This window comes from Rhinolophus sinicus, chromosome 8 (assembly GCF_057876585.1).
Source record: "Rhinolophus sinicus isolate RSI-liver-muscle chromosome 8, RSI-T2T, whole genome shotgun sequence".
In the NCBI taxonomy this organism is placed as follows: domain Eukaryota; kingdom Metazoa; phylum Chordata; class Mammalia; order Chiroptera; family Rhinolophidae; genus Rhinolophus; species Rhinolophus sinicus.
Genome location: NC_142508.1, coordinates 8342080 through 8403027, shown reverse-complemented (window position 1 = coordinate 8403027; position 60948 = coordinate 8342080). Strand labels below are relative to the sequence as shown.

At 43.0% G+C, this 60948-nt stretch overlaps 4 protein-coding genes across 5 annotated transcripts; all 4 read left to right on the top strand.

The window, feature by feature from the left end:
• Positions 1–4895: 4895 nt before the first annotated feature.
• Positions 4896–27464, top strand: WEE2 (WEE2 oocyte meiosis inhibiting kinase). The gene is made up of 11 exons (XM_019749847.3): positions 4896–6033; positions 10626–10822; positions 12520–12571; positions 14568–14740; positions 15907–16028; positions 20997–21143; positions 21804–21911; positions 22035–22120; positions 22734–22904; positions 24485–24627; positions 26202–27464. The coding sequence occupies exons 1-11, from the start codon at positions 5689–5691 to the stop codon at positions 26221–26223; spliced, it is 1566 nt and encodes a 521-aa protein (XP_019605406.3). The 5' UTR covers positions 4896–5688; the 3' UTR covers positions 26224–27464.
• A 3520-nt stretch (positions 27465–30984) lies between these two features.
• Positions 30985–39373, top strand: SSBP1 (single stranded DNA binding protein 1). Of its 2 annotated transcripts, none has more exons than XM_019749874.3 (8): positions 30985–31072; positions 31751–31818; positions 33773–33833; positions 34164–34304; positions 34519–34606; positions 35982–36070; positions 37499–37572; positions 39063–39373. In XM_019749874.3, the coding sequence occupies exons 2-7, from the start codon at positions 31795–31797 to the stop codon at positions 37540–37542; spliced, it is 447 nt and encodes a 148-aa protein (XP_019605433.1). In that variant the 5' UTR covers positions 30985–31072; positions 31751–31794; the 3' UTR covers positions 37543–37572; positions 39063–39373. The 2 variants fall into 2 exon arrangements, with proteins under 2 accessions (XP_019605433.1, XP_019605434.1); XM_019749875.3 differs by lacking the exon at positions 30985–31072 and adding an exon at positions 31143–31320.
• Positions 39374–49819: 10446 nt separating this feature from the next.
• TAS2R3 (taste 2 receptor member 3) lies at positions 49820–50770 on the top strand. The gene has a single exon (XM_019749841.3). It carries the CDS (start codon positions 49820–49822, stop codon positions 50768–50770), a length of 951 nt encoding a protein of 316 aa, XP_019605400.3.
• A 6088-nt stretch (positions 50771–56858) lies between these two features.
• On the top strand, positions 56859–57782 carry TAS2R4 (taste 2 receptor member 4). Its single transcript, XM_019749842.3, has one exon. It carries the CDS (start codon positions 56859–56861, stop codon positions 57780–57782), a length of 924 nt encoding a protein of 307 aa, XP_019605401.2.
• Positions 57783–60948: the final 3166 nt, after the last annotated feature.

Here is a 60948-nt window from a genome sequence, read left to right as displayed (position 1 = left end):
GGTGTATCTTAAAATACATGATAGATTTAGATGTTTTTCTTTTCTATATTTACATGTTGAAATCAAAATTGAAAAGTATCAATTTTGTATTCTTGTATCCTTTACCATAAGAACTCAACCACTGTGCCATCCTATTAGAAAAATTGTATATGTATCGTTTTAATGGTTTCCATTGTCTGTCTGTTTGAAAATGTACTTAACCTTTCTCTCTCTCATTATCAGACATCAGACCCTTCCCTTTTTTTGTTGTGCCTAAAAGCATTGCTGAATTTAACTCTGAACTAAAACTAGGTACCTATTTTATGCCAGGCCCTGCCATGAAGCAGGCAGACATCCCCTCTCAGGCTCACGACCTAGCACAGAAAGCAGCGATCAGGCAAGAAATGAAATCTAAAATGAGGGGTGATAGGCAGGGCCAATGCGACCAGCCACTGTGGTTGCTGACTCTGCCAGCCTTCCAGGGCGGGCAGGTGGGGGCGGGGTGAACACGAGGTTTGACTGTATTCACATTCTGAAGGTCCATGTTCTGTAGGTCCTTTGTCCTACGGCCAAATTGTTGACTCACAGGTGTACGAGGGCATTGATTTCATTTCACTCTTGTCCAAGTTACTTATTGCCATTTAAAATCTTCTTTGCCAGTTCTTCGGAGGAAAATGCCGCTTTGTTTTAAGATACTGTTTTGTGAGTGATTCTAATCCTGGTTTCAAAATATGTGACGCGTGTTTCCTCTTCCGTGCACTGTCTGTGCATGATGCCTTTTGCTCATTTATCCTCTGGGGTCTGTACGCTCTTGTTATCAATTTGCATGACTTCTTTATGCAGTAAGAATATTACTCTTTTGTCTGGCAGCATTTTTGTTAATATCATTTCCAATTTATTGTATGGCTTCAATGCTGCTTAACCGTGTAATGAAATGTAGAAATTCTAAATTTTATGTAGTCAAACTTATCAATTCTGTTCATGATATGTTGCTTTGACATTTAGAAAGTTGGTCCCCACCCAGAAATTTGATTAGCATTCGCTTTTATCATCTTCTAGCTATTTATGGATTGATTTTCCACATTTGATCTCTTAATCTATTCAGTGTTTATATTGATATGTGATATGAAGTGAGACTCTAAAAGATTTTTTATTGAATAGTTAACCAATAATTGCTACACCATTTATTGACTAATTCTTTCACATCCTATAATTTTAATCCCCCTTTAAAGAGATAGTAATAAACAGAGAGAGACAGATCTCATCTCTGTGGCTGCAGGGCTGGCCTTGGAGTAGGTCACATGGGCAAACCATTACCTGTTCTAATTCTAGAGAACACGGGAATGGCCAAATGCCATATAAATTCTCCCAATTATGGATAATACAGAAAAGATTAGACTCATGTGTCTATACCATCGTTTTAAAATATCAGCTCCTTAAAATGTGGGCAGTACATCAACAGTCTCTAAATTATTGGGGTGTCTGGTTAGACCTCTGTTCCTGTTCTGAGAAGGATATTGTGTCTCAGGAGTGCACAAGGAATGTGTGCCAATTATAACAGCTACTTAGATGAATATCCTCTTGTCCTAGTAAATGGGACACTTTGGCAAGAGAAGCAATTCATTACAATAGGATTTATTCATTATATAGATGTATAGTATATTTAACATTAATAGATTAATCTAAGCATTTTTACTAATGGCCCTGAAGCGTTCCTGGGGGAAAGGCCATGTTATCAGTGATTCACTTTAAAATTCTCCAGCGCCCACCAAACGGGTGGAACAAAACCGGAAAGGTGCCAGGTTATTGGTACATCAGGACTCATTATATTGTCTCTACTTTTTGTATGTTTGAATGTTTCCAGAAGAAAAAGCAAAACAACAAGTAGAAAAGTATTAACGACAGATTGCTGGGCTTTAAAATGACCTCCAGGCTTTATCTTACGCGGCCCATGATCTCTCCTTGGACTTCGGTTCTGCTGACAATGCTAGTCAGTCCATATAGATGTATAAGCACTTTGCAATGAGAAACATGAGGGCCAACTATAAAGTATTGTTAATGATTTATATAATTATCGCTAGATTCACTGCGACCGACAGGTGTCTGCATCTGTGTGCTCTCTCGCAAAGTGGAGCCAGGAGATCAAGAGAAGGTCCCCTTCAAGGCTCCTTGCTTTGTTGCCCATCTTTGTCATAGGAAGAGAGCTGTCAGGGGCACCTGAGACGCCCACGGCAGTGGGTCACACCAGGGCACGTGCCGCAATCTCACTGTCACCACTGCTGATGGACTTGTCCAGGGAGCTGGTGATGGACATACTCTGTCTGCTTTTCTCCAAATTACAAAATACTCTGGCCAGCTTTCCCCTGCGGGGTTGGAACAACACTTCCGGTTGTGATGAGAGACTGAGCAGGATCAGGACGAGAGAATACGGGTGGGAGGGGGCAGCAACCTTAGAAACACCGCCTCAGCCTCGCGTTTCCTCAGTGGGTCGGAGGTGATTCCTCCATCTGCTGATGAGGTCGCAGGCCCTGGGCTGAGAACTCTGATTGCTGCACCGGTGCCTCCACAGGGCACATGCTGGTGACACAGACCAACTTTCCTTCTCCACCCCCTGGAGTTTTCCTCAAGGGTGTCTTTGGTCTTCAGAGTCCAGGCCCAACAGTCTGGAGACCCAGAGAGTCCCGTTCAGCCTAAGCCCCCTTCAACTCTTCACTTCCTGTCCTGGAATCTGCCAGCTTCCCGGAACACCTGACAGTAAAAATGTCCATTTCTTGCTCGGGAACCCGGCCTCCCGATGCTTATCAGGGCGGCAGTCCCGTCACGTACACTGTACTCCAACAGCAGGATTGTTCAGAACCTGAGTGACTCAGTCTTCAATAAATAATGTGGGCGAGCTTGCTTTGGCTTGTTCGAGAAGTTTTTACGATTCTCCCTCCTGGCTGAGGGGACAGTCAGGCCAGTGTGTCCTTCCTGAGAGCAACATTATCTCATTTTCTGTGGCCTTAGCTTTCTTTTTGCCAAGGAATAATCTCCCCTGAAGGTGAGTACACGTTTCTACCTCTTGCAAAACTGATTGGAAAGATAGATTTTCCTGCTCTGTTCTTCCCATCGCTGTTTCAAAGGCCTCGGAGCTTTCTTGTCAGTCACCAGTGTCTGCAGGAGGAGCAGGTGCCCCCAAGGACATGGTTTAGGGAACTCAGCCCTGTGAGGCAGAGCTGGCTTCCTCCTTGCACATCTTACTTCTGGGAACATTTCTTTTCCCTAGTGCAGCAAACCGATACAAAACGAGAAATAGTCAAACTTGAAAAAGTCAAAAACTGGGTATTTTAAACAAAACTGACATATATTAATTGTATTTCCCCAATTAGTATATTAATTGTTAGAGGCTAAGCATAATTATTATATCCATTGAAAAACAATTTCTGGAACACCTACTATGTGTCAGGCATTAGGGGAAAAATCCACCCCTTTTCCTCTTATGGCCACAGATAACGTGGGTTCCCCTTTTGAAACCTCCTCTCAACTCTGACGTGACACTTTTTGCCTGTGGTGTTAACATGCACTGAAGCAAAGGAGGAAGGTTTCATAATGTGAAGAGAATAAGAACAAAAAGAACAGGGAAATGTGACACGAAAATAGTGAGACGGTGGACACCAGGAAACAGGGGTCCCTGGGCCCTCACGGTCAGCAACGGCCCAGTTCTCGTTATTCTACTGTCCAAATCGGCCGTGTCTTTTTTATACGTGTTATGACACCTTTCTTATTCTGTAGACCTTGCCACAATCAGCTGTGGAGTGACAAGCCATGAAAGGTGCACGGTGCAAGTTTCTAATAGAATCCCCGCCGAGAACGTGAGCTGTAAACCATCACGAGGCACAGTCGCCTCCCTAGGTAAACAGTGTAGTCATAAATAAGGGTAATTGGGAATTCTGGCAAGGCGGAGAAGAAAGGCAGAGGGTGATGTTAAAAAAAAACACCCTGGTCTCTCTGAGTGACACCCATTGAACCAGCCCCTGTGCCGCCTGTAGCCCCATCATGCCCTCGGCGTGTTTCGGGTTTGTCCTTCCCGGCTGGAGAGCAGAGCCAGCCTCCAGCTGGCTGGAGAGGTGAGAATGACTACCCTGGCCTGAGAGGGGAAAACTGAGCAACATCAAGGCAGTAGCGAAGGGATTATCGCCCGTGGCCTGCTGAATTCTAAACTAGAAACGCACTCTGAAGAATCTGAGTTAATCTGAGAATCTCAGTTAACAATAACTTCTTTACTATAAGCTCTGAGGCCTCCTTTCTCTGTTGGTGACTTTCATTGGCCCCTGTGGGAGGCGATCTCTGACAGGTGAGCAGCAGCCGGTACATGCCATGAGCTCTATTTTATCTCCTGTTCAGTGATTTGGGTAGGAGGAGACAGGGAAGGGTGTGGTGTGCGCACCTACAAAAACATGGAGCACAAGACTTGTAGCTGCAAAAATACTTTCACGTCCCCCCCAGTTAGTCTCCATTTGGGTTAACCTTCTCCGGAGTTCAGGCTGGAAATGGGAAAGGGGTGAGAGAGAAGCGGATGGAAGGATTGGTGAAGAGAGAGAAAATGGAAAGGATGACAGGCAGTGGGTAACTGGAGACTATCAAGAGAAGGGAAATTAAATTTGTTTCCGTCAAGATCAAACTCACCCTTAGGGCCTCTCTCTCTTTGGGCCCGTGTTTATCGTGTAACTAATTCCTGAGTGTCCCCAGAGGACTTCGGGGGCTCATGTATATGTCATTTTCCTTTTCCATGGACTGCCTTTCACGTGGTTTCTCCTAGAGAGCGATATGGGTGACTTCTTTTTCCTTCGAAGAGTTTTTATTCTTCCCATGAGGACCTCTCTGAGATAGAAGTTGAATAATGTATGTTAAAGATGTCTACACAGTAAGTAAACAAATTTTACAAATAAGATATTGGGGGCCAACGTAATGACCACTTTCCAGGGATACGTATCTGCTTCTATGTGTTTCTGATCTTTCTAGCTTGTCTTTTGTCAGTTTGAAAATGTGTCCAATTCCTCAAAAGCTTTAACAGCTAATACCTGGGGGTGGGTAGGCAGGGGGGGTTGTGGGTGCCTGCATGAGGGTAGGCGTGTCTGGCAAAGATCTAAGGTGTGTCTCTACTTGGCAGATGAGCTCCAGACAAGGTATGTTAGAGGCTAAGGATAATTATTATACCCAGGTGAAGCTGAATTCTAATTAACTCCCTCTTAGCCACTGGGTGGGTGGGGAGTGGAAGACAGGAGAGCATGGTAGGTGTAAACGAGTCAAAATAATTTCTCTCCGATCATGAGCTTGTTCCCGAATTGGCTAATGGGTAATTTTTAAAGCCCACGCTAAGTTAAAGGAATCCACTGTCTCGCTGGTATTTTATAGCACACGGGTGCAGGTAGACTGGGGAGGATAGCCAGGAGAGATCTAAACAAAATTGGATTTAATTGCTCAAAGACTCACTGGCACTTTCTTTCATCAAAGTGGAGATAAGGATAAGCTGAGATCTTAAGTCACGTGGTACTTAAGGGAGAAAACTAACGGTGTGTCTCCATGTAGCCGTCAGAGGGCCGAGGGGAAGAGAGGCAGGCTAGCGCTGTGGGACCTGCCAGCTTGCCTCCTCCTTCCTTCCTTCCCCAGCTCCATCGTGTTCCCTTCTGACTGGCCTCCTGGCCTGTGTGGGGAAGCTCGTGGGCTGAGATGGATGACAATAGTATGGACAAAGAGCTAAAGCAGAAATTAAACTTTTCCTGGTGTGAAGAGGAGAGTGAGAACACGGGGCAGGAGGAAGCACAAGAGAGCGGGGAGGCCCCGAGCCAGAGCCCAGAGGAGTCTGAAGTTCAGGACTCGGAGGCAAAGTTTGCACCTCCCAGAACGCCCCTTCGTAACGGACGTGAACTCTCCACATCGCAGGAGAAAGACAAAGTGGGTCCAGATGCTGTTTGGGGGAGTCCGGAGTCAGAGTGTCCCAAATGTCCCAAAACACCAGACCAGCCAGATGACAGAAGCAAGCTGCCACGTGGTGAGAGTCCCTTCATTCCCAAAGTAAGTACGTTGGGGGTGGGGAAGAGGGCCCCAGGTGCCTGCAGCTCAGCTGGTAGAGAAAGAGAACTCAGTTGGTTATGGGTGTAGGACAGGTTTGCCTCCCAGGCTGTATTATTGGTGAAATTATTGGTGAAAATGAAGAACAGTTTCAAGTTACCAGAAAACAGAATCAAATGTCTTGCCAGCTGTCTACTCAAAACCACGGGTGCCGGCAACTGTTTGACGGAGGCCGCAAATAAATCTTGGGTGGGAAAGAAGTTCCTACTTAAGGAATATTGGGACTGGAAGGAATATGGAGACCTAGTGCCCAACCTATGCACTCCACATATGAGAAAACCAAGATCTCGAGATAAACCGGCTTCTTGCTCAGCCAAGGGCGGACGCAAGACTAGAAACCCGGTGTTTTGGTCTCAGTCTATTCTCTTTCCATTTTGTCAACTGGCTCAATTTTTATGTGATTATTTACCAAGATTTCCTACTGTAAGAATGTTCACATTCACTGTATCTCTTTGCTGCTGCTTGTCCCAGGAGGACGTCGTTCCCCTCCTTGGCCTTAAGCAATTCGGGCTCTTCTATTACACGTGAGCAAAGAGGTATTGATGCTTCTGCATAAGCTGTGGACTGCAAATGAGCAAAGGTCCCGAATGGTTGGCATGTTCCTTTATGCCCGTGACGAATGGTGTCCTGTCACATCTTGCACTGTATCCAAGCCAGGGCTGGGGCAAGGGCCTCTGACAAGCTGGTGCCATGTGTTGAGCCTTAGGACTCGTATTAGCTCTGCTTTCTGCTGGCTCAGCTTGAGTGCTTACGAGCTGCAGAGTAACATCTGTGCTTCTGATGGCAGCACGTCACGGGCAGCAGGTATCTTTAGTACCTGCTGAGTACGGGCACCACATCCACCCGGAAATACGAAGCTTCTCGTCTGAATTGTAGACAGACTGCTTTAATATGCTCATGTGTCCACCGGTGGGTTTTCAATAACCCCAATACCAACCAATCAATCATCCACTGATCTTTCTGAGGACCCACTGTGGGCAAGGGGCATAAGACACCGTCTGAGACAGAGGAGAGATGCCTGTAGACACATGATAGGTACTTCGCAAGTGGGCAGAGTTCTCTGGGCAGACTGCTTCTCAGTGAGGTGATCAGGGAAGAAAAAAGGTGACGGAAGCGCATATGAAGGTCAATGAAGTTGGTATGGTTTTGACACGGGGAAGTGAGGTGGAGGGTGGGCTGAGAGGATGTGGCTCTGAGCACAGTGCGTAGGGAAGAAAACACGACATGGGATGTGCATTTCATCCGTTTGCTGCAAACTGATCTGTTCCCAGGCCCTCTGCTGTCACACCCATTCACTCCCTTCAAAGGGTGCCCACAAAATAATGGTAAACACACAACTGAAACAACAAAGTCCAGATCAGGTAGGCTAGAGGGGTGGCATCGCACGATGAGAAAGAGTTAGGAATTACGTCTCAAGATATCAGAGAAGCCTTTCCAAAGAAAGCGATGTTTGAGAGATGCTTAAAGAATGAGTTGGAGTTCATTCGCCAGGCAGGAAGTGAGAACTCGAGGGTAAGGGGACATCATCTACCAAGTTATGAAGGGGAAAGATGAACCCAGGTCGGCGCGTGAGAGAGGGCAGGCGCTGAGGCTAGAGTGCAGGCAGGAGCTAGACCAGGTTTTCTCCTGAAAATGCTGAGTGCCATTAGATAATTTTGAGCAGAGAGAGGCATTTTTGAAAAAATCACAGCCTTCATATGAAAGATGGAATGGAGCAGGAGAGATCCTGGAGGCAGGGCGGTATTCACAACAGATCTGTCAAGAAAGGAGAAATGCCTGAACTAGGACAGTGGTGGACAGGCTAAAAATGAGAGATGTTTTGGAATTGGCAGCTGGCTCGATGGAGGGGTTGAGGGAAAAAAGAGAAATCTAGAGAGCAATCAGGCTTCTTGATTGTTTGAGTGGACGATACCTTGAATCAAGACAGGTGACATTCAAAGAGGTACAGGTTTAGCAACAGCAGAGATGTCATGTAAATAATTGGATAAATGGGTCTGGAGTGCAGGAGACCATCTAAGCTGGAGATCTACGTATGGACGTCATCAGCATGTAGGAAGTTGTTGAAGCCTTGAGAGGTATGGTAAGGTCACGTAGCCTGCGTGCCAGAGTAAGGAGAGCAGTGGTTCGAGTTAGGAATCTTGGAGAAAGCCAAGATCTGAGAGACAGGCAGAGAACAGTGTTTGGGAGGGAAACTGGAAAGGCAACAGGGAAAGTATGTGCTTTATGAAGAATGTAGTTTGGCTCAGGGTCAGAGGAGAGAGGCCAGGGCAGTAACAACAGGAGATGTTATGCCCCAGACAGGGATGGGATGCCTTGGAAAGGAACGTTGGTTTAGTTCACCTTGCCCAAGGGAATAGGACCAGAAATCCTGTGAAATGACTTTAGCTCACCATCAGGACTTCCTCGCAGAACAGATGTAGAGATAGGAAGAGCTTCCTTAGGAGGAAGTAAGGTCCTTGCGGCCAAATGTCCACTTGCTGGGGATTCCAGCATCGGGACTGGTTGTACCAAATGAGCCTCTGCCGTTTTCCCAGCCCTGAAACACTGTGAAGCTGTGCCTTAGTGTGAGGGTGCCGCCTTCTCTTCAGAGGGCAAGGAACTATTCCCCCCATTTCCTTTCTCTCTTAATCTGTAATAGAGCTGTTACTTATGGAATTAGCTGTGTTCTCTGGAGCGTCTTTATACTCTCAACCTGGTCATGTTTCCAGAAATTTTCAATCTGCTTTACTTTCATAAATTTCCTTTCATAAATCGTGTCCCAAACTATATTCTTGTAGGTGTCAAAGGGATTCCTCATAATTTTGCCATTCTGGCAATAAAATCCATATTGCTGTAACTAATGTCCTTCCCTATATGATAAGTGGAGCTCATAGAATCTATCAGTCTTCGTATTTCCAGACTAGAAATCCTGATATTGTCTGTCCTGATACAAACACTTCTCCTTCCTGTTATCTGAAAATTTTGTAGGCCCTGTCTGTTGTCCTGTTTGTGTGCAACCAAAACTACATAGAGCATCCCAGGTGTGGACATGACAGATGCATTTTCCTTTCCATCTGATGATCAGAATCACAAAAACACCCATTTCTCAGGGAATGGTTTACTATAATTCTGAATTTTTTTCCTGAATCCCATTGACAGCTGAGACATACGATATAGTTGTACTTCTTTTGAACCAAACCTCGGCCCTATAATAAACTTATAGGAAGACTGTGAGTTTATCATTGATGGCTTTCTCTGACAGTAGCCCCAGTGTTGCCCACCCTTTGAACTCTAAGACGTATGGAAAACGCCTGTAAAAACTCTCGACTCTGGCAATGACATCCGTTTCTTCATTTAAAAAAATAGTTAGGTGACCGTGTGTATGCTCGAGCTTCCTTCATTTCTGTTTGTGTCAGTCATTTGGTGGGTATTTATGGTAAGTTCAGTATTCATCCTTTGTAGCCTCACATTCTTTAATTACATTACCGTGTACTGAATCATGCTGTACTGTACCTTCTGCTTCTACACTGAACGTCGTGGGCAGAGACTATCAGAACAGTAGGATTCTTTCAGGAAGAGCCTCACAGTACACAGCTTATGGGATGGCGTTACACCATGGCCCACGGCTACTGCTGCACTCTTGAAGACCTGTGACGCAGGTATTCCGTCAGCCCCTGACATTTAGGCTATGGTGGCTTTCTGCTGTCCCTCAGAATTCATTGTCTTGGACCTCTCCCCTCTACTTTTTGGTTCAGTTGTGGTTAGGTTTGAGGCGTGTGTTCTCTTTCTGTAACTCACTTGGAGTGGTAAGTCCTGCACATTTTCCTTTTTACTGGGATGCTAGTTACAGCCCCTGCAGAGACTTGAGTCTTCAGGGCTTTTCTTTTTTTCTTTCTTTCCTTTTTTTTTTTTTTTTTTTAACCTCACTTCATGCAGCTGCTTTCATTTGGTGCTACATTTTAAATGGAATTGGAAATGGCTTCTTCCACGTTTTGTCTATGAAATCTTTCCCTTGCAAAGTGATTATTTCTGAAACGTCATCAACGATCTGCTAATGGACTGCTCGTTCCTTAAGAAGCCGAATTCACCTCTGCACCCCTCAGCATCATGCTCAGTACCCCCTACTCAGTAGGCAGCAAACACGTATTTCGATGAATAATCGGGGAGCTGAAGTATACGCTCTGAGAACGTAAGGACCGGGATTTCTAGAGTCATTTTCCTTGGTCTGAGCTCAAATGTTGTCTTTAAAATGCTGGAGGGAGGAACAGAGTTGGTGCTTTTCACAGGTGGCTGTCCGACTTGCCCAGGGGAAGAGGGTGGAGCATATCAAAAGTACAAATCACTATACTGGGCCCATGAATCAGAATATCTAGAGGTCCGCTGGGAATCTGTGTTTTCACAAGAGGGCTAGTTATGAAGCAACTAGTGTGCATTGGGGCAGGCCATGAAGACCCCTTTCAGTAATAACGTTCTTTGGTTCAAATATTAACTACCTAACTGATACGGAACGTTTTTAGTAACCCCATTCTAATTTGCCTTTTGTCATCCTCATTCAGGGTCTGCTGAGCCAGTCAGTTATTTCCTCTACAGAGAGGCTTCCCTGCCGCGGCTCTAAGCACTTTAGACTCACACCCGTTTCCTTCAGGGACGAAATGACCTCATCAGCTCTGGTTAACATTAATCCCTTCACCCCAGAGTCCTATAGAAAACAATTCCTTCAATCCAGTGGCAAGAGGAAAAGCCGAGGAGATCTGTAAGTGTGCTTTTGCCTGTGACTTCTGAGAACTGATCTTACCCTGGTGAAGAGGAAGGGAGAACCAGAACACGGCATGCCTTTGATACCATGTTTGCATATCCCCTCCTTCCTAAATGTCAGTGTTGGCTTTAACCTGATGTCAACAGGAATTCTAGCATCTTTCCATTCTGAAGAGTCCCGGAGGTACCTTCTCTGTTCAAGAACAGGACAGTAAGCAGGAGACCTCTGACTGCCATGAGGAAATTGAATGGGCTATGGTTGCCTCCAAGGGGACTGCTCTGGTTAACAGAAGGCTAGCAGTGGGGGAAGGTGTAGTTCACACTTTGAACAGTATCTATTGCTTTTGAGTCCAGCTTGCGTGACTGGTGATGAGAGGTATGGGGCAAGGATTTGAACTTCTCCGCAGGTGATGGAAGACTGGCAGAAGAGAAAAAGACAGGGCTGCTTTCAGAAGTGCTGAAACTGGAAAGCCAAAGCGCTCTATTGTGTGTATCACTCCAGGACATTACTTGTCTCTCCACGGCGTCTTTGTTATGGAATCGAAGGGCCTCTGAAATGGGCCTGTCATTTGTGCTCATGTGTACTCAGCAAAATAAATGCACAGCTAACAAGCTGAAGTTTGCAGAGCCCTTCAAGTGTTTCTTTTAGAATCAGTGACTATTTATTAAATCACCTTATGGCCAGAATAGGTTTTCTCAACACTATCTACCGGATCTTAAGTAAACAGGACTTCGGCACAAGTAAATGGTCCACTTTTGTTAACAAGAACGCCATTGGTTTTAGCAGTTTAGAATTCTTTGTAAACCATCAGAATTCATGGTTTCACTTCTCACTGAAGCTAGCGGGAATAGTTTGAATTCCTGGCAATGGAAGTGGTAACACTTTAGTAACGTCACTTAGTGTTTGTGAGAGGGTATTTTTCTTCCCTATTTATTATGTTGTTGTTTTATAAAGTTTAGAATGTAACACGAAATTTAAATCAGCAACATCAAGCATCGGTTTATTTCCATGAGCGTAATGTCCTCCGTTTGCCGTTATTACGCTGTACTTCTCCAGAAGAAAAAAAAATCTATAGCTTAGCTGACCTAGAAACTAAAATCTTGCTTGAAGATCCAGAACACAAGTGCTCATGCCAAACAGGACGTCTGTGAGACTTCACTTACTGTAAAGTAATCCACGACATCTTACCCAGGGTCAGAGCTCCTGCTCCACTTACAGCCTGCCTGTGAACCTCACACACACAAAGCCAGGTGCTGGGGGAGGTGGGAGCTGGAAGGGGAACGTCGTAATGTGGCAGGGAAGGTCGCTGACGGCTGCACCTGCTCTGTGAGCTCTTTTGCCTCCAGTTCTCCGCCTAGGTTGTTCTGTTTGCCTAAAACCCCGCTCCTTTCCCTTAGCTGCTTCCTGTTCATTCTCGGAATCCTAGCTTACGTATCCTCTCTTTTGGGAAAGACTTTTCCTCTTGAAACAATCAATTGGCTGCTGTGTATGGTGCCCCTTGATCGCTTGTGCTTCCCCTCACCTAGGTTCTTACATTGACATTTTCTGTTTATCCCTGTCCTCCACTATACATGGACGAGGGGCAGGAATTGTCTTACGTACTCTTACAGCCCCAGAGCGTAGCATAGTACCAGGCTCAATAGATGTTAATCATACATTGATATCACTTTTTTTTTTTTTTTTTTTTTTTTAAGTGAGGAGGCTGGTCCAGGGGAAGGCAAAGTGGAACAAGGGCTGCCTGCCAAGGTGAGTGTAGTTCTTTGGCCCAACTGTCAGAATGGTCATTTCACCCTACTGGTCCTCTCTTCCTCCCTCACCCCTGCCCTTCCTCACCTCCCTTCCCGTCTTCCCTCCTTCTCTCCTCCCTTCCCTCCACCCCCACCCCCAAAGCATTGTAGCCAATGTCTTTTGCAGGTGAATTTATTTGGACTCTCATCAGGGTCTATATTCTTAGTTGTTACTTTACCAGACAGTGCCTGATATGTATATTGCTGAATCATTACCTTGGAGTAGTTTTAAATTAAAGGCTATTGCTTCTATCTTGGATCCAGGGGGAAATTTTATAGTCATGGGGTATAGAAGTGAAGGAAAAAAATCAAGATACTCTAAAGTCCCCTAGTAGAAAGACAGGACAGAGAAAAATGACGTGAAGTCAGAGGTTTATATGTAAAATTTTAGCTCCTAAATATGTCAACATCTATTGATTTTTTACTAATGCTTCCCATTGTTGATGTAGTAGTCCTCATTTGATAATCCAAGAAAACAACACTGTAAATATCACTGGAAATGTTTATTGCAACCTTAGCTGTAATAGCAAAAAATAAAAGAGGGGGAAGTACTAATTGTCCGATAATAAATGGCAAAGTAAATTATAAGTGATAGTCAGGGAAATATTACATTGCCGTTAAGATGTTTATAATATCATGAAAACATACCTATGTTCAGTGTTCGGCAGACAAAGAGGGAGGGGTGGAGGTTGGGGAGTGATGGGGCTGGAAAGCAGTTTTATTTGGTGTCCGAGATGAGGATGGGAAGGTCATGAGCAAACACCTGGTTGGAGGCCGTGAGGCGTCTGGTCAGGAGTGAGTTTGGGATCCTCGTAGGAAATAATGAGGTGTGTCCGGTTCCACGGGGTCGTTTTGCAAAGAAGAATTCTTACTATGAGAGGAGATGAGTAGAGGGCTGGCAGCTACAGCGAATACAGATGGGGGAGAAGCAGAGCCTGCGATTGGCTAAGGGCAGTGGAAATGACAGGTCTTGATGATGAAGACTGACGGCTACTGGATGTCGGAAATGAAGAACTAGTAAGAGTCAAGATTTTTAAAACTCCAAATTAGATGGAAAAGTTCTTGCTAGTGGAGACACTGGGAAAATGTTGACTTTGTGGAGATAAATCAGTTTAGATGGAGATTCCTATAAATTTATGGAGATTTGGGTCATCATAGCCACCGTTTACTGAGAATTTACTATGTGCTCAGCATTGTACTAAGTTACACACACACACACACACACACACACACACACACACTCTGACTTTCTCATGTAATATTTAAAAGAACCCCGAGGAGTAGTTGTTAAGACCCTCATCTTACAGAGAGAAAACTGATTAAAAGTTCAGCGATTTGCTTAGGGTTATTTACTAGCAGGGCAATGAGCGATGTTGCTACTTGACCAGCAGGGGGAGTGGTTGTTATAACCAACCACATAATCTGACGAATCAATTTGACAGTTATGTTCTCCAGACTAAGATTTTTGAGGAAGCAAATTGAACACAAGTGTGTTTCTTCAACTTGAGATAACAGCATCGGCATCCAGAGTGAGAGACACGTGGACATGTGTCAAAGGGGGGTGTTTTTCTGTTTGTTTACATGTGCTTCCCTCAGATCCCTGCCACTCCTTCTGCTGAGAACAGCAGCTCTGGGCGTGAGTAGATGTGTCCCCTCTCGGAACATACAGAGACGAATAGTATGGCCAGACAGAGGAAATGATATAGAAAAAAATGTAATCTAGGAAAGAGAAATGTCAGCAGAGTTGTATGGCAGGTTATAAAGAATACAGAGAAGGTCATCAGCAGTTGGGGAAGTTCTTGCTACCGTGAATATCGACACAGACAGAATCCAGTGGATTTGCCTCAGAAGTCTTTTTGAAAACTTAGTTAAATTCAGGAATATAATATGCCTCCATTGTATTGCTCACAACGTGTTAGGAAGGATCATTTTAACTTTTTACTAAAATATTTCAGAGATGCGTCCTACAAGAAAGCAACATGACTTCCCGCTATGAAAAAGAATTCGTGGAGGTAGAAAAAATTGGGGTTGGGGAATTTGGGACAGTCTACAAGTGCATTAAGAGGCTGGATGGATGTGTTTATGCAGTAAAACGCTCCATGAAACCGTTTGCAGAATTAACAAATGAGTGAGTACCTTTGAAATGTACTTGAAGTACACACTTGGATTTGGAAAGCTTTTTCTTGTCAAAAGATTTTAAGTAATAGCCCTGATGTCATTAAAAACATACCATTTACTGCTTTTTAAAATCATCCTACCCCCTCTATTATATGTTGTCTCATATTTATAACCTTTCTGAGTTTTCCATATCAGAGATAAGTTATTTCCTAAAATAGTCCATGATCATTTTGGATCATATGGGGCGTGTGTGGTTTTTGTGGCTCTTACTACTGGTCTTACTGCCTTTTTTTTAAATAAATAGATTTATGGAATGATCTTCTGGTGCCTGTTAAGTTCATCAGAAATACTGCCAAGTAGGAAGTTACTGCTAACTCACTGGTTTATCTCTACTTTGTATTAATAATGCATTCAAAAGTCAAGTTTCAAAGACTTCAAGCAGGGAAAAATTTATAGAAATGTAAATTTCATCCCCAGACATAATTTTGCTTTCTTTTCACAAGGAAAACAAACATTTCCAGATTCAGCCAATGCTTTCTTGTGAACTGTGGGGATATAATACTTATGCTGAATCTGAAATTGCAGACTTCGGAATTCTTCGTTTTTATACTGAAACTCAAGTCACCGAGTACTGTAGTTTGCTTTCCTTGTGATGGATTCCCTATTCTACAGTGATGTCTCTCTCTGAGGCTGTCCCTGTGACGACATCGTATTGGCAGAGTTCAGTAGTGACTCTGTCTCCCCTTCACAGACAAGGTAGAGGACCCATCTCCGTATCCAGTCAAATCCATGGCAGCCTTCTTGCTAAGCCCATCATATTTTTGGATTATGATACAGAGAATTTAAGACCCAAAGCATGTCTGCTGCTGAGACTCCTCTTTACTTAAGCCGTGTTTAATCAAGAAAACCATGGCTGTGGGCCCCAAGATAACCAAGATTCTGCTTGTCGGGCTGCTGTCACCAGCTTGGCTTTGGGCTAGTCACTGAACTTTCTAAAGCCTTCATCCTTGCCTACTGAGGAGGGATGAAAATTAAATTAGATAAAATAGTAAGCAAGCAGTGAGCATTCCATGTGTGTTCTGCCATTGTGAATAGTGCTTCATAGCTTGTCTTTGGAAAAACATTTGTATGTATATTACCTTGATTCATTTTTCCCAATGCTGTTCTGTCTCTTAGGAATTCGGCTTTGCATGAAGTTTATGCTCATGCAGTGCTTGGCCATCACCCCCACGTGGTACGTTACTACTCTGCGTGGGTGGAAGATGACCGCATGGTCATTCAGAATGAATACTGCAATGGTAAGTATGGGGGCTAATATCCCCGAGAGGGAGATGGACCTTTAAGTCTTCAGAAAAGAGTCTTTGCCTCTTCCTAGTAGTTTATGACAGGAATGGCAGAGTCATACCTAAAAAGTCTGCGCTGCAGTTTTGCTTGGAGGCAGAGAGCTGGAGAAAATGAGGACTTGAAAAGTAATTTCATGATTATGCCATTGTACCTTTCTTTCGAAGCTGATATGCAGCTGATACATAGAAGTATCACTTCCTTCACACTTAACACTAGAGAGAGAACTTTTACTCTAGTGGCTTGAATCGTAAATCATCCTTTTACCATTTGCTAGGTATGCTAAAAGATGCAAGCCATAGTGCCTACCACTTTAGGCGGAGGGGTGGTAAATTTATACGGCCAACCTTTGATTAGTTTTCAAGGGGATTCTTCGGTTTGGGAGTTGTTCATGCTTTTTGTTGCTTCTTACCTTTGAACTTCAGTGTTCTCACCGGAGTAGGGGCATGGGTGCGGGTTGACATAACAGCAGGTATGTGTTGTCATTCTTCGAAATATTTTTCATCGGCGTGTTCGGTGGTAAAGCAGAAAAATGCTACCAAATTGACTAGAAGCTTGCCATGATTTCAAGAGTAGCAATCCATATTCTGGCAGGGTAATACTGGATAACGGCGTCTCTCTTCTGCCAACACCCCTCTCCCCCCATATATGCCCACTCAGAGTTTCCTTTCTTTAATAGTACAATCTATCTTTGAGTAAATTTTGTATCCACCAGATAGCCCTGAGTATGTGTGTCCAGCTTGGCTTTTGAGGACAGAGATCAGTGATAAAGCTTCATTCATCATTGTGTAAATTAAGTAAATAAATACCGTGTTTTCCCCAAAATAAGAACTAACTGAAAAATAAGCCCTAGCATGATTTTTCAGGATGACTTCCCCTGAACATAAGCCCTAATGCGTCTTTTGGAGCCAAACCTTAATATAAGACCCGGTCTTATTTTTAGGGAAACACGGTAGGTAAGTAAATAACATTATGAAATGCTAGAAACATAGAAAATGGTACACATATCCTGAAAAATAATGATTTGGCATTTCCCTTGTTTCCTTATAGCTTGATTTCTTTGTCGCCTTACCTGTAAACTTTGGGTTTTTTCCTCTAATAAACTCACCCTAAATCCCTTTTTCTAATGTCTCTTTGGGCTAAAGAATGGACCATTTCCTTATACTTGTGATTAAAAGGTTGAGACTTTTCTTAATCCTCTTCCTAATTTTCTCTTATCATAACCTGAGATTCCCTATTCCTTTCCTCCCCCTCTCTCTAAAGAATATTGGTTTCATTTCCATGAATTTTAGCTACTAACAAAGATAATGTCCAATAACAAACACTACTCAATATAGCAAAACAAAACTGGTTTGGGGCGACATAAAGATTTCAAATTTTCAAAAAGAATAAGATGGGGTGATTGTTTCTATTGCAAATCGTCTTCCAATTCTTTTCAACATACCTGAATACCTTCTACAGGCTTAACACTGTATTAAGTGCTAGGATGAGATAAGGTAAATCCTTATCTTCAAGAAGCTTTATTCCACTTGCTCTGTTACAGCGAATACACAAGAGACCATTAGGGGCAAAGCCAGAGGGGACAACTATGGATAAAAAGTGTTCAGAGGGGAGGGATGTGAGCAAGAGGCAGCGTGGTGTGGAGAACGGGTTTAAAACCCAGCTCTGCTGCACACTGTTGGTGTGATCGCTGGGATGTCACTTAGTCTCACGCAGCAGAGAGAGTAATGTTTACTTAAGGGAGTAGTTTGAGAATTAGCAACCATCCACGTCAGATGCTAGTACAGTGTCAATAGCTGATCTGTAGTAAGAACTCAGAGTAGTCTGAGAAAATCTCACAAAGGAGGAAAGACTTGAAGGAGACCCCGTAGAAGGATCGCTGGAGTTTAGGGAAGGAAAGGGAAGGCACCCAGTTAGGGGAACAGCCTGCAGGCAGAGGGCACGATGCTACTGGGAAAGGCTCTGGCTTAGAAGACCGTAAGGAGACTAACAGGTCTTATTTCCAGAGTAGGAAATAAGACAGCAAGGGAAAGTGGGGGAAGACTACAGAAGCCTCGAAAGCCAGGCAGTGGATTTTGGGGTTCTCTTCTTCGAGAAGTGATAGATTATGGGGAACCCCTGTTTACTCATCATGGTGGTGTACTAACTTCACCAATTAAAATGTCACTTTGATTTATGAAAACGTAATTCGCGTACATCGAACCTTTCGAATGTGGACTGATCATGGAAAATAAAGCATTCCCTTATGCCTTGTCTTGTTTGTAGTTATGGATACTCCATGTTGAGACTGTCCCCTGGGTTCTAAAGGGTTAAGTCCAAGGTATTTGTAAGGTAGCAGAGTAGCCAGTGCCTCGTTCCTTCTCCTCACTTCCCCGCTGCATCCACTACCGCTCCCTGTTTCTCATCTCTGCCTCCTCATGCCCTGTCTCCCCACACCCACCCTTATCCCTGCACCCCCAGCCTGTCATAGCAATTAGGCTGAAACATACACAGTCATGGTTTTAACGTAGATTATGAATGAGATGACTTACATCGCTTAGATTATAGCTACTAGAGACAAGCAGTCATTTGATTTCCTGTTGTCCCTCCTGAGCACTGAACCAATGAAATGTCCCCTCCTCCTCCCCCACCGTTGCCAAGATTCCTGACAAGGCACCTCTGGGTCAGCCTCAGAAATCTGAAGGTTGATTCTGCGACCACCAGGATTCTCTCTGATTCACGACTGGACGATTAATCGCTCCCTAAAGGCAGTATTTTCTTGTGACGTCTTCTGTCACTAAAGTTTACAGAGCATGCTCCTCTAGAAGGGTGGGCCTCACACATGTCCGAGTGATGTGACATCCAGACGTCAGTGTCCTCTGTAAAACACCATGAACACTGGTTATATTTTCCACCAAATAACGAATACGTTACCAGCAGAAAACTATGCTAGTGCTGTAGGCAACAACACGAAATCAAGATTTGTGTGACTACAAATGTATGCACAATATATTCTGTTGAATTGCTGGGGTGCTTTTTACATTTTTTTGTTAGAAGGCATTTGCTATTGATTGCCATTCATTTGTTTGGGTATCTGTGAGGGCTCATGAGCAGACAGGGAAACAGATTAAAATACTTTTTTTTTCCTGCCAAGTGGGGCAAGTACCTTTATTTTATCTAAAGGAAGGAATTCAGCAACTCATCTCACGAAGATGGTGTGAGAAGAGCAAGCTGCCCAGAGGTGGTTGTTTCCTCCTAGGGCACAGTGCTGGCAGGTGCAGAGGCCGCTTCCAGGTGGCACCTTGGGTTACGGAGTTTAGGCTCTAGCATAGTTGGGGGAGATGAGCAGGGATGAGGTTTACAGTTTTGCTATGTCTATAAAACACAGACTTCCTCATTAATACCGTTTAGTAAAAAACAATCAGTTATGCTCTTCTACAAGAGGTGGACCAACAGCTTTAGCCGTAGCTAAAGAAGAATATTCGAATTCCTTTGTATAAATGGGTACTTTTCAGTAACTGAAAATTAATTATTACTTGGCTAGCTTTAATATTACCTATAGAGCTTCTAAGTAATTAAAAGTGCTGCTCGCACTGGTCTAGTTACTCTTACTATGTGCCTGTAGCTCTTCAGGGGATTAGAAATATTTCTGCTTATAATCTAAAAGAACACGTTACAGGGTTAAGTTCCCCCAGGATGCGTCTTTCTTTCCATGCCTACTATAGGATCTTTGACTCAGTCTTTCTCTTCCCTCTGTTGCTGGGGTAGACATCTAGTTCAGAAAATATGTATTACATGCCAGACCTTGGGGAAGTGAAGCTAAGATTCAGGCAGCAAGGCTAGTGGGGAAACACGCGTGCTAGTGGACCTGGGGGGTCTGGATGCAACCCTTCTCCTCATCACACCTCTTAACCTCAGCTGCAAACTTAGCCTTGAGATGACTTCATTTTTAACAAGCTCCAACACGCTCTTTCTTATTCTTCCTTTCTAATTAATGGCATCTGTAGTACCCTCTTTTTTAAGAAGGTTCCCAGAAGAAAAATAGTAACTTTAGTCCTCTTTGTGTTTCTGAAAGGGGCTGCGTTCTTTTCCTTTCTGAACTTCATTCTGTCAACATGACAGATGAATCTTTCAGTTCAATTTTACATGGGATCCTTTTAAATACGGATTTCCTAAAAAGTACTGTTACCATCTGAGATCCTGTTGTTCTGGTATGTACTTGAAGCTGGAACTATGGGGTTTTATAATGGCCAGGGAGACACGGGGACGCCATACTTTTGACTGTAAAGGCCGCCAGTGAATGCTAATTCATGAAACAAAGGGTTCAGCATCAGTCTAACACCTGACTACGGGGGATCCAAGGTCAGGTGGTGAAATGAGCCCAGGCCTTATTTATTATTGACAACGATGATATATTGGAAGCATAGTTGATGTACGAATAGTGTGGCTCAAATAGGACTTAGGTCTATAATGATATTTTATATTATCCTTGGCTCAGCAATCATTACATGCTCTTATTTCATGATATATTTTTAATGGAAGTAAACTAGTAGTCAATTACGTTAAAATTACTACTGCCTTATAATTACTCATCACAGCCATAGTAGCTATGTGACTAGGGCACATGGCTTTCTGGTTAATAATTAGGTCAAACTTTACAAATGTTACTTAGTTAGAGCATACTCAAGGCAGTAGGGCCACATATTGGCTACGTGGGACATGGAATTTCCTTTTCCTCTTTAAAAGCCCTGTAATTCTTCTTTCTAACCTGCCTGTAGTATAGATGGGGGGGGAAGATATTATTATGTTTTGCACAGACACTGACGTCATCTAGACTTGCTGGACTGCGGTCATCCACAAGGAACTATTGAATATTTACTCTGTTTTCATCCGTCAGATTCATACCTTTCCCCTCGTTCTGTGGGGCTACTCTCGTTCTCTCCTAGGTGGGAGCTTGCAGGCTGTTATATCTGAAAACACAAAGTCTGGCCACCATTTCGAAGAGCCAAGACTCAAGGACGTCCTTCTGCAGGTTTCCCTCGGACTGAAGTACATCCACCTGTCGGGCATGGTTCACCTGGACATCAAACCCAGTCAGTGAGCTCCCCGCTGCTCCTCGGGCCAGACTGAGTCCTTGCCCCTCGTTAGAACCTGTGTCTGTATGTCTGTCACGTGTCAAAGGTGCTGTCTGCGGAAAGAGTTCCTTTCTTTCATGGGTTTCCTCTTTAAAAATTTCAGTTAAACAGCTTTAATCATTTCCTCCCGAGACCCAGGGGACACAGAAAGGAAAGCCTGTCCCAGACAGTATGAAAAGAAACATTTAATTCACTACATCGATAAGTGACAGCAGTATAGCTGCATCCTGCCTGTGTTGACAGTAGTGCTGTGCTCTCATTCACACCGATTGAAGTGAGAAGAGATGCATGGCTTTGGCACTCATTAAGTGACACGCAAGGAAATGTTACCATATGTGTGGGGGGTTTTGTTTTTGTTTGTTTGCTTGTTTCTTTGTTTTGAGGCTGATGGGGTTATGGTTGAGCTCAGTTTCACTTACACGGGTTTATCAATCACTGAGCTGCCCGTAAGCAGTGTGAGAGATTCCAGGGAAGGAAAGAAACCTTGTAGTCTTGTCTTGTTCCATGCACGCAGAAGAGGAAGAAGGGAGCGTGGCTGTAATGTCAAATACGAAAAAGGATCTTTGGGGTAAAAAAAGCGTAGGAATGACTACTTACAGCAATTCTGCATTTTTGCAGGTAACATCTTCATTTGTCACAAGATGCAAAGGGACTTTCCTGAAGTCGCAGAAGAGATGGAAAATGAAGCGGATTGGTTTCTCTCTGTTAATGTGATATACAAAATTGGTGAGTCTGCCTTATACCCTGACCTGTATACTATTATCCTGTAAAAGTTACACTGACGACTCCATTCCAGTTTTGAGAAAGACATGCTTTAAAGAGCTCTATTTCCTTTTTTTTCTGTTTTAGGTGACTTGGGTCTTGCGACGTCAATAAGCAAACCCAAAGTGGAAGAGGGAGATATTCACTTCCTGGCTAAAGAGATTTTGCAAGAGGTACAGATTAGAGAAACGGAGACTATTTTATAATCCATTGAACCTTTTGACTCTCAAATGAAAGTTCACAGTGCAGGAAATGAAAAGTATTTATTTATCATTTAAATTTATACTATCCCCTTTCCTATTCAGAATGGAGACCAAAGATAGGAGAGAAACTTTTCCAAAACAAGCATGAGGAAAGCTGGCTCAATCATGGGTTAATCAATACCTGTACTCCTCTTTGTAAAGGTCCCGTTTCTAGTATTTCTTAGAATTTCTAAAGTCATGGATGGCCCAGTAGGAAGGTAGCCTTGATTAGTCCCACCCATCTTTATCATGTGGCTATCCTTTTGATAGCACAGCAGCTCTGGTCCTTGAAATGACCTTTAGTTGCTGCCCACCTTCTGGGATGTCTGTGGAGCCAGGCCTGACACAGCCGTGTTCATCAGATGGATTTGTGCTCTATCCTGTATATTTTCTAGAAGTAAACCTCTCACCGGGGTGTGTGACCTTGCCCATGTGTCTGTGTTAGCTCACATGCACTCACGTGAAACTTTGCTGCCAGTTGTATTTTAGTTTAGACTCACTTCACTCAGCAAACTCATTGGCCTTCCTGTCTTCTGTGTTGAAGGATTATCGACATCTCCCCAAAGCAGACATATTTGCTTTGGGATTAACAATCGCAATGGCGGCCGGAGCAAAGTCATTACCCAGCAATGGGGCCATGTGGCATCACATCCGGGAGGGGAACCTTCCCCACTTTCCTCAGGAGCTCTCAGAAGAACTTTACAGTCTCCTCAAGGTGATACCTTTTATGAAATGAAAAGAAGACGGAAATGTCTGTTTAAAGAAAAAAGTGTAATGGCAAGTAGGTGGGGAAAGGGAAGTGGAGGTGTTGGTAGTGCCACTGGCAGAAGGAGAAAGGAATCACGACTAGGAAGCCCACAAGGGACCCAGGACAGAGTGAGGGCTCCTCAAGGAAACGTAGAGAGTATCATAAAGACCTTTTATATTACAGTTTCAAGACCCCGTTACATTTTTTTCATTTGCCCTTCTGAACAACCCCGTGCGTGCGTGAGGTGGACAGTTGAAACCAAGGCTCAGAGTGATTCCTTGACTTGTATTTCACCTTTGATGATTGGTTGACTCCAAAATCAAGCCTGGTCTTTTTGCTCCTCTTTCAGGCCTTTAACTATTATCAATAGGAACAGTGATGATATTACTAAAAAATTGAATTTTGAGTGGATAGAGGAAAGTGTAAGCTAATTTATCGATCAATGACTTTCAATACCACCAATCATTTTAGCTATTGGAAAAAAGGTAACGTCAATTCAGGAATCAGTGATATCTGAGTATGTGTAGGGACGAGGAAAGGAAGATACTGCATTGTAACAAACAAAGGTACAAATCTACACTGTCAAGAAGCTTAGAATTATACTAAGAAAACAAAATGTATATGTAAGACTTACTATAAGGCCTAAGGAACAGGATCAGATAGGATCCCTAAAATAGCTCCTCTCTTGGAGATTAAATTTGAGTTTCACAATTTACTGGAAAACTTCAACTGTAGTTACAGACTTGTCCTTCTTCCTCACTTCTGCTTTCCTAAAAGGAGGAGGCAAACTGTTCCTCACAGTAGTTTCTGTTAATCACCTATGTGTGAACTGCTCTTCGATTTAGCAGCTACTTGTTAAGTACCTCAATGCTGGCCCTGTGTTAGCTAACACATATATGTCAATTCATTTAATTCACACCATTGTCCAGAGGTGAATATTGCCTGCCATTCCAGATAATCAGGAAAGGGAAACTGATTTCAGCAACTTTAAGTGAGTTGGTTTGAACATCATTCCCCAAATGGAAGGTCCAGTGTTTTCTTCATTATAGGACTGCTAAGTGCTGTATGTAACTAGGTATTTTCTACTGTATTCAAGTCACTTTAGGCCTCTGCTACCTGAACATAAATGCTGTGGGAATAGTGCCGTGGTGGGGTAGGCTTAATTAATTTCAAGTGAAAAAGGAGCATGTCATGGTAGAAAGTAAGCTGAACTAGGAGCCGGGGAACCTGGGTTTTAGTCTCTTTTGATTTCAGGACCTCAGTATCTTACTGTTTAAAATGAAGGCATTAGGCTATTAATTACCTAACTAGTGCTAAAACGTGATTCCTAAAGCCGAGTCAAAGGGATGCGTGACTGACGCTACCAGGCAGGGATGATGTTTCTGTCCCTGGAAGAGCGATGTTTTCGTGTTTCTTCCCTCTGCACAAAGGGGAAGCAGAGTTTCACAAAGTCCGCCAGCAGAAGCTGGGTTAGAGTTAGCTTGGGGGAAGAGGTTTCCCCAACAGTGAAGTGTCTGTTTCCTCCCTGTTGGTCCCTACATCACCAGAACATGATCCACCCTGACCCAGGGGAGAGACCTTCTGCCACTGTTCTGGCCCGAAGCCAAGTGCTCCGTCCCTCCCTGGGGAACACGGAAGAGCTCCAGCGGCAGCTTCTCTTGGAAAGGATGAAGACGGCCGCACTGGAGAGGTAGGTCTTGGGATGCTGGACTTGGAAAAGAATCTCTTTGTGTACCGCTCACCGTGACGTGACTGGTCTGGTGTGTCTTCGGTAGGGATTCAAGTGGAAGCCAGCATTATAATATACAGGTCTGCCCACAGAGAGAGTGGCAGCATGAGACCCTTTGTAGCGTGGGGCTAGAGGCTCTGTGACTAGATTGCTTGAAAATTGTGTAAATTCAGGTAATTGTGAAAATTCAGGTGATGCAAAGGAAGCAGAGTGAAGAGTACCAGGACGTGCACCTGGTAAGGGCAACTTAGTAGGATTCTGAGTGACAGCAGGTGCTCAAGTAACTAGTGGGTGATCACCCAAAGCGAGACAACCATAGCCAAGGTGGGAAGACATCTATTTTAGAAATCCTCTAAATTTCAGGGGCAGACAGATACTGAGGAAGAAATATCTTTTCCAAGCCAAAGGAAAAAGTCTGATCACTTATTCACGTACACTTGTATTCATGTATGTATTCTTTTATTAATCTATTCCTTCATGAAACAAATGGGACTTAATTAATTAGATGAGGTTGGGTTGGTATTAATTAAAGGTCAGGCAGGTGTGAGCAAAGTCTGAAGGCATTTTAAAGTGATTTTTACATATACTGTGCACTGTTGAAAATATAAAAGAAGGAGATGAAAAATAGTCCTTGTCTAATAAGCTTAGAAGTCCAACTTCTTTTGGATACACAATCCATCGTAGAATATTTAACTTGAAAAGTCCCCAAAGTGATTTCTTGGCCATGAGTTGTGGAGATTGTTGTAAGCTTTTAGTCAGGTAATTCTTCCTAATAAGCAACTTAATGTTTTTTTGCTCTAGTTTTAGATCCCATTTTTTCCAGCTAATAAACAAAATACAAATACATAGGTATATACATCTTTTTAATAGGAATGGAAGTATTTCTTAAGGTGTGGTGTGTACATTCTGTGAAGCCGGCTACGGAGGCACAGGTGACTCATCAGCCATTACCTGTTATGAGCGCCTGTCATAGAAATGTGGCAGATGCCTTCTTGCCGTTGTCTAGATCAGCAGTTGGCAAACTTCTCCATAAAGAGCTAGATAGTAAATATTTTACACTTTGTGGACCATGGGATCTTTGCTGCAATGACTCATCTCTGCTGTAGTAATGTGTTAGCAGCCATACACAGTCTATAAATGAATGGCTACGGCTAGGTTTTCCAATAAAGCTTTATTTACAAAAACAGATGGCTGGGTAGATTTGACCTAGGGGCGGTGCTTCATGGCCACCGTAACTTTCATACACAGCCTGTAGGATTGTTCCCTTATACACGTATATATTTTATTTTTATTTTTTTATAATTTTAATTTTAAGGGCCAATAAGGAGGATTTAAGAAACCGAACCTGCTGTGTTTTGGGGCATGTGTGTGCCAGGCATTTTTTAAGACAATCATAGGACTGAATTTTCTATTCTGTGCATAGCCCTAGGCTTGTTTCAATAAATACTGAAATAAAAAAAATTGTTAGTTTTGATCATAAATATTACCTCTAATTTAGGATCAAGTAACACATGTCTTTCCTCTTTCATTGCCAGGGAACTGAGAGCAGCCCAATAAGCCCAGTCCCCCCAGGAAGGCTACAGTGAGCCTGGGGTCTCTGGGACCCGCACAGGATCAAGAGGCATCAAACACCTGGTGGGAGGAAAGAGTGTAAAGTCTTCAAGCTTCACCTGTGGGATGTCTTCCCCATAAGAACTCATTTCACATCAACCCACATTTTACCTTATAGCTTCCAGAAATAGATTTTGACCGTGTCAAACTTCCTCTTGTAAATGGAAAGATTAAGCAATCTGAATGCCCAAAGATTTCAAAAGCTACTCCTAATTCAGCATTTACAGCCAAAACCCTACAGCTATTAAGGCCGCCCATCAGCAGTCCCAGGTGCAATAATCAGTAGCCATTTCTCTTCTCTACCATTAAATTCCTAGCACTGCCTCTCAGTAGATCACTTCTCACACTCTGTGCACAATGGGAAAGCACGGGCTTCTGAACTGAAAGAAGAGAAGGAGCCAGCAACATATGGCCTCGATGCAACATATGGCCTAAGAGGTTGCTCTAGCTAATTACTTATGAAGGACCCCAGTGACTCCCTGCACATAGAAAGGTATACAATTTTGTTTTGAGTTGAGGTAACAGCTTACAAGAAAATGCGCCTGGATTTCAACCATGTTTCCCAGGTTATATGATGGCATTCCTAAAAGAATTCTCAGCGACTTTAAGTAGTTTTTATACCGTATTCTCTGAATGGAGATAATCCCTTCCTCTGATGTTGTATTTATTAAATAGAAATGACTTCACCATTATGGGAGGGGGCTAGAAATAAGACTATACATAACTTGAAATTTCTAAGCTGGCTATTAACTTACGGAACAAAAACACTGGTAGCGGGTGTGAGGGAAATTTGATGTGGTCGGTCTCCTTCAATCTATTTGCCTTGACCCTCTTGTAACTGTTGTGTGTGGTTTTAATTTTCTGTCACCAAATTTCTCCTTGATTTTATCAGAATTTGGCTTTGTTTCCAGTGATTTTATCTTTTTCTCTGTATATATTTTGAAAGGAATAGAATATTTGTAAATAAAGGTTTTTATCTTATTCAAAGCCAAATATGGGTGAAACACTCTTCTTTGTAATATATAACTGATATAGAATGAGAAATTTATGCTGGAAGCCATTTCATGATAGATAGGTAAGAGAATTTGGTAAGCTAGTACTAACAGGTCTTGGCTTCAAGGTCCAGTTTCACAGGCCCAAGAGCAAGTAATGGCCAGGCTAGGATATAAAATAATGGTCATAAAGGCATTCGATAACTTCTACTTGTGTCATGTTAATGACAGTAGCCTGTTAATGGTTTGTTAAGGCTTTTTTGCTGCCTTATTTTCTTCTTTTCCCTTAATTTTTAATAAGTTTTTTTTTTTTTTTTTTTCAATTGAATAAACCATCACACCATTTTTTCTTCTGTCTTGGAGTGGCAATTCTTCCCATGCAGTTAAGGGGGGTATAGTGCCTATTGCCTATTGCCATTTTTTAAAACTAGTCTTTATTCAAGAATTTAAAATTGAATTAATTTATCTCTTGCCTCTCCCACCCCAGCCATGTCCCTTGCAGTAAGTGGAAGGTCAACCACAATTTGTAATTTATAAATAGGTTTATTAAGAGTATGCAATGTATAGGCCAGACTTCTTTGGTTATACTTGTCTTCTCAGGCACTGACAACTGCTATTAGTGTCTATGGTATGACCCTTTCGCTACCATGTTCCTCAAAGGCTACCCTAGCACCTGAATGCACCTGGTATCCCACTGTTGGTTTCTCTCCCTCTCTGCTGGGCTCCATGGTAGCAGGAAGTCACCAAAAGAGCAGGTAGTTGCATAGACACTGTTGAGTGTGAGAGGGGCTGGGTCTATTTTCAATTTGAAAGGTGTGTCTATATTCAATGAGCACAGTGCTTTTTGCTTTTTTTTTTTTAAACACCCTTTTCTGTACTCACCACCCCAAAAAGTATTTGTGAATACAAAGAAAGAGAGAGGGATTAGTGGTATAAGAAAGAAAGAATTTTAAGGCCAAACGATTGAATATGGAGGAACAATGAAGGTGATCAGGGAGAAATTTTAAAGATAATTCCAAAGTTCAAGTCTAGGAGAATCTTGGGACCATTCAAACAAACAGAGATCTTAGACAGAGGAAATTGGCTTTGGAGGAAAGGATGAATTCAGTTTTTCACTTGACTCAACAGCTCAAGTGGAAGTAGGATGTTTTTTTTAGATTTCATTGGGGAAGGGGGAACAGGATTTTATTGGGGAACAGTGTGTACTTCCAGGACTTTTTCCCAAGTCAAGTTGTTGTTCTTTCAGTCTTAGTTGTGGAGGGCGCAGCTCAGCTCCAGGTCCAGTAGCCGCTGCTAGTTGCAGGGGGCACAGCCCACCATCCCTTGTGGGAGTCGAACCGGCAACCTTGTGGTTGAGAGGACGTGCTCCAACCAACTGAGCCATCCGGGAGCTCATCTCAAGGTGCCGTGTTCAATTTTAGTTGCAGGGGGCACTGCCCACCATCCATGGTGGGAGTCGAGGAATCGAACTGGCAGCCTTGTGGTTGAGAGCCCACTGGCCCATGTGGGAATCGAACAGCAGCTTTCAGAGTTAGGAGCATGGAGCTCTAACCGCCTGAGCCACCGGGCCGGCCCGGAAATAGGATCTTTAAACAGGAAATCATCGAAGGGAACTGGCAGTAGTAACGTAGTGGGTGGAGTGTGGGATGATGGATACCTGTACAAAGCCCAAAGACAGTGTTCCGTTATAATATGGTGACAATGGGAAAAAAATAAAATGGAATAAACATTCCTAAGAGAGTCACTTAAAATAGAGTCAGGAGGCTATCAAGGAAGTAGGGCCCATGTAGACCCCAAATAAACTTTTAATTTGTTTTACAGCCTCAAATCTTTACTGGTTAACAATGGCATTTCAGGAACTGAACCTGGTGAAGGTGGAAGTAAAATGGAGCTAAGCATCTAGAAATATTCTGTGAATGGAAAAGGGGCTCTGCAATCAACCTGACAAGCTCAGGGGGGCCACACGGCAGGCCTGATATGCTCGGTGACCAAAAGTAACCACCCAGGAGGGTCCGATCACAAATTCCTAACTGAGCAGGTCATAACTGGTGGCCACATCCCAGGTCCACAGCTTCCTTAGCAAAGGTCAATATTTCCGTTAAGTGAGCCCTCTCCATTCTTCTTTTGCATACATTTGAACTGTCAGAGTAATTTCCTTTTCCTCAAAGGCACAATCTCCAGCACCAGAGCACAAGACCACCAGAGCATCTGGCCACAGAAGCCCTCACTGTTATCTTGTTGCCTGCATACCATCTCTATGTGCTGTGAATGTTAATTATTAACTACCCTGTCCCACTAATGTAAAAGACGTGTGTTTCCCCATTTTGTCTTTTATCCAGTCCTAGAGATTCCACCCCCTCCATGCTTTCTCCCGCCTCCTTCATCTCCCACCGATGGATTTCATGCACCTTCATTACCTCTCCTTTGTTTCTAATATATAAAATAAGCTGCAAAACTGCCCTTCTCCAGAGCATTTGAGATCTTGCTCCCTGGTCTTTGTCGTCAGTTTAGCTCAGTAAATTCACAAAAATTCTCTACAGGTTTGGACGTTTCTTGCGTCGACAACACCAACTAGTAAGTCAGACTTTTATGAGCGTGTTAAGGCATGTGTTGGAAACCATGTTAAGCAGTTCATATTTTTCCCTTGAAAGACAAGAATGGGCCATTGAATGATTTTAAGTAGGGTCCTGAGGAAATTTGCATGTTAGAATGAGGGTACCTTCCTTTTCTAGAAGCTGACCAGTGCCAAGACCAGGAAATAGAGAGGGCACGGGAGGCCCCTCTGGCCTGTGTTCTGCAATCTGTGGGGCGCCGTACCCCTCTTTGTTACCAGGACCATGTTTAGGGTGAATGAGGCACAATTGAAGAGGTGCTAAAAAACCCAGCCATCCAGATGAACGATCCTTTAATGCAATATTTTAAAAGATTATAATTTAAAAATCCATGTTGAATAAAATACCAGAATTTTAAATCAAGACAAGATCAGTAAGCTGAACTTAATTGAAATGATTAAAGATGGCCACTTGGTCGAGAAAAATTGCCAAACATGCCAATTCTTGCAACTGAAAATAAGAAAATAAGTAGATTTTGAAAATATTGATCGACGTACTTCCATTAAAGCCTGGAAAGTAAACTTATATAATAAATTCTTGTTTGGGTATAAATAAAGTATTTAAACTTAAAACAATGTGGTGAGTTTTAATACACGTACTTTTCAAATATTCAGTATTTCAAGTACTTTCATATTCTGGAAAAAAAATTTAAACACATGAAAATATAGGAGCAGGGTGCACATTTTCCCTTCTGCCTCAGGAACAAATATGGCTCAAATCTTATATTTAATTAAAATTTAATTTTGTTGTTGTTGTTCAGCACAGATTTTCGCATTAATTTGACCTTATAAAGTATTTGGCGCTCTCAGCTCTATACCCACTCCTTTTTCTCATTTTTTTCTTTAGGAGGCCTGGAGCGTTCTAGTTTTTCCCAGAGGCGGAGCTATCCTTCGTGTCGCCTACCTTGTCCCCTCCTGGAGCCAGTTGGGAACCTCATCAAATAATTTCATTATACACTTGAAATCAGCCACAGTCACCACTTGGCGGCGTTGTCTTAACCTGCTCTCATCGGGAAAAAAATCTTCCGGAACTAACGCGTTAAGGGGGGCGTGTTTCTCCTGGCGTTGGCCGGCCCCGTTTCTACGACGCACGTCGCGGACTTTCCGGTTTTTCCTGCTTCTCGCGATTCTTGCGTCACGGCCGCAGCCGGAAGTGACTCCCTTCCCCAAGGCTGTCCGGCTAGAACGTCAGGTGAGGGAGGGAGGGAGGCATGAGTCCTGTGCGAGGTGTTCGAGCGGTGCCGCGTGGGTGTCTGTCCCTTCTTTTTAAACGTGTATGGAGGGCTTCGCGGCTTCCTCTCACCTCCCTGCGTGGTTGGCTGCGAGCGCCGCTTTGAGAAAGGGCGGCGGCCCATCCTGGTGGGGAGGTCGGGGAGCCCACGCGTCTCAGTCTTTGCTCACGGGTGTGGAGGCTGTGATTTTGGCAGCAACAAGTTTCAGGTTTAAGTCTCTTGATGATATTGTAGTATTTTTTGAGCCCTTCCTATGTGTTAGGAACTGCTTGAGGGGGATTGGATTTAGCAGTGAATACATTCGACAAAAATCCCTGTCCTAAGGAGCCTACATTTTAACAGAATTGGAGAAGACAGTGGAATGGAAATGACAACAACTCAGAATAAGATTTTTTTTTTTTTTTTTTTTTGGTATAGGTTGGAGGAAGAGGAAGTGAAGGGGGATCAAAAAGGACACAAGGGATAAGGGTTGTTTTTTTTTGGGGGGGGGGGAGAAATCCTAGTCAAATGTGCAGGAATGTTGATGTATTATAGTCAAAAGGTTTGCATAAAAATCAGGAATGCGGTTAGGAATTTGGGATCAGTGAACCTGTGCTATTTCTATAAGAGGTATTCGTTTCTTTTTTTCCTCCCTTTAGGGAAAGACTAAAGATTGAATTGCAGGGAAAGCAAAACAGAAGCCATGTTTCGAAGACCTGTATTACAGGTAATCCCTTTCCCATATTAGTGCTGAGACGTGTTATTATCAATCTTGGTGATCAGGTTTCTTCAGGCTTTTGACGGCAGAGGCAGCAGACCTCTGAGCCCATCCATTATTTTACGTGTCCTCGTTCGATACGGAGTGTTGGGAACAGAATAATGTTCCCTGAAAAATAATGCTCAGTAAAACAAAACAAAAGTTTTCTAGTTTGCTCACATGCATAGTAGGAGTCATTACTTTTCAACACGTGTTACTTGCATTAGATCAGTTCGAGAGCATTTAAAGGCTTTATTGATCCAGAGGCTGTGAGACTCCTTGTTCCAGCATTTTCCTATAAGGCGTGTGGTTCCTTTGCTGTCTCCCTGCCTCCTCTGTTGTCAGCTGCCTCCCACACCCTCTCCCCACACTGAGGCGAGTAGCTGACGTCTCAGCATCACCACAAATGTACTGTGTCCAAATTCTTTCTCATTCCACCCGATCTAACTTGTCATCTCTCCAGACAGTCTGGCCTGCGGAGGCTGCGCTTTCTCCTTACTTGCCACGTTGGGGCCCCGTGTTCTGTAGAGTCTCTTTTATAACATTTCTCTTTTTCTCCCCATCCTGTTAAGACTACTGAAGAATCAGTTCCTCCAGGAAACCTGTTCTCTTCACTCTACTGGAGAATTGACTCTGCATTCTTGGAACCCCATTTTAACCTCTACGTATTTTACATTTGTGTGTGTAAATATAAAACTTGGAAAAATTACTACTATCTTAATACCTATTAAGATATCTTTAAAACCAGATACAAAAAAAGTGAAATTAAAAAAAAATTGTCCCAGTTAAAAATTCTTTTCATATTTCTGCTTCTCCCTTGGGTCTTGATTTTTGTGTGCCACAAATGAAACATTATTATTCTGTAAGATTTATTAGCAAGCCTGGCTCATGTGAGCACTCACATTAGTACATTTCCGGAATGATGACACAGATACTAGTTACCATCTTGATCCTTTATTATGTTGTAACTGACATCTTTATCTTCTCACCCACCCACTGTCCCAAAACACGGTGATGGGATTCCATAGCCAATAGTCTCCCAGGAATGGGTGTTCATTTGATTGGTGGACAACTGCTTTTTATATTAACAGTGCCGTCACTTGACATATGTTTCTCTGATGTCATGGTTAGCTCTCTGGACTCTGAAACCAGTGTTGTGCCCAGTGATATGTACTCATATCTGGGCAATAGCCCTTGAGTAGAATGTTTTTAAGGAGGCAGCAGAGGGCGTTGGGAAAGGCAGCACCCTTGGTGTCAGACGGCCCTGGTTCTAGGTGTGACTTGCTACTTAATTTCTGTAGGATTTTGGGCAAGTTGCTTAACTTCTCTGGACTTTACTTTTTTCTTCTCTAAAGTGGGGATAATTTTGCAGTTTATAGTTTTATCCTGAGGATTAACCGATAGGAGGTAAAGCACTTAGCTAGCATCAAGTAACAATAACTGTTAGGATCATTGAGTGCCGTTGTGATGTGGCAGCGACTACCTTTCTCTGACAAACTGATTTGGACAGTTATATCTTTATACCTTATCAAAGAACCACATTTATCTGCTTCCTTGAAAACATGAATTTTCCCAGCGTATATTTCGTTTTACCTATTGTGTGCAACCACAGAAGCTCCATAATCGGGAGGGTTGCCACAAAAGAAACAGGAGAGGACTATAAATTAACTTTCTTGGGCGGGCTCTTTAGTACGTCCTTTGTACCTTAGGGCTTCTATAGTAGGCTGCCTATAAGTGTTACGTGGTCCTCTCTCACTGTGTGAGGGGAGAACAAGGGACGCACATCTCTTCTCTTCTGAGGGTGTACGTTATAGGAGCTGCCGACTAGATGGTGACGAAATGTGAGCCGATCTTCTGTTTGTGTTTGCCTTCCCCCCAAAATTCTGAACAGTTATAGCCATTTTACTTATTTGTTCCACTTTAGGTGCTTCATCAGTTTGTAAGACATGAGTCTGAAGTAGCCAGCAGCTTGGTTCTCGAAAGATGTAAGTAGCTCATTTCCAAGTTTAAAGTCTGTTATTTTTAGTAGTGTGCTAATATTCTCTCACACGTGTAAAGGTATTTTAAAGAAGAATTTAAGATAAAGCGAAGAGCTTACTGTTTGTTTTATGGGGCTACTTTGTCTTAGGAATGTTTTCTACTTTTTTGTTAACCCTCCTTTTCCCTCCCAGCCTTCCTCTGTTTGCCCCTTAAAACTTACTTTCTGATCGAGAACTTGGGTTTTGCTTAATGCGGAGATTGAAGTTGAAGGATTTGTAGCTCTTCCTCTTCTGGACATTTCTCTCAGTCTCATTTTATCGACACATGTGTTTCAGCCCTGAATCGTGTGCAGTTACTTGGGCGAGTGGGTCAGGACCCTGTCATGAGGCAGGTGGAAGGGAAAAACCCAGTCACAATATTTTCTCTAGCAACAAATGAGATGTGGAAATCCGGAGACAATGAAGCATACCAGATGGGTGAGTATAAAAGACTAGGCTTTCACTCTTGTCAGCGATAAATAGTTTACTGTCAATTACCTAATTAGAGATAAGCTGCTTTTACAAAGGATCTTCTCTACCTTTATTGTGTTCTCTTAGGAATTGTGATATTGGTTTTGCTGGGTATGTGGTCTTTTGGCATTTGTTCTGTCTGCCGGCATTTGTAACCGTGTTTCCTATTTTTGTGACGTAGGTGATGTCAGTCAAAAGACAACATGGCACAGAATTTCAGTATTCCGACCAGGCCTCAGAGATGTAGCATATCAGTATGTGAAAAAGGGGTAAGTTGAGGAAGGAAGAATCTTACAGCTGGAATGGTTCAAAAACTGATAACAGGTGTTCTCATGGACACCTGGAATGTGTAACGTCTTTGTTCCTGAGTACTACTAATTACTGTATATTTACTCGAGATATTTGTTCAGTGCCTAATACTGTATGCATGGTGTGTTGTTATGTATGACTAATTCAAAGGTGTATAAAACCAGGTTTAGTCTTACAATGTAGGAAAGTAGGGTTTGTACAGAAATAGAAGCAGCTGAGACTGGAGGGAAGGCAGAGTGTATTTAGTATCGTGGAAGCAGGTGCAGCGCAGGCTTTTAGGAGTTCCCATGCTGCACAGCTGCAGGCGTCGTGCCTCTTGTCCTCTACATGACGTCCTTAGCGGAGGATCTGAAATGTGTCAGGCCTGACACCGTGAGGCATTATGGTCATATTCACAGCAGTTTTTTTTATATCTGACAGTTTTATATAGTAGTCCCTTTTGGAATGCTTGGATTGATTGTCTATAAAGAGTGTCTTTTCCAAACCCACAGAACAATAGGGTGTGTTGACCAGCAGTTGTATTCCCAGCGATTATTTAGAAATGTACTTGTTTTATAGAAACAAAACATATTTCATGAAAAATAATTTCAGTGACTAAAATTTCAGTTTCTTTTCAATAACTCCATACCTTTCTTCATATGTACCTTGGTTGTCCTTTACATATGTATGTAAGAATGCATGCAATACACACATATAAGCACATGTAGGAAATTTCAAGGAAAATGTCAATATGCAATTGCATCTACTGGTGTGTTATGCTTGTGTTCTAGCTCACCCTTCCAGATAGTGCAGAAATAGTCTTAGTAATTAATTCCGAGTGAAACACTAAGTTGAAAAATTCTATTTTGAATTTTGTTCTAAGTCCCTTGGGAATAAGTTCATGAACCTCAATGATAGGAACTGAAAAATAAGTGAAAATCAACAAATCGGTTAGGGAGTCCAAAATCAAAAGTAATGGAAAACGACTCATTGGAATCAATTCTAGAGATTTAAAGGATGCCACTAGGTTACCCTTTCATTTTCTTGGTCTTATGGTTACTTTTTCAAAAAAAAAAAAAAAATTTGGCTTAAGATTTTGAACAGTATTTTTATTTAATTTGAACTTTCTTAAGGACCACAGTCAATTCAAGGATGAAAACATTGTCCTTTTTACCTAGATTTGTGAAATCTGTGTGAACCTTTTGTTTTAGTACTCATAATTCTGAACTTTGAGAAATGGTAGTAAAAATGAGGGTGCGTGTGATTATATGTTTCATCCTTAGTGTATACTCATTACGCTCTCTCGTAAAACATTAGAATCTCTAGACTAAAAAATGTAAATTCAATTTATTTTAGGTCTCGAATTTATGTGGAAGGAAAAGTAGACTATGGTGAATACACAGATAAAAATAATGTGAGGCGACAAGCAACAACGATCATAGCTGGTAAGAAGCGTGTGCCAACAGCTGTTCTTTCCCCCTCCCCTTCTTTAAAAGCTTGGCTGTGTTATAAGTAACTTCAGTGGGGGGTGTAATCCTCACCAGGAGGAGTCTGAGTGGTTTGTGGGCTTGCTAAAGGTTTCTACATTTATCTATTTAGAAAATTATCTCTACTCATAGTTTTAGTTCACAAGTAGCAGTGAGTAGAATGTAGTATAAATTGAACTGTCCCTGCCAGTTCTTAGTGTTTGGAGTTAGAAAAACTTTAGTATCTTTGATGGACATGACCTAACCAGGGAGAAGCTTGTGCCAACATCCAGTTACATTACTGTGAGTGGCATTAGACATTCGTGCAGATTTATTCAGTACCTTTTTGGTACGATGCTTTTGTTTTAAACACGAGCATGGGTGATTGAGCAATTGGCATAGGTTTATGGCTAATAGTAAAAGGGAATAGATCTTTAGTAACATTTGACTTGAAGGAAGTAGAGTTTAATTTGGTTGATCTGTTTTATAGGCCATACTTTTTTCACCTAGGGATCCTGTCTGCATCTTAAAAATAATGACCAGTGGGTGGCACTCTTGCCTATACACAGTGATGCAGGTCTGGTGATCTCTTCTGAAATTGCACTTCTGCACCAAAATACTCTCTTTTTAGGAGACTGTAGTCATGAACAAATAGTCATTATATAATAACCATTTTGAATAATTCTAAAGTTTTTGAATCTGGATCTTTCGGAGTTATATAGGAAATACGACTTAACTCTTTTCCTTCACTCATCCTAAACTAACTCCATCTGGGGCATCATTTTAAGAGCAATGTCTGATGTTCTCAGTTAAAAATGCTCTCTCTGTAATATTGATTAGTAAAAGCTTTCCGAAGAATGAGTATATAAAGGTCATTCTGTGTTAAAATTTAAAAATAAAATGTCTTCTATGTGAGTGTTCAGACTGAACTTAAAAATATACATAAAGTTATCTTTGCTAACAAGGCCCTGTATTGAACTGTGTTCTTCCTCCATACCTCCCGCATGTGGATGTTATGCCTTGGTCCTCCTCTGTGCAAGACAGACGCTGCTACCTGGTTTCATGGCGTCTGTCTGAGCATTGCAAGCGCTGAAATTTGTGACTAGTTCTTCTGTAGAAAGTTATTGCTGAGAAGACCTTAACTGTCTTCAGGGAAGACAAAAAATACCCCACTTCTTCTAACAAGGTCTGAATTGTTGACAAACGGCCAAAGCCCAGCTTTTAGCTCCATTATTATGTCTGTTTAATACTTCTCATGAACATGGCAAGAGTTACTTAATATTTTAAGAATTTGTCTAAAATCCTTTTCGTTAACAGCACTGAAATGTGTATGTATTAAAGAGGAATGATTAAATGGGATGAAGAAAGAGTTCTGAAAATAATACTTATACTTTGTTTTCTTTACAGATAACATTATATTTCTGAGTGACCAGACAAAAGAGAAGGCATAGAGTGGACGATTCGTCTTTGGACAGTGTTTGGTACAGTCTCATTTCCAAATCATGTATAGTCTTTATAGTTTCTAAGGACAAGAATTAAAATATTGTTTTATATAAAATGAGTGATACTATTTCTCCTGTCACCCCCCCTCCCCTTTTTATGCCATCAACCTTGGCAGTTCCTGTCTAATATGGCATTCACTAGTAATTTATTCTTTTAGAGATGGTTTCTATGTACAAGTATACAAAATAGTGAATTTTCAGGTTCATCTGTGTGATGGCCAAGGGGTAAGTGCCTTCGGGAAGACCCCTTGTGTTTTGTGCACCCTTCTGTTACAGTGTTGATTCAGCCCCTCAGTGTTTATGGTACATCACTCTATGTCAGGCACTTATCCCACTGTTGAAAATATTGATTTTCTTATCTGTTTGCTGTGTAGACTCGAAGGCAAGGACTGTGTCTTCTCTGTGTACCTGCACCTTAACAGTGCTTGGCATAGAAAAGACACTCGATACATCGTTGCAGATGCGTGACCCTAATGGGCTATTGAGCTTTAGGCCAAATTGAAGGAGGTTGCTGAGTAGTGCTCGGCATCTAACCTAAACAGCTTCCAGACTAACCTACCTTTTTCACAACTTTGTTTTGGGGACAATTTCACTAGTAGCATTTATGAAGTAGCATTTACAGCAGTAAAGACCTACCGTATGACCAGGGATGAAATAGTTCAAGTCCAGGTGATGACAGGGCCTCTGGTTCCACTGTTCTCTGGTTCCCTGAGCCCCTGTTCTTTATCCTTCTAGTCTCACCCGGAACTCTCGGGGAAGTCACCTGAGCAACCTTTGACATTGCCTCCCTAGGTTAGAGACTCAGGTATTACCTTTTCCTGTTACTTTTCCACATGATCTCTTGATGCACATATAGATCATGTGTACGAACAATTATTTTTTATTATAAGAGTCTGGAAATAGCTACTACTAACTTACCGACAAAGACTACATACAATACACTCAGTTTTTCCGTGCGTGTTTTACTTCTTCATGTTTGCCTCCGTGCTCCCCAGGTCTGCCTGCTAGTTTGCTGCAGTGTTGTAGAGGTTGGCTGATAACACAGCAGGCTGTCCACTTCAGAGTGTCGAAGTTCAGGAGTGGACAGTGAATCGTTTTCAGCAGGGTCTGGGCTATGGGCGTGGTCCCTGGGTGTCAGGCACCAGGCTCTGGGGTGGTTTGGGCTGAGGAGTAGCCTGCAGGAGCCTGATGACAGGGGGCTCGTGAGCGTTTGGCTCAGGATCGGCTGCTTTGCATATCAAAGGCACGCTTGTGGGCAAGTCATTTGTTATTTCTGGGAATTAGCTAACCTGGGGAGGGGGCAGTTTCTGTAGGCCCCAAGATGTCCATGTATCGTAAAACACAGAAAACAAGAAACATGGTTAATATACCCCAATACCCATTATCCTGTCTACGTTTACAGAACCTGTATTTTAGTGGGGGTAACAGTGCACACAGCTAAAATACTGCGTTTTTATTCTCCTTTGCAGTTAAGGGTTGCTAAGGGTTACAAGCAGAAGCCATTTGGTGGTGCTTCCAGTAAAGTTCCTTAAATGAGCTGACTCTGTTGGGAGGCTCATCCTTTGTGCTTCTCCAGACTCTCATCTGGCTTTTGCTTGTCTGAAATGTGGACATGATGACTGGATCTCCAGGAGCCATCTTGGACCAGGAGACGATCTTCAGGATGGAAGACAGAAGAAGCTGGGAGCTGTGATGACCATGGAACCACCACCCTGTCCTGGACGGTCTGCATCTGGACTTCTTTCGGAGACACAAATAAATCTCTTCCTTGTTTAAGCCACATACTTGTGCTTTGCAGTGAAACCGAATCCTTACTAACGTACACATTCTTAACCTTTGTGTCTCTATACATGATCAGCTCTTTACTCTTATCCTTTCTCTTAGATGACCTTCCACTGCAAGTAGATAGAAGGACAACCTTACTCCTGCTCCCTCAGTCCTTCAGGCTTTTAGCCTATGTTTCCTTCTATCTAAGTTTGGAGAGGGAACCAGAACATAAAATGTAACTAAAGCTTAGCAATCAGTGAATATAAGCACATTTGTCCATCAAATAGTTTAGTTTTAGTCCCTCATGAGGCCCCTGACTTAATAGCCCCAGTTAAGGAAAGGAGCACGTAGGTGAAGAAGAGCAGTCTTGTCCTTAGGCCCCCCCGGCAGTAGAGCAGACTACGTGATCTGGAGTGAGGAGGCTTCCCCTTGCAAAATAATCAGATCCTAAGTAGTTTTTATTGCATCACTGGTGTCTTGGCTCAGGCTGCCTTACAATAACCATGGACTGGGTGGCTTAAATGACAGGCATTTATGTTCTTACCATTCTGGAGGTTGGAGTCCAAGATAAGGTGCCAGCATATGTTTCTGGTGAGGTCTGCTTCCTAGCTTGTAGGTAGCCGCCATGTGTGTGCTCACCTGACCTCTGTGTGCGCTGGCGGAGAAGGGAGTGAGCTGTCTGGTCTCTCATACAAGGACACCGATCCTGTCATATCAGGGCTGCACCCTCGTGACCTTTATCTTTAGTTAGGTCCTGTAGTCACATGGCAGTTTAGGACATCAACATGTGAATCTTGGGGTGACACAATTCAGTCCATAATAGGGCTTGCAGGAAGAAAGGGACATCTCCAAGTGATGAGTTTTACATGAGCTGAAACAGGAGCAATTAAGTAGGAAGCACACTCAAAAGGGATTCTGTGATGACAGTTGTTAATCTTGACATTGTGATTTGGAAATAAAAACAGGCTGTCAAAGGTGTGCCTCACACATTCTTGGAAGTAGAAGAGAGCATTTAAAACAGGAACAAGGCAAGGATGTCTTGTTACCACCACTTCTCAACACCCTACTTGTACTGAGATTCTAGCAAGCAGTTACGGAAGGAAAAGAAAAAGAATTAAGATTGGAAAGGAACGTTACAAATGCCGTGATTACATAGAAAACGCAAAAGAATCTATAGTTGAGTAAGTGTTGCTGGAAGGGAGATTAGTATACCAAAAAAAGTTGATTGCAAACAACAGCAAAGAAAATGTAATTTAAAAAAAATGGCCATATACAAGAGCATCAGAAAATGAAAGGAGTCTCCCAATGTGTGGTCTCTATGGAGAATATTATAAAACTTGACTGAAATACATTAAAAGAAGACTGAATCCTTGGTACACCACATTTATTGGAAGCATCAATAATGTAAAGATGTCAGCCCTCCTCAAACTGATGTTACAGAGCAAAATGAATTAAAATTCCTAAAAGATTTGGGGTGCGGGGGGAACTGGTCAAGTTCATTCTAAAGACATTGATAAGCAAAGGCAACATATTCCTAAGAGGAGGAATGAGATGCTGGACTTGCCGTGCCAGTTGGCAAGGCTTATTTTTTTTTTAATAAAGCTATAGTGATAAATGAAGTATACTATGGATGCAGGAATAAACAAATAGAACAGTGGTGTAGCATAGAGAACCCAGAAACAGACCCTTCATACGTGGAAATGCTGTATGATGGAAGTGGCATTATAGGTCACTGGGTAAAGTGTAAATTACTCAAACGATGCTAGGAAAATTTGTCATCCATGCAGAAAAAACAAGCTGGATCTCTGCCTTGCACCTTATGCAAGAATGAATTCTTGGTTATTTAAAGACTTATTTGTGAAAGACAAAACTTGAAAAGTTGGAAGAAAATATAAGACAATGTCTATGATACGGAGGCATGGGAATATTTTTTAAACAAAAACGTAAACAGAAAATAGTGATACGTTTAACTGTTAAGAATAACCTTTGTTTATCAAAAGTCATGAAGCAAAATAAGTCACAAACTGGAAGAGAAGATGTTAATAATATAACTGAAATACCATCTAGAATATGTGAAGGCCCACAAAGTAATAAAACCAACAGAAAAATGGGCAAAGACAGGCATTTCACAGAGAAGGGAATATATTATAAATGATCCATTAATAGATGAAAAAGTGGTCCACTTCATAAGGAAATGCAAACCAGAAAATGCAATGAAAATTCATGTTAAGCCTTCCACACTGGCAAATTTCAATATATTTGCGACAACAAAGTGTGGGGGAAGGTGTAGACCCATGGAAGCTCGTGCACTGGTGGGGAGTATAAATTGGCACTTCCTTTTGAGAAAACATTTTGTCATTAACTTGTTGAGTTGAGATTTCACCTAGTTATTCCACCTTTAAGGTACACCCTATAACTTGTTCATGTGGCCCAAGAAACGTGTCCAAGGGTGTCACAGCAACAGTGTACATTATAGTACAAAACTGGAAACAACCCAAAGGTTCATCAACAGAGAATGAATCGACAAATACATAGTGGAATGTTAATACAGCGGCATAAGTGAATTACACTTATTGCTGTAACAAGAATAACTTAGAAACAATGTTGAGCCAATTTCAGAAGATAACTTGTCTACCATGTTATTTTTATAAAGGTTAAAATCAAAGAGAAGGAAGCAATATGTTCATGGATAGGCACCTATGTGATAAAGCTATTCAGAAAGGGAAGGAATGATAAATACAAAATTCAAGATGAGTTTCCATAGGAAACGGGGGAAAGAACAGGAAGTAGGCTAGAGAAGAAGCACCCAGGTGTGCCATGGTACGACTGGTGATGTTTTACTCCTTAAGCTACTTTTGTTTGCTTTATAACATATATATGTTGCATGTATTTTTATAAGTATGAAATATTACGTCGAATAAATAGAAGTTTCCATAAAGATATCCCAAGTATAAGCAACGTATAGTGCAATGACCCTATTCATGTTGATGGTAATAATAGCTAACAGTTAAAGAACACTCCTGCATTATACATTTTTATAGGCACTGTATTATTTAATCACTATGACAACTGTATAAAATAGGTACTACTGTACCTATTTTACAGATGAGCAAATTGAGGTTTAGGGAGATGAACTTGCCTAAGGTCACATGTCTAATGAGCGGTAGCACTTAGATTCAAATTCAGGTCTGACTCCAGAACCCAGGCCCTTACACCATTCATTAATAGTGACCGTCTGGTCCCTCCTCATTTCATTTATTTGGAACCTGAGGGTCAGAAGGTTCAAGAAATCTGCCTAAGGTCACATAGTTAACTTGAAGCATTACGAGGAGAAGGATGCAAGTATCTTAGGTTACTATCTTCTAGGGTTTTTTCCGTTTACCATAGTAGCAGATCATTCATTGATAAATGTGTTGTGCAGATAAATGAGGAATAAGGAAAGCACAGTAGGGACCCAGGGGGGCTGTATCGGATCTCGTTAAACACCCGTTGGTTTGAGTTGCATCCCCTGATTTGAGAGTTCGTGGGGATCATCGGGAGGGAGCCAGAGCAGACGAAGCAGTGTGATGGAAGGCAAAGAGGATCTAAGAACCTTCCCCGACCTAAATTACGGCTCAAGTTCCCATTTTTGCACCTTTATTGAAATGTCACCAATAGGTGATCTCTAATGGATTCTGAAGCCAGACTACCTGGGTCTTACTAACTCCTTTGCTGCTTACTAACTCGATGAAAATCTCAGAGCCTTACTTTCCCCCTCTTAAAAAATGGGGTCGATAATGGAACTCACCTTACGTGTTGAGAATTAAGTGACTTACTCTAGATACCTTAAAATGATGCATACCACGTAATTAAGCATTATGTACGTTTATTATTTTCTAGCTCAGATAATATGTGGTATGTTAGTGGAGAAATCACCACCACCATTATCCCTTCTATTTCTGTAGTGCATGGAATTCCCCCCCCCCTTTTTTTTAAACCGCGTCTGCCAGGTGAACTCCTATTTGTTTTTAAAGACATATCTCAAATGTCATCTTTCAAGCCTGTGACAATTCCAGGCAGAATTTGGTCCCTTTTCCGTGCAATCGTGTTTTTCTATTTGTCTCTTATACCATTGGTCACATCGTTGTCATTTTTTGTAGATGTGTCTCTTGCTTACTAGTCCATGATTTCCTGCACCTGGCATGCTGTCTGTCACATAGTAGCTGCTCAAGCAATGTCAGATTAATAAATGGCAGGTACAGGAATAGGATCTAACTTCTAGTTCACTTTTTTTTCCCATTATGTTTCCTGACACCAACAATGTTAAAAAAGGAACTTAAAACTTGAGCTGTAAAGCAGAAATTAAGCTTCTAGAAAATTCATTTATTCAACATATACGTATTGAAGTTCTGTGTTCCAAGGAGTGAGCCTAGGGCCTGAGAATTCAGTGAATAAAACACCAAAAGGGGGCATTATTAATAATTACTTGTAATCACAGGCACATACCAGGATTGTTCTGGACAAACTGGGAAATAGGATCATTATTCTAATAAGAAATTTATACTGCAATGAGGAAAGCTGTCCAAAGACGATGCTAGGAGTTTAATCTTGGACAACAAGTTGGGAAAAGAGGCTTTCTTCCACTTCTCCCAAGAAAGTCCTTCACATAAGCTCAGTTCCCACAGAACTGGTGATTTTCTTCTAGCAGTGGGAACTACAACATCCCATGGGCTCCAAGTTCCCAGGGGTGGGTCAGCTGGCCTTTCCCGAACCCAGATTTTCTAGCACTAAGCAGACTGTGTATTTTCTTACTGACAAAGTTGCTTTCACACTTTCATTATAGGAAGTGCGAGCAGTCGGGAAGATGACGTACGAAGTACGCTGCTAAGCCAATAAGTGCCGTGGCCCCTCTGTGTAATCACAGGAAGATGAGGAGGGACCATGCTTTCATTTCTGGGGTTGATGTAAGTTGTATTCCAATGAAGCCTGCTCCTTAACTCAGACCGTGTAATCCTGTAAAATTTATCTTGAATCCTGGTGCATGCAGAAGAATATGCAGAAGAAATTCTCAGTATACGATACAGTGTAAGGAGTGTACATTTTGGTGTAGTTGCACCTGGAAGCCATTGAAGCACTTTAAGTTGTGCAGTGAACTGATCTCATTTATATTTAAGGAGATCTCTCTTTTGGCTACATGGAGAATCTGTTGGGGCCGGGAAAGATGACAAGTGGAGAAATGAGTTAGGAGACCATTGAGTAGTTCAGAGGAGAGGTCGTGGTAGCTTGGACCAGGATGGAGGAAGTAGACATGGAAAATTCAAGGTGTGTTTTATAATTAAAATGGATAAGTCATTGAGGAATTGATGTGGGGTTATAGTAAAGAGAAGAATCAAATGAATTCTTAGGTGGTGCCTGATTTGAGCAACTGGATGGATGACGATGGGGTGAGTTTGTTTTTTTTTAATGGGAATAAATTAAGGTTTTTGTCTTGGACATGTTAAGTCTGTAATAGAGCCAAGTACAGAAGTCACATGGGTGGATGCATATGGAAGAGTGGCCTGGCATGAAGATGTACATTTTGTAATTATCAACATATGGATGGTATTAAAATAACAAAAATAATACGTATTACAAACTTACTGGCAGGAGTTGCCATAAGAAAATAGCATTACAGGTTAAATGAGTTTCCTTTTCTTCTTGAAAGTCATCCCAGAAGCCCAAGGAGAATGAGAAACAGAAATGTGTGTTGCATCTTGGATGAAATTAGGAGACAACTAAAACCCCAAACCACAGAACAGGTGGAAGGATGGTGCGTCATTCAGAGTCCAGTCAGCCAAATGAAACCAGTATCTGTATCTCAAACAGATGGAATTTAATGTAAGAGATTGTTTACAGATGTGTGGGAAGAGGAGCAGGGGGAAGGACAGGGTACTTCCAAAAGGAGCCCAAAGAAGATGGGGTTATACCCAGAGGTGAGAAATGGATGGCTTCCCTGGGCCGGTGCCTGTGGGCCTGCGCCTGTTGCTGCATTGCTGGGCAGTGTTTAAAGTTGTATCTGGTGCAGTGAAGAGGTATCACCTTGGCCAGGTGTGGGGACAGAGTCCCAGAGAGCGAGTCCAGGCTCTCGGCCTCATGTGGAAAGGTGCTGGCTCGGGTAGTAGATGGCCATCAGCGGTGACTACTTGGCCATCAGCTGTAACCGGTTAACCATTAGCCACTGATGTAACTGCCGGGGCTGAGCTAGCAAGCGGGCTTTGCAGTTAGCACGGCGGATTGCAGCTAGCAAGTGAGGTTGGTTGGCAGAAAAGCGGACGGCAGATTGCGGATCGTGTGGCTCCTGCTTCCTGTGTCTCCAACCCAGCCGCCAGTGAGACTATATGGTATGACTCCCCTATCTATGGCTCCGTGGGTGTTCCTTTTGGCTTTGCCCTATCCTGCGTTCTTATGTGGGGACAGGACCAGAGACCCCGCATGACACCCCGCGTGACACCCTGCATGACACCGGGACTAGCAACACTGAACTGATGGTTTTGTCCAGGTCCCTGCAGTATGTAGTCATTGGTCCTTTCCCTAATCACAGGAAAGGCCACCAAGTGCCACACTACTGGAGTAAAAAGCAGGATTCTTCTCTTTTTCTCCTTCTCATCTGCCAGTTTTCATACGGGCAGGCACTACCAACAGCGAGGCATCTGGAAAGGGAGTCTTGGAAATGCTTTGTGGAATCCCAGCCCCCATGGTATAGAACAGAGCGTAGATGGGGGTTATAGGCTTGGGAGATGACGAGTCAATAATGGAATAGGCCGCCAAAAGCAGTGGTGATCAAATTGATCTGGGATTTGACTTGACCCTATTTACAAGCTAATAAGTTGGCCTATCACTGTTTCATGGATGCAGCCAGAAGAAATGAAACTTCTGGGTCAGAGAAAAACAATCCTGTTTTTCACAGCACAGCCAGCAGCCTGTTTGCATCAGTTCCCCGCGTCCTCCAGTCCCACGGGGATGCAGAGGGCCCAGATGGGCTCCATTAAGGAGAGAGACCCCGAGCTGGGGGAACTCACCGCCTCTATAGCAAGCACCACGCAAGGCTGCTCTTTGTCGGGGAAGGGCACATTACCTCATCCTTCAAGGTTGCTTGCTGCAAACACACTAAAAAGTGGCCCAGATGAAGAGTGGTGAGGGCCTTGCCTACTTAGCACACCCAGCAAGATGTGTATGAGAAAGCCCTGGAGAAATGTCTGTCCCCAGTGTCTGGTAGGAAGTGACTGGATCGACTTTTGGGGGTAACATTTTGACAGGAGAGGGCCTGTAGCTAGTGCATTGGTGCGGTGACATGAGATTGGAAACATCCAGGCAGCAAACATGTGTTCTGGTTTTGTAAAACAAACTTTTATCAGTTTGGGAGATGGAACTGAGGGCGACAAATGGGTCCATATTCCTTCTGAGGGGAATTGTGTACAGTGTAAGACCAAGAGTGATAAAATGTGTCTCATGCACCTTAGCCACAGACAGAACGTGTACGTGCATATACGGTTTGAGGGTGAGCCTTCAGGACTCGGAGGAGCTCATTACACAGACTTACTACTTGCCATTGTGTGCTCTCCAGAGAAGGACTCTAAGGGACGCAGAAGCCGGTACTCCGTTGATGGTATGTGTCGCCGATCGGTCTGCTGTGGACATCTGGCTGTGCGGACGTCCTTCTGTCTCCTTCAGGTCAGTGAGCCTCGGTTGGTACTGACAGGTGTCTGTGACTCGCCTTGATGTCCGCCTGAGTGTACCGCTGATGTTGATCCGCTCAGTTGTCATGCAGCTTTAGCATCCGAAGCAGGAGTAAGGCAAAGGCCTGGACCATTATGTCTAACTAAGTCCCAGTGGAGAAAAGTGTGAGAATAACAAAGGGGCGGAGGATGGCGTTGGAATGGCTGTTAGTCTGCTGACCTGGGTGTTAGGCCTGTCCTCCCAGCTCACTGTCTCGGGGGTCGCCCAACTGAAGAATCTCAGCTACTGTTGACAGGTCCCCTCCACACACCATGTTCTCTCCATCTCTCTCAGCGCTGTGATGCCTCACTGCTTCTAGCCCTGGGGTCCTGCACTATGTGTTCATGGGTCCTCTCAACTCTGTCTCCACTTTTGTAAGTAGTACCCCTTTACAAAACAATCCCCTTTTAAAACTGTTCTGGAATTACCCAGTTTATGCCAATTGTTTCCTGCCAGGATCCGAACTGATGTGCCTACTTTGGGCTTGTACTCAAAAAAGTGGTTGAGAGTTAGAGCGTGAGCTCTCAGTAGTCTTTCTAGATGTCTGCAGCCTCGGGTGAAAGGTCCACAGATCCAATACCGCAGCTGTATCATTGATCCCGCCAACAAACCGTGTTTAAAGCTGCAGGCTTTCTAGAATTGGGCTGGGAATATACGTGGTTATTTTGGAGGGTAATGGTCAGCCTACATTTTAGAAGCACCCGTTATTAATGCTATGACGTTTAGTCCTAATGTGATAGTTTTAGGATTTATGTTAAAAATGGAATGATGTAACTGGGAGCTCCTACCTGTGGCACCTGATAGAATAATAGCAATGATAACGATGGCATCCAACAAAGTCCTTCGGGAAAATGAAACGTGGACACCAGCTCACCTGGCATACATGGAAACACACGTCCTGGGAAAGAATCAAGAAAGAAAAAGTACATTTAACCCTAAATTGCTCAGTAATGACACAACAAGGTGTCATTTGGAAGGGGTGGAAATAATCAGACTAGTAAGAAAGGACAAGCAAACAAAAATGGTGTGTGAGGTGCCTTCTGATATGCTGTGTGTTCTGACTTTCTCCTCATTAGACACTTCTAATCCATGGAGAAGGGAATCTCATTAGTGTATCTTTTCTCATGAGGGGATATACATGGTGTTAAAAATCTGAATCTAGGACGGAGGCCATGAGAACAAACTGAATGGCGTTGGTGGTGGCTTGTGGAATAAGCCCTATAGTTGGGCTAGGGTCCAGTTACAGGACTCCCAGAGACAGCTGGGAACTGGCCTCCATCTCATTCTGCAGCACCGGGTTCAGGAAGAATTTGGGGCCAGGTTGTGAAGTTAGCCTGGGAAAGCTGAGGGTGATTGAGAAGGGCGGTGTTTCTGCTCGAGTGTGCTCTGACGTCATCCTGTACACCACGTCATGCCGAGATTGATGGGGTTCACTTGGCTTAGGTGAGCGGCTCCTTGGCATGCATCCAGGAGAGACTGTGTTTCATTCATTGGGCTTTCTCATCTGCCACTCTGCGGTCCTTTTGAGGGGACCTAAAAGCATGTCCCTCTGTCTGTCATTGGATAATGTTACTGAACTTTCCACTTTGTATCTTGATGGCATTGACTTCTCACCGTCCTCCAGATCAGTGTTTTCAAACAGCATTTATCACAACTCACTAGTAGGTTGTTAAATCAAGTTTGTAATATCAAGCAGTATTGAAAAAAATAGAATAGGATAGAGAATATCAGAGAGTCACACAACCAGAAAGGAAATACGGTTTTGTGAAACCTTTGTGTTCCCACAAACACGTGTTATATACATATTAAATACATATACTTAGATTGTGGCACATACATGTTTTATAATAGTGAGATATATACATATATAAAATCATATAAAAAAGTACTGTTGGTCATGGTCAAAATTTGTAAGGCACTGTTTTCTGTAAACAAGCTTTCTTTGGTGGACAAGTGGTATCTGTGTGTAATCTCTGCCAGCTTAACTACTATTGACTTACCAATACAGTGGTCATGCAGTCTGAAAAGTTCATATTTTAAATAGTTCATGTGCTATAATTCATTGTTGTTATCGTTCAGGTGTTTGGATACTTAGGCATTTCTGATAATACGGCTCACTAGGGAAGAACTTGGGGCCCCTCCGTAAGGCATACTTCGAGGGACACACCTCTTAATTCCAGTCCAGGACAGTGTCACTGGCTGCACTTTCTCTGTTTCGTGCACTTGGCCCTTCCTCCAGGGGATCTCTGGATATGCCTTATGGTGGCATTCTGGTCGCTCCCCTTTCTGTGTGTGTTCCTGAGTCCTCCCTCTGGGTTGTGTACGTGACGCTTAGGTGACACTCACCTTTCTGTGCAGTGTGGCACCCAACTCGATCTACTCCCTTTGAAAGTGAGTCCAAGTCCTCCATCTTTGTTGTGAGTCAGACCCCTTCCTTCTCTGTGTGACACTGGACACGAGTCTATTTGCATTTTAGCAAAGAGCTGCTGAGTTTAGATCATCGATGTAATATGACAATCCTTGTCACCTGTGAAGAGGACAGACTGACCTGAAAGAGCCAGAGAGGGTTCAGTGACCTGTGCTCTACAACAGATTCAATTGGGAAGAATCAAGAGACAGGTACAGTAAAGCAACAGGTAGAGGTGATAGATTCACAGGGAGCAATTTCAGATCAGCGAGGAGATTGTACAGAAAGAACAAAGACGAGATCTGCCCAATAGCTGACATGTCGGGAGTCAGCAAGTGGGTGTTTCTGGTTCTGTCTGTCACCCAGTTCATTCTCGGGATGCTGGGGAATGGTTTCATTGGGTTGGTCAATGGCAGCAGCTGGTTGAAGAGCAGGAGAATGTCTTTGTCTGACTTTATCATCACTAGCCTGGCCCTCTCCAGGATTATTCTGCTGTGGATTCTCTTGGTTGATGGTATAATAATGGTGTTCTTTCCCAAAGCCCATGATGTAGGGGTGACGATGCAACTGATTGATATTTGCTGGACATTTACGAACCATCTGAGCATTTGGCTTGCCACCTGTCTTGGTGTCCTCTTCTGCCTGAAAATCGCCAGTTTCTCCCACCCCACGTTCCTTTGGCTCAAGTGGAGAGTTTCCAGGGTGGTCACGTGGATGCTGTTGGGCGCTCTGCTCTTATCGTGTGGCAGCACCATGTCTCTGTTCCATGAATTTGAGATGTATTATGTTCTCCGTGGAATTAATGCCTCAGGGAACGTGACTGATTACTTTAGAAAGCAAAAAACTAACTATGAACGGATCCATGTTCTCGGGATTCTGTGGCACGTTCTTCCCCTGGTCGTGTCTCTGGCCTCCTACATTCTGCTCATCCTCTCCCTGGGGAGGCACACGCAGCAGATGCAGCAGAACGGTGGCAGCTCCAGCGACCTGAGCACCGAGGCCCACAAGAGGGCCATCAAAATCATCCTGTCCTTTCTCTTTCTCTTCCTATTTTACTTTCTTGCCTTTTCAATTACAGTATCCAGTTATTTCCTACCAGGAGCTATGACGACCAAGATGTTTGGAGAACTAATGACAATGGTTTATCCTACGGGCCACTCATTTGTTCTCATCCTGGGGAACAACAAGCTGAGGCAGACATTTGTGGAGATGCTCTGGTGTGAGTCTGCCCATCTGAAGCCTGGATCCAAAGGATCCTTTTCCCCATAGAGTGGCACAGGGGACAGGAGGGAGCCTGGGAGCCCTTCAGCCTGGCTCAAGGCTACGGGCTCTTCCTGACCCCCTCATGGGCTCTGTAATACCAGTGGGAGAGAGACATTGCCGCTTTGCGCTGTCCCACCCAGGGACACTTCTCATGGCCTCTCTTTGTGTGGTTGTTTTAGAAAGGATCAAAGTCTGTAGAAAATGTCAACACAGTAAGGACACTCTCACTGTCTACACGTGGAGTTGTATAGTAAGAACTATCAGCTCAACCAACGAGCTGACGACTGGCTTCAATGTCAAGTTTATGGTGGCAGGGGTAAGCTGATGGACACGTAGAACAGTGTAGTGGGCTTGAGGGAAAGAGCCAAAGCATTGCAATCCCACAGACTCGGATGTGAATTCTCGTTCTGTCCATTTCCCAAGACTTTTGGCCTTAGGGAGTTTGCTTTGGTCACCGGTCTGATCCTCTTATCCCTTATTTTAAAATGCGGATTGTGACACCCACCTCACAGGGTTTTGGAGATTCACGAGACCATGTGTGTCAACATAGCACAGCATATTATGCAAAGCACTCAACAGGCGAAGCTTCACTGTGAGTAACAGTGAATCATGCAGCAACAGCAGTTCCCACAAGATGCGTTTCCACAAATCCGTTGTATGACGACACAAGCAGTGGAATGAAAATCAAGACCCTTCGATACTGGGTTCCAATCTAGTCTCCCACTGGTCATGTCATTCTACTTCAATTTTCCATAGTCCTTGCATTTCTTTGTTCTTTTGCTAACGTAAGCTTTCAAGTAATTTTTTAGATTGGGCAAAAGTCCAAGCAGTTTTGTTTAATGACTCAAGCTGCCTATCTGCCTTTAAAATTTCAGTTTTATAAACAATGATATAAGCAGTTTTTGTAAATTTAATCACTTTTGTTTTTTATTTTATTACACAGGCATTGATTTCCTTCCTGCTACTGAACAGTGGTGACAGTCAATGAGAATATTATTGCTTAAGGTCACAAAAAATTCTCAGACTTGTGAACATATTTGGTTGGCACACATGGCAATTCTGAATCTGAATTTCTGTCACTAATGGGTCTTTCAAGTATAGATTTATGGCTAAGAATGTGGACCTCGAAGCCAGACAGCCTGGGTTCAAATCCTGACCCTGGCCCTTGTGAAGGGGGGTGACCTTGGGGGAGTTTCTTAACCTCTCCCTATTTCTCTTTCTTCATTTGTAAAATGGGAATAGTAGTAGTATTTTGTTGATGGGGTTGTTGGAAGGAATGAGTGGGTTAACAAATGAAAAATGCTTCGAGTCCTACATGGAGTACACACTCAATAAATATTGCTATTGTTGTTGTGGTTGTTATCTTGTTATATTTTGATATAGCAGGAAGGAGCATCACATTACGTGGCATCTGGTCATATGTAACCAGAAATTACTTTGAGGATTGTTCTGGGATTTATAGATTCATTTCTAAAATTACAGGAATAAAATGCATTGTTTGCTTTCGAATGGACATTTGCGTCTTGAAGTTGCCAGGAAAATTTCTAACTCTGACATAAAGTTCCCTTTCAAAAGGTGTCTGTCGAAACTAAAAGAATGGTTTAATATTCCCTCATAATTGACTAAAATACTATAAGAATTCCGAAACAGGTCCTTCTGTAATAATAAAAATCTGTGCTTCTTTTCAACACACAGCAGCTTGACTATGGAAATCCATGGTGTCTCAACTGGCATCTGCTTTGTGAACCCTGCCCCACGTGCTGCTCTGGGATCCGTCCCCCCGCTCTTGAGCACTTGTTCCTACTTCCTGGCACTTTGACTCCTTCTCTGACCGGCTGTGACCTTCTGGTTCTTCAGCCCTTACCTGAATGCTTGATTCTGACTTCTGCCTTAGGTGTGGGGATTTTCCTCTTTTTCAATTGAACATAACCTCTTACTAGCGATTTTTTGCTTGGCTGTGGTTTGGTTCTCGGTGCCACTGGCTAAGTTCTGAAGGATTCCTCCTTCTATTTCCACTGTGGCTCCGTTAAATCCTACCCTGACCTAACAGTCAGATATGTTGCCGTGAACACACTTAAGTTACCAGTACTGTTCACTTCACTGGAACGTGGCTGGAAGACGTAGAGTTCCCTGAGTGGGAGTCTGCTGTGGAAGTCCAGTTGGCTGAGTGCAGTTACCTTCCCTGAGCGTAAACGTGGCATCAGATTCCTAGGTAGGAGGCCATCCTCAACCCCAAACCTGTTTCCTCTTCCAGAGACATTTGCAGGCAACTCCTCGGAAATCTCAGACTTGGTTATGTGACTTTAGCCACATGTGAACTGCCATTGATCAAAGTTGAGGGTGGGAGTGGGGACATGGGTCTCAGTAGTAGGTGAGTTGCCGAGGAAAGGAGTGTCCCCTGCTCCTCGAGGCACAGTGATGAGAAGTTTAGCTATTTCGGAGAGGGTGGGGTCTTCTGAATGTACCAGGGGGAACACCTACTGTGCTGGCTCTTCAATGAGTCCCAGGGCAGGGGAAGAATTACCCGATTACGGCCTCAGGCCCGTTTTGTTTTTTTTTTAAATTAAAGTTTATTGAGGTGACAATGGTTGGTAAAGTTACATAGGTTTCAAGGTACAATTACATAATACACCATCTATATTTCACATTGTGTGTTCACCACCCAGAGTCAGTTCTTCCATCACCATATGTTTAATCCCATTTACCCTCATCTATCACTCCACTCCCCGCTTGCTCTCTGTAACCACTAAACTATTGTCTATGTCTATCAGTTTTTGTTTCTTTATTTGTTTGTCTTGTTCCTTTATTGCTTTCAATTTTATATCCCACATATGAGTGAAGTCATATGGTGTTCACCTTTTTGTGTGACTTATTTCGCTTAGCATAATAATCTCAAGATCTATCCATGTTGTCGCAAATGACACTATTTCATCTTTTTCTTATGGCAGAGTTGTACTCCATTGTAGGTACACCACATCTTCTTTATCCATTCATCTATCAAAGGACACTTTGGTTGTTTCCATGTGTGGCCACCGAAAATAAAGCTGTATTGAACATTGGAGCATGTATATCTTTATGGATGGATGTTTTCAGATCTTTTGGGTATATACCTAGGAGAGGGATTGCTGAGTCAGGCCCAGTTTTCAGAAACCCTGGAAGAGGCCATCTTATTTGTTTTGTTTTGCTTTCAGTGAATTAACGTTAGTTGCTAAGCACCTTGAGACTCTTCGATCTAGTTGTTTCATGCACAAGGGGCCAGAACGTGGCTTTCCCCCACCATGACCAGGTTCCGTGGGTCAAAGTATGGGGATGAGAATTGTCTCTGCATTTGGAGTCCAATTATATGTTAGCGCTTATTCCTGAGGCCACGTGTTGCCTCCACACAAATCTATTATTTGGTGTATTGCTGGGAACTTTAACACGTGACTCACTAGCAGCTTATGACAGTAGCTCATGAGACCGTCCACGTTTCCATCCGGGAACTCTCTGACCCCTTGGGCCCAGCTCGTAGATCCTGACGCGTAATGAGATTGAACGGTCGTTTGGGTCCAGGAGGATTGTAAATGAAAAAGACAAAGCAGAAAATGACAGCAAAAATACACCCCAAAATTTCTCAGTGTCAGTGCTTGCCAATGCTCTTTACTTTCTGTAAGATCCCCGCTACTTCCCAACTGTGGACGAACAGGCCTATCTAATAGATCTTAAAGTTGTGTTTGTGATTTTATTGACGAGCTTAAGTGCAAAACAATGTTATTTGTTCGTATCCTGCAGGAAGTTCTGTTTTAACAAAGCAAAAGTGCCCATATAAACTCCAACAATTGCTGCCAGCTATTGTGTAATTATGTTGTGGTATTTCTACATTTTACTGAACTAGAAAAATGTGTAACGTAGTGGCAAATATGTCATAGGATTGGTGTGAGGATTAATTAAGACCATGTATGTAAAGTGTTTTAGCAACTAAAGCATAGCACATGCAGTCCATTCATTAGCTATTAGTATTACAATCCATCGAGGGTTGAGTCTGAAGTATGGACCTCGTGGAGTCCTCTCTTATGACAGTGAATCAGTGAACTTTCTTGTTGCTGGTGGTGTAAGAGGACAGGTGTGAAGGACATCTGCTCCTTCCAGCCCCCAGAGGGTGACGGGAAGGAGGGAGGGAGAGAGAAAAGGGATTGCAGGTAGAGCAGGTGAGAGTCTTGACTTGTCCCCTCTCTGAGGTCTGGTTCAAAGCTCCCTGTTTACAGTCAGTGGGAGCAAAGCATATACGCACAGTCAGCCTTGAGTGCCGGCAGGGCAGGCAGCAACCAAGGGACAAGGGCCTCTTTCTGGAAACTCGAGGAGGCAAGGACGCTAAGGGAGCAGACACGACACTTCTCTGCCACCGTGAGGCAGAGTTCATCTCGCCCTTCTCTTCACACACCTGGACTCCAATGAAAGGAGAGAACCGTGACGTGGGGAGGACGTCTGAGAGATTTGTAGTTTTAAATCTGAAGAGACTTGAATATTTTTCTGAAGACATTCTTTGTACTATCCCATTGGACTAAACACTTTCCCGACCCACAGAGGGAGACTCAGGAGAAAAACCGTGTTACTTTTAGAAGAAATTAAGAACCTATTGTTTTCTCCATACATCTGAGTTTGCAGAGTGAGTAAATTTTGTTAACCCCACTACAATTAAATTGTCACTGGGACTTGGTGGAGCTGGCCAGGTGACCAGAGCAGCATTTCCAGGTTAACCCTGAAAAACATATTTTCAGAAGTTCCTGAGGGGAGTTTCTCGGCACGTGCTGTCCAGCCTCAGGGTCTGTCTGTGGAACTGGTCTGGGCAGGCCTCTGCCAGTGCCTGTTAGTTGTATAAAAAGCTGTTGGAAGCAGCTGGGCTCCAGCTCAGGGAATTCTAGGCTTGCCTGCCGCTCATCTGTGTTAAAGGGCCTCGTGAATTTACTCCCCGCTCTGGACCTGGTAACCTTCATATCTTTGTTCCTTCTCCTCGTCGATTCCTATTTGGATTTGGTAATAGGACTTTGGATGCTTTGCCATGATGCTGGCTTGGAGACATATATGTGGCTGCATCCAGGCTTATCCCTCGGTTTCACCCAAGTGCTAGAGTGGATAAGAGACGCCTTACTCTTGCATTCATTCATGTTTTCGGTAATATCATTTTCCAGACAGATTGTGCCCTTTCCTTTCTTAGCAATTAGAGAGAAATCAGGCAATAAGATGCCTCTCTGTTTGGCCTACAAAACTATAACTAAAGCTTTACTGTGTATCTGGTACCAGAGTACTTTTGATTGTCAGTTAAATGTCTAAGAGGAAATAGCCACGTGTGATCTAAACAACCCAGACCTATAAAGGAACACATGAAATGGCTGCCATTTCTTTTCCAAGCAAAAGCAGATCACAGCAAATGATGATGGCCCAGATCTATATATGCAACTGGTAAAAGAAGGAATCATCATGAGAGGGTGGAATTACCTGCTTTCTCGAGGAAATGTGAGGTCCCTGAACTTGACCTATCAGATAACTGTAAGTCACCGCAGGTGCGAAGTGGTGACAGGGTTACGTTGGCATGGCCAGAATGACAGCTGCAACGTGAACAGATTAGAGAGGAGAGAGAAGTTGGATTCAGGTAATTCGTGGATGTGTGGATGGGGGTGGGTGGGTGGGAGAGAGGCATGGGATTCCCACCGTATCCTGGGGTTGCCTAGCAGAAAAGCTGCATTCACTGTGAAGCAGTGACAGAAGCAGTGCTGGACTGGAACCCTGTCATTTGCACTTGCAGTCCTTGAAGCCTGCCATACCTCCTCCCTTCAGCTCTCCTTCTCTTAGAGGAGTGGACTAGTCTGTTTTAATTGCGCATTTCTAAGGAAAACAGGATATGCATGAAGAAAGAGTAATGCAATCCTTGAAAGATTTGCATCTCAGTAAAAGCAGCTGGCTCTGAGACCACTAATGGCTCATTTGCCACCCAGAGGAAAATTAAAAAAGGAAATGTGCTTCCTGCCTGGATCCTGGTGCCCCTTGTACATTTATTTAAGTATCTCTCCTGCCCTCACCATCAGCACCACAAGTGTGGAAACCTGCATGAGTCAAGATGCTCCAAAACTTGTATTTCTCTGCTATGGGTGTCGCAGCGATTTCGAATTTTGCAGGACTCATGGTGAATCTGTTTATTGCCGTGATCAACTACAAGACGTGGGTCCAAAGCCACAGAAGCTCCTCTTCTGACAGGATCCTGTTCAGCGTGGGCATCACCAGGTTTCTTATGCTGGGAGTGTTTATACTGTACGTTCTCTGCCTCTTCATGGCTCCAAATACTGAAAGGTCAGCCTATGTCCCCACTGCTTTCCTGTTGTGCTGGACATTTTTGGACTCCAACGGTCTCTGGTTTGTCACCTTGCTCAACGTTTTGTACTGCGTGAGGATTACTGACTTCCAACACCCAGTTTTTCTCCTGCTGAAACGAAATCTGTCCCCAAAGCTCTCCAGGCTGCTGCTGGCCTGTGTGCTGGTTTCTGCCGTCACCACTTTCCTGCATGTCATGCTCCTACAGATATTACCTTTTCCTCAATTTGTGATCAGGAGAAATGGCACAATATTTGACGCCCACGAGGGCATCCTGTCTTTGGCGATCTCTTTGGTCTTGATCTCATTTCTCCGGTTCCTCATTAACGTGACTTCCACTTCCCTGTTAATACATTCCTTGAGGAGACACATACAGAAGATGCAGGGAAACGCGAGTGGTTTCTGGAACCCCCAGACTGAAGCTCATGTGGGCGCGCTGAAGCTGATGGTGTATTTCCTCCTCCTGTACATTCCCTATTCGGTCGTTAACCTGTTCAACTACCTCCCTTATTCTATGCGGATGGATTTGGGCTTCAGGTCCTTCGGTACGATTATTTCTACCCTTTACCTTGTAGGACATTCTCTTCTCATTATTCTCACACATCCTCGACTGAAAACAAAAGCAAAGAAGATTCTTTGTTGCAACAAATTGTGGCATATCAGTAGTAAATAGTGGTCGGAGTCATTTCATGGTTTGGGAGCAAGATTTTCTCTGTCAACGGCTTTCCCAGTGGCCTGAGGAATTCATTTTTTTAATCGCTGGTCTGACTGCCCAGGCCTTTGAGTGCCTGTGTTTCAGTTTATTCTGCATTTTTTTTTTTTTTTTTTTTTTTTTTGCTGATATTTTAAAATTAGGCCCTTTCTCTAAGGAACTTGTTAGAAGTATTACTTTTCATGTATTTTGCATGGGCATTGCATCCCTGGGTAATGGAAATCACCATTGTTCTGTGGGTTACTGAAGTGTAACGGGAAGCTCCCCCACATTAAGAGTACAGTGCTGTTTACGTCTGTAGTGTGAGCCCTGGCAGTTGTTTATTTTTCTTTTTTGTCATGCAAGTACCTGACTTATGTTCTTCTTTTCTTCTTGTTTTTTAATTGACGTAACATTGGTTAATAACATTATATTAGTTTCAGATATACAGTATGGTGATTCGACGTCTGTATACTCTATAGCGGTCCCATCACCAAAAGTCTAGTTTCCATTTGTCACCATACATTTGACCCCCTTTACTTGTTTCACTCTCACCACACCCACCTTCCCCTCTGGTAACTACCAATCTATTGTCTGTATCTATGAGTTTGTTTTTGTTTTGTTTGTTCATTTGTTTCTTTTTGTTTTATATTCCACATATGAGTGAAATCATGCAGTTTTTGTCCTTTTTCTTTTTTGAAGGGGACCAGGACTTTATTGGGGAACAGTGTGTACTTCCAGGACTTTTTTTTTTTCCAAGTCAAGTTGTTGTCCTTTCAATCTTAGTTATGGAGGGCGCAGCTCAGCTCCAGTTGCCGTTGCTAGTTGCAGAGGGCGCAGCCAACCATCCCTTGAGGGACTCGAGGAATTGAACTGGCAACCTTGTGCTTGAGAGCCCACACTCCAACCAACTGAGCCATCCAGGAGGCAGCTCAGCTCAAGGTGCCGTGTTCAATCTTAGTTTCCCGGGGGCGCTACCCACCATCCCTTGCGGGACTCGAGGAATTGAACTGGCAACCTTGTGGTTGAGAGCCCATTGGCCCATGTGGGAATCGAGCCGGCAGCCTTCGGAGTTAGGAGCATGGAGCTTTAACCGCCTGAACCACCGGGCCAGCCCAGTTTTTATCCTTTTCTAGCTGACATATTTCACTTAGCATAATGCCCTCAAGGTCCATCCATATTGTTGCAAATGGCAATATTTTATCTTTTTGATGGCCAAGTAGTATTCCTGTGTGTGTGTGTGTGTGTGTGTGTGTGTGTGTGTGTATGCCACATCTTATTTATCCATTCATCTGTCAACAGATACTTAGGTTGTTTCCATATCTTAGAAAACAGTATGGATATTCTTCAAAAAATTAAGACTAGAACTACCACATGATCCAGCAATCCTTCTGCTGGATATTTATCTAAAGAATATAAAAACAGTAATTTGAAAAGATATCTGTACCCCTATATTCATACAGCATTATTGCTAATAGCCAAGATGTGGAAACAACCTGACTTAAGCTTTGATTGCAAGGCAGCCACTTCTAAGAATAAACACATTGCCAGCCACACGACTAGAGAGAGAGCCAGGTCACCTCCCCCCACTGAGCCTCCTTTGTTTGAGAGATCTGGGCTGATTTTAATAACTGACCATTGGGGCCACGTGGTTTTTCTTTTCCTGCACTTTGAATTCCTGTTCTTACGTTTCGAATTCCCCAATAAGGAGTGAGCCCTCGAAACCCACCCCTACCCACTACCCCAATAAAAGCCCCACCCCAGGCCCATGCGCTCTCTCCCGTGACCCCACTGTGTGGCCCCATGTGTACTGTATAATTTCCAGGTTCTATAAGTAATAAACCTTTATTATTTCAAAGTAACAAACCTTTATTATTTCAGACGGTTATTGCTGAAAGGCATATTGTATGCATATTGTAGTCACCTCAGGACCTCAAGGGCCAGTCCAACCACAATACTGGCAATTGATCGGCGGAGACCAGCACACAGCAACATTGTTAGGTAAACATTTGAGGTTTAGCTGAGAAGCCCTGACTCAGCACTGGGGAGCCACAGGATTGGCTTAAACATAGCAAGAGGGTGCAAAGAGAGGAGAAAGGGCAATATTTTATCTTTTTGATGGCCAAGTAGTATTCCACTGTGTGTGTGTGTGTGTGTGTGTGTGTGTGTGTGTGTGAGAGAGAGAGAGAGAGAGAGAGAGAGAGAGAGAGAGAGAGAGAGAAAGGGTGAAAGGACATAGGTGTACATTCTGCAGATGTACAGAAAAAGTGTCTTCAGCTTGCTGGGTGACAGTAACTGAGCTGTTACTCCCAAGAAACTCTAGGACTGAATTTCTAGGTTTGTTCTTGAAGGAAGGAAAGGGCCAGAGGTGAATATTATTAAAGAAGTCCAATCTGTGATAGTCACAAGGACCTTCAAATCCAGGGAGCTAGCTGAAGGTCAAAAGCAAGTGCCAAATAGTGCAATTAACACAATCTGAGTGCAACTTGACAGACGATTATACTCCTGTCATGTGATAACAGAGTTTAGTGGAAAGCCAAGAGGAGCCCTCAGACCGGTAGTGGGAGTGCCTGACTTTGGGTGAATTTACGTGATTTCTTTGTGAGTTGGTGCCTTGAGTTGTGTGGGCATCGCACAGTTCTCCAGGAGAACACTCTTTTCCCCCCTCTGATTGGAACAGCAGAACTATGGCTAGAGAGGAGCAGGAATCTGAAGATGAAATATTGGTAAGTTTTGGAATGGGAACTAGGGAATATTAATTTATATAGTTTTTAGTGTTTATAGAAGACATGTAATATTTGCACATCTCAAAAGAAATAATCTTACTAAAATATTCTCTTGATTAACAACAACAAGCGAAATCTCCGAATTTTGCAAATTTTCTGATTTTCCTTATTTTGGCTACCAGAATCTTGACTGCAGTATTGAGTAAAAATTACCCAAACCAATATTTTGTACTACAAAACCTGGAGGTATTCATCCTGTTAGACTCTTACCAATAAAAGATAAAAGGATTGCTGAGGGTGATTATATGTATACTATGACATGACAACTCTAAATGAGTAGCAGAAACCCTCACGGTTCCCCAGGACCTGTTCTCTTTCCCCTCTCTGCCATAGAGTATTTGTAGCTACCGGAAATTTGGCAG

Bases quoted from the DNA above. Each gene is read 5' to 3' on its own strand.
- WEE2 (XM_019749847.3), top strand. From the start codon at position 5,689: ATGGATGACAATAGTATGGACAAAGAGCTAAAGCAGAAATTAAACTTT. The intron at 12,572-14,567 runs GTGAGTGTAGTT...AAAATATTTCAG, and splicing joins AACAAGGGCTGCCTGCCAAG to AGATGCGTCCTACAAGAAAG. The intron at 22,905-24,484 runs GTGATACCTTTT...CTACATCACCAG, and splicing joins AACTTTACAGTCTCCTCAAG to AACATGATCCACCCTGACCC.
- SSBP1 (XM_019749874.3), top strand. From the start codon at position 31,795: ATGTTTCGAAGACCTGTATTACAG. The intron at 31,819-33,772 runs GTAATCCCTTTC...GTTCCACTTTAG, and splicing joins TTCGAAGACCTGTATTACAG to GTGCTTCATCAGTTTGTAAG. The intron at 34,607-35,981 runs GTAAGTTGAGGA...AATTTATTTTAG, and splicing joins TATCAGTATGTGAAAAAGGG to GTCTCGAATTTATGTGGAAG.
- TAS2R3 (XM_019749841.3), top strand. From the start codon at position 49,820: ATGTCGGGAGTCAGCAAGTGGGTGTTTCTGGTTCTGTCTGTCACCCAG.
- TAS2R4 (XM_019749842.3), top strand. From the start codon at position 56,859: ATGCTCCAAAACTTGTATTTCTCTGCTATGGGTGTCGCAGCGATTTCG.